At 48.8% G+C, this 71,739-nt stretch overlaps 1 protein-coding gene across 1 annotated transcript; it reads right to left on the bottom strand.

Annotated features, from left to right (window-relative positions):
- Positions 1 to 25,083: 25,083 nt before the first annotated feature.
- FAM174B (family with sequence similarity 174 member B) lies at positions 25,084 to 61,483 on the bottom strand. The gene is made up of 4 exons (XM_071212609.1): positions 61,406 to 61,483; positions 59,763 to 60,490; positions 34,464 to 34,595; positions 25,084 to 25,628 (listed from the first exon to the last, which is right to left on the bottom strand). The coding sequence occupies exons 1-4, from the start codon at positions 61,481 to 61,483 to the stop codon at positions 25,625 to 25,627; spliced, it is 942 nt and encodes a 313-aa protein (XP_071068710.1). The 3' UTR covers positions 25,084 to 25,624.
- Positions 61,484 to 71,739: the final 10,256 nt, after the last annotated feature.

Below are 71,739 nucleotides of genomic sequence, written 5' to 3'. Positions count from 1 at the left end.
AACCAAAACATCCTACATAAAATATGAAGACAAATGACAATATTTAAAAATATTTGAAGGAAGCAAACAAAGAGCTCACAGCTGTACTACAGCAAGCACTCTTGCAGATCGATAAGGAATACAACCACAGGGGAAACACACCGCCAGGCGGACCATTCTTAGAAGAAACCTGAATATGTAGCTAAATTGATGAGAAATTAAACTCAGTCTCAAGGTTAGTCAAAGAAATGCAAATCAGCAAAATAAGATCATTTTTGCAGTTAATAATTACATGTTTCAGTTATACTCACTTTTGAGTAGGGAAAGTGGGGTGACCCTGGAGGGGGGCCTCTCAAGTCTCCTCTAGGGAACCTGTCCCCAGGAAGCTGAGTTGACAGACAGTGCCAGCTGCCCGCCTTCCCTGCTGCCAATGGTATCCCCAGAGTTTGAGCGACAAGAAGGTACTGGTGGGAAGCAGCTGTGGCTTAAGCAATTGAGCTTCCATTTACCACATGGGGGTCCTGCTTCCACCCCCAGGCCATCAGGCAGGTGGGGTTTGTGGGTGCCAACCTGCTCCCTCTCCTTTTATCCTTCATGGGCAATTCCCCCCTAAATCCAACTTGGTGAATGCTTCTCAGACACCAAACTCACAGGAGAAAAGTGTCAGGCACCCTCCTGCGTTGCTAACGGGAGTGTAAACTGCCACAACCTTTTTGGACACCAAATAATTGACCTCTGATATTCTCACACTCGATACTATTTGTGTGGTCAGTAAATATCAAGTTTTGGAGGTGCCCCGACTGAAATACCTGTGCTGTCATCTTAAGCGCAGAAAGTGAGAGACAAAAGTACATCAACGGCATAATATCGACTGTATAAACTTATCATGTATAGTAGATACACACATAGAAAACACCGCCAGCAGCAAAGGGGCCAAGATGTTAACTTTGGCTACCTCTGAGGACGGAATTATGAATGGTTTTTATTTTTCACTTTATACTTTTCTGTATTTTTCATATTTTCTGCAAAAAAAATAATAATCAGAAAATGTAGTTTTTAAAAATAAAAAAGTCGATTGAACTGTAGCCAAAAGAAGAGCAAGCGCTAAAGAGGGAGTCCAAGGTAGGCAAAAGCCGCTGTGATGGTCTGGGAGAGGCGAGAGGGTCCCTGTCCCAGCCAAATGGACAGGGTGACGGGTGGTGTTTCCATGGCAGGAGAGCCATGACCACAGTGGGGAGGAATGGATATGAACAGTCAGTGGGAACAAAAATACTAAGCGCAAGGTTCAAGTCTGAATAGCAAAGAGTGTTTGGTGCCAGACTTGTAGATGGGAGCCATTGAAAGGTTTTTGGCATCACCATTTGACTCATGCTGCTTTCTCCCTTTCTTCCCAATCTCTAAACTAAGACGCTCACCAAAAAACTAACCAAAAAAGCACTCACACCCCCAAGCAGGATCTTTCTGCCTGCCTGCACCTGCCTCCACGGCTCCCCGCTGGGAGCGGGCCAGGGGCCCTGGGCCCACGGGTGCCCGGCCCCAATTTGTTGTTCTTCTCTTTCCTTTACTCTGTTTTGCAGTTTGGGTAAGATCCCTTTAGTCTAGATCACGTGGTGGTCACATTCCAAGAACGTGACTCTGAATACGCCACACCTCTAGGGGTCCAGGGGTGGCATCCCTTTCTGGGATGTGCTGTAATCCTAAGAAGTACGCTGAAAGGGGCGGGACGGGGGGGTCACGGTACCCTGAGCCGTGCACGAATGAGTGCCTGGGGTCCTGGGACGCCCACGGGCAGAGAGCACCTGCCAGCGGGGGGGGGGGGGGGGGGGGGGGGGGAGGACGCTTCCACCCTTTAGGTCATCTAACAAACCCTGGGCTAAACCACGAACCTCCAGCTGAACCCTGAGCAAGCAAACAAAACTGGGAGCGGAACACCAGATCCCCAAGCCGGACCTTGGAGACCTGGAGGAAGAACACCCTTCTGAAAATGACCTCAGGGAATGTTTATTCGCCCTGTTTTCACTTGTAGCCTGGGCAAATTATGACAAGTGATAGTCTAACCTTGTCTGAGTTCAGGAAACACTGCAATGCCCTGGTCCCCGTTGGATTGCCTACACAAGGAAACCCAGCAGCGCCACGGGCCCTCCTGGAGGCCCCTGTCGCAGGCTTCAGGATCCCGCGAGCCCTCCTCCCTAAAGGACCCACCTTTGTCCACTCTTCTTTGCTTTTTTCTCCTGTAGCTGGTAACGAGCCACACCTGACCCTCAGATCTCAACTATGTGAGGCCGCGGGACCACAGCTCTGTTCTTGGGGCCTCTCCCTCCCGCACAGATGCTGTTGTCTACCTCAGAGGCTCTTCCTGGGCCACTGGGAGTCTGACCCCCCAGGAAGAGGGTCCTAGATACCAGACCCTCCCACCACCCCCAAAGGCCGCGGGCTCCAGGCTTCTTCCCCTGCCCCCAACCTGGAGAAGTGCAGGGCCAGGGGATGGCCAGCCACCCCTCCCTCCCTCCTGCCTTCCCAGCAGGCAACGGGGCTCTTCTTCTTCCAGTCTGTGCATCTCAGAAATTCATGGGAGCCTCTAGAGATGAAGAAATGCTCTGGGTATGTCATTTATACTTTCACAACTAACTTCCTTTTAATTAAATTCCCAAAGGATAGCTCTTCCTACCCAGGTACTCTTTGCAGTGGCCTGGTCCAAGAAATAATGGGGCCCAACAAGGCTCCTAGCAGTCTCCCAGGTCCCGAAAGACCAGGTCAAACAACCTTGACCCTCAAGAGACCAAGGAGGCCAGCTCCATCTGGGCTAGGAGGGGCAGATAAAGGGTTCCACCACTTCTTTGGGACACCCCCACCTCCACCCATTCTGGGCTTCATATGAGCTCATTCTGCATAACTCGAGGATTATTTGGAATCAGCTCAGATACTCAAGGAGAGTCTTTCGCATATATTTTTAACCCATAAGTGCAGTAGGAAATACATCTTACATAGGTACTGAATGTGTTCATTGGTGCCTTAAAGATGAAACATGTTTCACAAAACAATGCTCACCTTCCTATGTGCAGTGTACTGTGATATTTTTTATTTTTTGTTCAAGACGCACTAAATGATTTCACAACTCACTACTGAATAGCAAATCTGGCAGTTTAAATAGCCCTGCTCTAGGAGATGAGTGGTGCCCCCTGGGCTCCCAGGCACCACCGGAACTGCCTCTTAGGTATTACAGAGAAACAATCAGAATTAGAATTGACTGGTGATGGGTTCCCTTCCTCCCTTGCTTCTCTGTGGTGTCCCACAGCAAACACCTACAGCTCGGGCAGACCTTCCAGGGAAGGAGCGCAGGGGGTGGGACATTTGCTACTGGAATCTGGACCGTAGAAAAGATACAAGTCTGATGGTCTATAGCAGAGAGTCTATCCTATGGAGGTCATCCCAGGATCTCATTCATGTTTTCCAACACTCACCCCTTCTTACTACCTGTCACTTTTTAGGTTGGTGAGACAAAATCCCATAGGCCTTGGACGGGGTTGGGAAAGATACTGGGAGAGGAGGAAAGTTCTGAGAGAACCTGCTACTAGGTATGTGGATAATTTTCTCATCGCGTGTCCAGGCGAGAAGTCGATTTGCACAGCAGGTCCAGCTGTTCCTGACTTTTCTCAGCCTTGCCATGTACCTTCCTTCTTGCTTAGGGAACACTTTTATACCATGGGACAATCCCGCAGGGAATCCTGGGCTCCCTGGTCCTGCAGCTCAAACAGAGACAAGGTTGTCCCCCAGATAATTTTCTCATCGCGTGTCCAGGCGAGAGGTCGATTTGCACAGCAGGTCCAGCTGTTCCTGACTTTTCTCAGCCTTGCCATGTACCTTCCTTCTTGCTTAGGGAACACTTTTATACCATGGGACAATCCCGCAGGGAATCCTAGGCTCCCTGGTCCTGCAGCTCAAACAGAGACAAGGTTGTCCCCCAGATAATTTTCTCATTGCGTGTCCAGGCAAGAGGTCGATTTGCACAGCAGGTCCAGCTGTTCCTGACTTTTCTCAGCCTTGCTATGTACCTTCCTTCTTGCTTAGGGAACACTTTTATACCATGGGACAATCCCGCAGGGAATCCTGGGCTCCCTGGTCCTGCAGCTCAAACAGAGACAAGGTTGTCCCCCACTTCTTGGAAGGAATTGCATTTAGAGACAGGTGGGCCTCCTTGAAATTCCAGCATGAAAAGGGTGAGACTGAACTTATTTGACTCAAAGACCCTTTCACTTCCGATGCAAGAAATAGTCGGTCCCTCTCCCACACCCACTCTCTCAGGACAAGAGGCTCCATCTGCCAAGTCCCGGGGAATGTGATGCAGATGGGAGGCCAAGGGGCTCTAAGCCTGCCCATGAGCCCCGCTGTCTTGGCTGCACTTCATTCTCACCCACTTTGATTCCTGCCCCACCCCATCCCTTTGGGAAGCTGTTGTCCTATGCATTGAGCTGAATATCTCCAGCCACATCCCTTCAGACTGTCTGCACCCTGGCACTTGTGTGGGCCAAGGCCTCAGGGCACAGGGTTCCAGGATTTGCTCCTACTCCAGCTGGGTTCACTGTTGCTGAGTGAAGCTGGGAGATCTTCCTTTCGTTTCTCTCCTCTTGCAGGGTCTCCTTTTCTGCTTCTGGGCACCAAGGGCTGGCTGGTAGGGGGATTTTAAAATTCAAGAGACACTGACATTCGTCTACAGCCCAGGCACCAAGTTCTCACCCCCTCACTGTCGTTCATCAACGTTTACAGAATGCTTACGAGGTGCACCGTGATCAAGCCTGAGGTAGCAACAAAAGACAAGGCAATGTCACTGAGAAACATGGGAAGACATTAATACCAAAAAATGTGCACAATGATGCAAGCAACATATCAGTACCCACAGGCTCCCTGGATAAGAGTCTAGGGTGGGTGGGCACAGGGAGGTGGAATATGAGCTCAAGGGCAGAGGTAGGAATACATATGTCCAGGAACAATTGGAGACACCACTAGGCCAGCACTAGAAAGGTTTGTGTGAGAAAGCTCATTTGGATGAGGGGCGGGAGGGAGCATGAGAAGGTTTGGTCAGCTAAGCAAAAGTAAAAGATGACTCTTAGGGTTGGCAAAGCCTTCTAAAGTCACCTTTGGGTTGCTGTTGCCTTTTATTTGGAATCACCAAAAAATCAGCCTTCTCGAAATAGAACCACAGCCAGTCAGGAACAGCAGTTACAATTCAGCAGTCACAGAGGTTTCCAGACAGCCTCATCAGTGACATAACATAGTTCCATGGGCCACGAAGAATGGCAGGTAGCTTCTCTGGATTTATTTTCTCCCTCCTCTGTGTCATCTTGTTTGGCCAAGTGACAAAGAATGTTTTTGACAAGAGAGACACACATGTTTTCTTCCCATGGACTGCCCTAAATCAGAAGGTCAGCTTAGATGTGTAATGGAGGCAGGAGCCCATCCAACAGGCAGGTTAGCATTGTACTGGTCAATGAGGAGGGACATCCAAGATCTGTTCCAAATCCAAATTCTGCAAGTGTTTCTTCCCCTACCCAAATTCATCCTCCATTTCCAAAGTTGCTAGGCGGATGGTTGCCCAGCAACCCCTCTATTTCCCAGTCATGATATTATTAGGTGTGACCTGTGACAACATTACAATGTGAGCTGAAGGGGTTCCTACTGCTTCCAGGTTCTCTCCTCCATGTTCTTTCCCTTTTCCTGTGGGCTGGCATGACTACGACTATGATGATGCAATTCTTTAAGCCAATGTGTTGAACATGGCAGAGTCACTCTCTGCCTGGGTCCTGATGTACCACATAGAGCCGATCTCCCTACCCTCCACTCCAACCATCTGAAACATCTGCCCTGGACTCTTATGTGAGAAAGAAAGAAATGTCTATTGTGTTTGAGACATTAAATGTTGGGTCTATTTGTTGTAGCAGTTTGGCCTACCCTAACACAATCTGTAAGACCCAAATTCTCCTTTGAGAGTTAACTGAGCGACTAGATCCAATTAAAAATTCCAGGTATTGGCAACCTAGGGAAAGAGAACATTAGGTGGAAATTTAAGTGAAGGGTTATACATTCATAAATTACCTCTAAAATCTTTTGGAGGCGTCAACCTTGGCTTTGTTGGTATATCTCCATTTGAATTTGAAGGCAGAATGAATTTGAAATCCATTTGAAAGACGTATCTAATATGATGATTGTTTTTCAATGCAAAAAACATCTTCTGAGAGTCTCCTAAGTAGACTGGCTACTGGGAAGGACCTGGATACAGAAGGGATGAAGAACCCAGCCCTTGCATTAACAAATTTTGGTCTAGCAGAGAAAGTGATAAGTATCAACAGTTTATTGTAGGATTCTGCCCTTCCTTCCTGCTGGACCCAGCTGTTGACTCAGCCCTGGCCGCAACTTGATTCTGCCTGAAGTCATTAACTGAATTCTGCTGAGTCTAGGCTGCATCTGACCGTCTCATAACCCGTACCTTCCACCCCCAAGTGGGCCTCGCCCTTAACGAAAGCCCACCGGTGCCCTGACACTGAGCTCTGGTGTGTTGTGCAATCCGCCCTTCCCTGCAGCTGGAAACCTGACAGTGGGATCTGCCCACCCACAAAAGGCTAGTGATAGAAGCTAAAAGCACTGCAGGCTTCTTGGCCGTTGGCAAATACGGAGCGAACCATCCCTGTTCAAGAACAATTAAACCTGGGATGGGGGGGCAGGTGGATTCTATAGCAGAGGGAGAACAAAATCCTGCCCTGATGACTTAGAGGAGTGAAAGGTTCCTCAACCCATCCTCATGCAGGAAAACATGCCTGAGACAGTGAAATCTATAGGTGGGGCTTTTTGGTCTAATCTATCCTCAGGACCCAAACTAGGACTTGGCTGGCACATAGTAGGTGCTCAGTAAATATTTGTGAAATGAATGAATGAATAAATGAATAGATCAAGATGGGCTCCTTACCAAAAAAAAAAAAAAAAAGGTAGACCTATGGAAATTGTGAAGTTGAAGAAGGCCCCTGCCAACTGAGCTAACTACTCAAGGCAGTTGCTGCAAAGGCCAGCTGGAACGCTTTGGAAAGGCAGGCCTCTCCCTGGTGGGCACAGGGCCATCAGAAAGGGCCATCAGGACCCCTGTCTGGGTCGGGCTGCCAAACTTGGCAAGCTCAGAAGCCCACTTTTCCTTGGCATCCAAAACTAATAAAATCCAAAGGCCAAATGAATCGGCGCACAGCCCACAGGCATACCTCCCTGGAGGCCAGGCAGGCATAGGATTGGAAAGGGTGGCATCCATCAAAGCACATCCACGGAGACATTTGGACAAGACACACATCAGCATATGAGGCTTCTAGGAGTGCCATCTGGTCCAAACTCTAGAGTTTGCCTTTGCCCCAGTAATCCCATTCCCAGCCATCTATCCTTAGGAACCATTAAGGCCCTGGCAATCATAGATGTCGTCGTTGTAACAGTGAGAAAGTGGAGACCACATAAATGTCCCACCGTGGGAGAATGGTTAGATAAAGGGAATTCATTCATAAGGAAATTTATTGATTCTCTCTGCAACATTCTAGGACCAAGAGATGGTAGGAAAACTCAAATTCAAACACATGAAATATATTACAAGTTTTGGAAACTTGCAGGAAGCTTTGGGGTTTGTGGGGATGACTTAAACTGGAGAGTGCACAGAGTTTTACTTAGAAAAGAACAAATGTCTGCATTCATCTTTTGTCTCAAGATAAACGCTCGAGACGGCTCCTCGAGCTCACCTCTAACCTCCCATGCATTCAGCGGTCACCCAGGCCCTCTGCAGCCAGCGTCCCCCACTGGCCTCTCCCCTCCTCTTTATTATTTATTTGTAAAAATGAGAGAGAGACAGGCCTACCCAGAATGTGTCCTATGCCAAATAAGGGGAAGTGAGCAGAGGGGACCGTGCGATGTGACCGAAGCTACACTTCAGAAGGCACAAGCTGATCACAGCAATTTAAATACATAAATAGATCAAAAAAGAATTGAACTCAAAGAAATGAAGTGCAATTTAGTTTTCAGGCTCTAACATTGTCTGCGTTCAGGGGAAAAAAAAAAAAATAGAAGGCCCTCCTTCAGGTCGAGGGGGACACCGCCCTAGATACAGCTCGGCTCCCCGTAACTGAAGTCCATTGGCGTCTTCCGCTCTGGTCCTCTGCCGTCTGCAGGCCCTTCCCGCACTCCTGACTCCTCCTCTCTCCTTGTGGGCTGTCCCTGTCCCCACAGCCTCGCTCATTTGTGCTTGGCAGCCTGTGAATGGAGGTGCCAGTTCTGGGTGGTGGCGGAGAAGCCTCCTTGGGGCCCCTGACCCGAGCTCGGCCCTGTGAGGGCCTCCTGCCCCACTGGTCCCCAGGCACTGCCCACCCTCACCCCAGGGCGCAGCCAGCCTCCCCTCTGCCCTGTCGCCCAAGCTCTGCCGGCCTCGCCCCTCCCGGCCTGCACCTCTGGGAAGCTGAGAGGAAGCCCCGTGGTCAGAGAGGGCCTGGAGAAGTGACTGGGAGGTCAGCTTCCCTGTCAGCTGAGGCCAGGAGAGGAACACACCACTGAAAATCAGTCTTCTGAAAAGCGTCAAAGAGATAACAAGATAGTGAGGAATTGCTGGGTGGAGTCTAGAGAAGAGAACCCAGAACAGTAAACCCAGCTCTCAGAGCTGCTTTAGCTTTGAGGGCATTGGTGGATCCAGGTGAATCTGCTTCGAAGAGGAGCTGGGTTTCTGATGGGTTGGGAGACCCAAGGAACAGCCCAGCACCCCCAAAGCTGGGGGCTCTACCGAGCCCTGCCCCCCTCCCCGCTTAAGCTAAGCCTTAAGGGTCATGCTCCGTCAGGGCGAGGGTGAACCCTCCGTGGCCTTGCCGCTCAGTCTTGTGTCACACAGGTGGCCCAGAGAACCCCGGGCTGCGAACTTGGCTTGCCGTGGTGCTGATCTGGGCCTGCCACTGGGCACCGGGGTGAGACAGAGAAAAGTTCTCTCTGGAGGAAGGTACCATCATCCTGGTTCCCCAGCTTCTCCTACGAAGAAAGAGGCTCCGTGCAAGCCCTTCCCCTGCAGGGACTCCTGGCAGGACCCTCATTTGAAAAGGACACCGGGAGATTGCCTGACTTGGGCCTCAGGGATGCTGTAGAGGTCGTCAGATGCACGGGGCAGAAACAAGCCCCATCTCTCCCCAAACTGCAATTGGTCCTCACTGGTCCCTTTTCTGGGATGAACCTGGACCCAGCTGCAGGCTCTCTGCAAAACCAGATGTGTCCATGCCGGACGCCTCTTCCTGCTAAGTGACATAAATGAAAAGTGCATATTAGAACCTTTCGAACCCACCACCCTCTTCTCCCCCATTTCCCTCTGCAAGGAGCCACAAGGCTCTCTTAGGAATCAGGTGGCCCTGCCACAGAGAGGGTGTCTGATGTGGGAAATCAGACCCAGGCTCTGCGTGAGGAAACTACTACGTGGGATGGGCTCAGGAGGCATCCACCCCCTGGCTACGAGCCTCCCTAGTCTGCCCACGCCCCTTCCCGCCCCTTCAGTCAAGGTCGGGGCTGACCACCGCCTTAACCTGTGGTCTCCAAAGTGCAGAAGGAGCTAACCCTTGCACCGTCCCACAGAGCTCCCAGCATAAAGATCAGATTTTTATTTGGTTATATCTGTGTCTTTTGTTTAGTATAAACTCCTGGAAAACAGGCACCAAGTCTCTTTTGTTCACTATGGTATTCCCAGTTCCTAGAACAGTGCCTGACACAGAGTAGGACTAAACTGCTCTCTTCAAGTGAATGAATGAAATCACAGCATTTCCTGGAAGCCCAGACACTCAGGAGCACCTGCGCCAGGGCTTGGCGCCTGCTTGTGCTGCAGTGCTGGGCCTTCCTTTCCTTCTGGAACTCTGGGAGGCCCTCTCTCAACCTCACTTCATCTTCTTCTGTCTCTGTTTAAGGCTTCTCTTGTGCTTGGATCACCTGGTGCTTTCAGACGACTCTTAGCCTAAAATGCTGGGTGACTGTGTCCAGGTCTAAAAGGACTCCCAAGGAGTCTTGCTGGCGGTTCCTCGTACTACCATAATTATCACCATCAAAAGCCATCACCCCTCCGCTTCCCCCACAAGCAAGGCCCCAGACTCTGCCCAAAGGAAATTTAAAGTCCACATCCACAGGGAAGCAAGCTATGACATCCCTGGGAAGCCCAGACCAACGAGTGCCCCCGATAATGCTGGAGATATGTAAGCCAGTGTGAGTTGGGGGGCGGGGCGGGTTGAATATCTAGCACCTTTTTTGTGGGAAGAACAGTGTTTGCTGGGGTGGGAGGGGGGAGGCCCTGAGAGCCAGAATAGAGACCATTCCAGGGCTACAGAGAAGTGGGTGAACTAACTGCATGTGACAAGCAGGAGGAGCTGGAAATGTTTGTTGCGGGGGAGGAATGGGAAGAGAAGAGTGAGGCAAAAGGGCAGGTGTACAGAAAGCAGAACCCAGGAGGCCAAGACGACCCACAGGATCAAGCCCTGGGGCTTTTCCAGAAAGCACGCACCCTGGAATTGCATCTGAGTCCCCCAGATCTCAAGAGGCCTGGCAACCTTGGAGAGCAAACACGTCTGGATACTCCAGGGCCCAGGTGCGCGGGGTCATCGCTTCAAAAGTGGAGCTTGAACTGGATCTTGAATGGGAACGTCTGTGCAGAAAGGGGAGACTCTGTGGCATGTTCAGGAACAATTGAGGAGACTAACTGGACAGAAACCTACCAAAAAAAAAAGTTGTGCAGGAAGGGACGTTCCTGGTGAAAGAAAAGGCAGGAGAAGCTGGGCGCCAGCTGCAGAGGGCCTTCTAAGCTAAGTTAAAGAGTTTGGACTTTTTATCTGTTTGCTGTGAGGAGCCACTGAAGGTTATTGAGCAAGGTATTTGTAACAGGGTCGGCTAGTGCTTGAGGAAAACCTCCCCTGGGAGTGGTGTGTGAGAGGCCCTGGGGTGGAGTGCCGAGAGCCTAGAGGCGGAGAGACCAGTTAGGAAACTCTGCAGGAGTTCAGGCTTGCAGCTAGGGCCTGGGCAGGGGCCGTGGGCAGAAAGGAAAGCCTGAGACTTAGGAAAGCTGGAGCAGGGAGTGACCAGAACCCACAAGCAGCTGGTTGGGGGAGGCGAGGGCAGAGGCCAAGGGCGAATGGGAGGACGGTGAATCAAAGAGGACGCGGAAGTCTCCCTCGCTCGTGCCTGGGTGAAGGCTCGTGCCTGGGCGAACGGTGGGGTGACGGGCGGCACCGGGGAGCCCTGAAGAGAAGAAGGGGTGGGGCTGAGGGTGTGTCCACAGGCACATCAGCAGGTGAGCGCCTTTAGGGGCAGAGAGAGGGGCAGGAGAATTTCATGAGTTTTCACACGGCTTTTCTCCAGTGAAAAACGCCTTCTCGCTCTCTTCCTCAGACATCCCGGGCTTACCCAGCTTCCCTCCCTCTTGCTGTGAGCCAAGAGAGAGCATTCGCGTTCCTCATTAGAGCGACGTCCCACCAGACAAAATAACAAAACAAAAATAAAAACGTCCTGCGCAAAGCGCCCGTGCCGCAGCCCTCCACACGCTCCTGCTTCACAGCGTTGGCGGGAGAGCCCGAGCCCGGTGGCTCCCCGCTGCCTCCCCACCCTCTGCTGGCTCCCCCCATCCCCCCCGGGAAGGGACGGGGACCAGGCCCCGGGCCAGCCTGCTGGCCACGCGGCTGCCCATTTCCTATTTCTCTGACGCCGCCCCTGAGACCGCCACTGAGGAAAGAAGCCCTTCCGTGTTTGAAGTGGCCCACAGCCCAAGCTTGAAATTCTTCACAACGTTTTCAACATCTCGCCTCCTGGGGCACGTTTGACCCTCCTCTTGGACTGCTTTCATGATTCCTTACCTCGGCTTCCCAAGTCTTGAACCTGTGACGTTTTACTGCGATTGAAGGTTTCGGGGTAATTTTCTCTCCTCTGCATCTAAGTCTTCTTTGGGCCAATGTCTGTCACTGCCTGGCTCAGGTCCAGATAGCTGGCTGCTCTCGTCTTCTCCACCAACCTCATTCCCCGGGCCTGAAGCCCTGTAATTTGTGATTCCACACCCCACCTTTCTCGGACCGGAAACTGAGCTTCCACACCACAAATCCTAGAGCCTCGCAGCACCCCTTTTTTTTTTTTTTTTTTTTTTTTTTTTAAATTTTTTTTTTATTGACTTTGTAATAATATTACATTAAAAATATATATGTGAGGTCCCATTCAACCCCACCCCCCCACCCCCCCTCTCCCCCCCCCCCAACAACACTCGTTCCCATCATCCTCGCAGCACCCCTTTTTAACTTTCCCGACAGGTTCTCCTCCAGCCCGCCGTCTGTGCCGTGAGTGTTACGGGAGACCCATGTCTGGTGGTGCCACCTCTCCAGGGTCTGCCTCTGACACCAGGAGTGGGACGGAACCACCGATCCGAGGCTCCCCTGAGGGCCCAGCCCTGGGTGCCAGCTGGATGCCACCTGGGACACCCCGTCTCCCTACAGGGCCCTCTCCCTGACCCGGAGTTTCCTGTTTCACCTACAGCCTGCTGAGGAGGACGGCAAACTCCGCAGGACTTTTTGAAGTCTTTTCTGACCCCACCCCGCTGGAAAGACCCAGCCAAGTTTTAGGTGGGCTGACACCAGCCCATCGTGCCGGGGCTGGGTGGCCTTTCCTCAGGTTCAGGGCCAGCTCCGAAGCCCAGCCTCCTGGAAGCCCTGTCCCTCCAGACGGAGCGGCGCTCTTGGGCACGGGGAGGAAAGCAGAGCCCCTCCCCAGGCCCTGCTCCCCTAATCCTCCAGGGTTGGGGGTACTCCCATTCCCGCCTCCTGGCTTCGGTCGTTAGAGAGACGTGCCACCCAGATGCCTGTCTCAGGGTCGGCACAGCGGAACGCTCCAGCCAAGACGTCTGTGCCCGGTGGTAGTGATTTTAATGCAGAAGAGAGAGGGCCAGGGGCGCACATCGGCTGCAGCCTAAACCTCCCAGGCTGGCGCCCCAGAAAGTCGAGGCACAATAATGAAGCAGGGTCTAGAAACCAAAGTCACCTACAACCTTTCCATCATCCCCTGGGTGCTGGTTGGAAAAGCCACATCTCAGGCCACAGTCCCGCTGACTCAGAACGTGGTGCTTTCTTTCCAGGCTCCTGGGAAGAACAGTCCGTGCGTCTTCCCGGGCCGGGGCCGTGGCCAGGGTGGCCCCCTGGTGGGCCCTGCCGGGCCGGCTGTTGGCGATGCTGGGCCTGGCTGCAGCGCCCTCTCACCCGCAGCCCGGGGCACCTCACATCCAGGTCCCCTCACAGAACTCCCAGCACACGCGCTCCTTCCCACAGCTCAGGCCCGCCCTGCAGAAGGCCCAGGATGAGGGACCCAACCGAAGTCCCCGCAGCCAGGCAGGGCCACTACGCCACACGGTGCTTTCTGGTGCCCCTCGAGTTGAAGGTGAAGGTTTTTAGACTCCTGGGTCTCTCGGTCACTGAGCTCAGTGCTTTAAAAGAAAAAGAAAAAAAAAAATTCTGATGCCTTCCTTCCGAAGCACTGTGCTATGAATCCAAGGTTTTTATGAATAAGTCCAAGTCCACCCCATTCCCCCAGGCAGGGGCCACTCTCCCTTCAGCCTAACATGGTGAGGTGTGTCCACCCCGCAACCCCCACTGCACCTCCTCTGCATGGGGTGGGAAGGGGCTAAGGCTCAGAGGCAGAAGGGAGAACTGGAGGAAGGGGCCGTCAGCCACCTCCCGCTCAGGCCTGCCCAGTTCAGAAAGCACGTCTCCTCCTGGGTAGGAACCAGCTGGAATTCACATAAACTCTCCAAGCCCAGCTTCCTCAGGTGTAGAAGGCGGGCACCGGGCTCCATGACCCCCAAGGGCCACTCCGGCCCAAACACCCACCCCCCAAATGCCCTCGGCTCCATCCCACTCACCAGAGCTCGGTTTTCAGGTGTCGACTTCGGGCAGGGTCTTTCGGGTTCTGGGGTCTGGTCCCCAGGACAATTCTGAATGCCTTAAAGAAAATGTTGAGAAGCTTTAAGCCTGAAACACTGATAGAGAATGTAGTCTCTGCCAGACAGAGGTGGTGACTCAGGCGAGTGTCGTTGGGACAGGGGAATAAAACAAATAAAACCAGGCTCCAGCCCCCCCCCCAGAGGGCTGCTTCCGGTAAAGCCGAGATTCGGAATCCCCAGTGCACAGCAGCATCCTGGAACCCCCCAGAAACGCCGGCGGCAGTTGGGCGCAACCCGGTGCTGTTCTGATAGCTTATCGGGGGAGGATGGTCGAGGGGCTGCCCTCTGCAGCCTCAGCTGAGGGCTGGGGGTGGCAGCGGCTGCCTGCTGTGGGAGGCTAAGTTCACGGGGCTGGCCGTCCTGACACTGGGCCTGGCAGGAGAGGGAGGCCCCCGCCGTGTCAGGATGGAGTCACAGCGGCCTCCGAGCTCAGGGACGCTTCCCCGTGCTCCAGGTTTCAGACTGAAACGTTTCAAGGGGGATAAAAGGGAAAAATGAGGAGGAAAGGAAAGGAACAGTTCTTATTCTTTGAGCTTCCTCTGAGCAGGCCTAGCTCCCAGGAACCGCACTATTTGGACTTCCCCATGAGGCTTCTGCCGTGGGTGGTTTTGGCCAATTCAGGTTAGAGACGGAGGCCCTCACTTGTGGGAGCCTGGAAGGCACCGTGCTGAGGCTCTCTTTTAAAAAGTTGTCTTAAATATTTATGGTCATGGGGAGATGCTCAAAATATGACGGGGGAGAAAAATCAAGATCTATATGACCCCCAATTTGGAGGAGCAAAAGATGGACAGGTGCACATATAGAAGGTCGGAGGCCACGCACTGTCCAGGCAGAGTGGTCCCTCCCTTGAAGGGAGCCTGCGTGCCCAGTCACAGAACTCCATTCCCCATCGTCCCTGGCTGCCAGGCAGCCCGTCGTGCCCCAGACCCGACTTCACGACCTTTCCAGTGAGCACAGCGCTGGGCACAGGCAGGCATTCGATAAGGGTTTACGAGGGATAAGTGAACAGGTGGCTGCACGAAGCAACGAAGGGAGTGTTACCGGATTTTATCTAGGTTCTTGCCCCTGCTGGAGAAACGAATTTCAAGAGCACGCTGGATGAGTTAGGCCAGTAATTTTATTCAGGTAGGGAGGGGAGAGAAATGGGAGACAATAACAAAACATAACTGAGCAGGGGTCCCAGGCAGTGAGGAAGGGGATGAAAAGGGATGAAGAGGGCTAATTTACAAGCTACAATTCCCCATTATAGATTCTAAATCCCCAGGTTTACTGGCTTGGCCACATGGCAGAGGAAAAATGGTGACAGCAGCACACAAAGGGCAGGACAGGTCCGCAGGCAAGAGCAGGACAAGAGATGGAGTTCAAGCCTCAAGGTTTACTTTTAAATTGCTAATTAGTCCACCCCCTTGCTAATGGAAGGGGAGGGGGCTCCAGCTGTTTGCTCTTTGTATTGATTACCCCACCCCTCAATTCCTCAGTGAGGACCCAATGATAAAGTGTCTAGAGAAGATCCGGGACTTTTCCTTGTTCCCAGGAAGAAGTCTTTGTTCTAGGTAGCAGAATCCCGGGGATGGAGTTCCTCCAGCAGCCATGGTTGGGGTTCTACATCTGTCTGTTCCCTATCTTACTAGCCTGCTTCAGGAGGTAGGATTATTATAAGAAAGAAAAAGGTGCAGAGAGAAACACAGACTGTTAGTAAGGGTTATTATTATCTGGAAAACTTACCCTCTGTATAATTAATGTCTTCCACATTGTCACCAATGAAAAGATTGCTTTTATGATGCATCCATTTTTTTCATTTAAAGATACATAAATCACACAAAGTGTTACATTAAAAAATATATACCCCACTCCCCACACCCCGCACTCCTTCCTCATCAACAACTTCTTTCATTAGTGTGATACATTCATCGCATTAGATGAGTACATTTCGGAGCACTGCTATACAGCATGGATTATTGTTTAAGTTGTAGTTTACACTCTTTCCCAGTCCATTCAGTAGGTTATGGCAGGATATATAATATCCTGCATTTGTCCCTGCAATATCATTCAGGACAACTCCAAGTCCCGAAAATGCCCCCATATCACACCTCCTTTTCCCTCTCCCTGCCTTCAGCAACTTCCGTAGCCACTGCCTCCACATCAATGATACAATTTCTTCCATTGTTGGAGTCGCAATAATTCTATAGTAGAATGCCAGTGAGTCTACTCTAATCCATATTTTATTCCTTCATCCTGAGGACCCTGGGGTGGTGATGTCCCCTCCACCTCTAAAGAGAGGGGGGCTTAGATCCCACATGGCTGATGGATGGAATTCTCCTGCTTGCAACTGTAGACTGTGTCGGTTCTCTGATGTGGTGGTTGACCATCCTCACCTCCCTGTTAGCTGACCTGGGTCAGTCCAACGAACCACAAGGCATCCATTTTTAATTGAAATTCTGTTAAATCAGCCTCAAGTGTTTTCTTGTAACTTCAAGTTCTATTTTTCACTAACAAATCTGAAGACACTGCAGCTCTACTGTGCCTATTACGGTGGTCACATCTTCTGGACCCAGGATTGGGGCGTGTGATCTGACAGGTTCCTATATGCTCAGGAAAGAAATGACATTGAGTATTTGGGGTAAGGGTGCCATGCACCTGAGCAGGATGCCCACGTCTAAGGAACCGGCTCTTCCCTGAGTGAGAAAGACAGTGGCCCTGTTTCCTCCAACCAAGTTGGCCCGGCAGATGGAAAATGCCCGAAATGAGGCTGCCAGACACAGAAAACATGTCAAGGAGCTCCCAAACCCCTTCCTATTCGATTTGCTCCTCCGAAGCTTGTTGAGTAATTGGCGCCTGCCCTGGGCATTGCCGGGAAGGATCCTTTTCCAAGAAAGGATTTTCCAGAAAACAAAAACAGTTGACCTGCAGCAGCGATGGAGCCGTGTGCTGCTACAGAACTGCAGATAAGCAGCACTTGGTGATAAACCAGTTTTGGCCCAGTAGAACTAGCTTATCAGAATGGACACGCGCACTGTGCTAACCAGTGTAAATCCCCACCCCCGCCCTGCGTGAAGTGGAAACCCGATGTCAGCCCGTCAGAACAGCTCTTCACTCGCTTCCGCACTTGCCCTGTATCAGCTCCCCCTGCCTACCCAGCCAAGGCCGCCCAATTCACGAATTGTACGTAACCTGCTCAGACTCACATACATACGATCTTGTCTAATATTTGAGCAGGTTGAACTGGTTCTGCTTTTCCAACCTGGAAATTGTCATCCTAAAGGAGGAGGTGGATAATCCAGGTAAGTGGGAGGCCCTTCTGCGACCTCACCTCCCCACCCCTTCACCCCTTCCCGTCTCTACCCAGGACTCCACTCTCTCAAAACGCCCAGCACTCAACCCCTTCCCCTGCCTCACAAGCAGCTCACCCGGGAAAGAGAGGCCTCGGGGAGCCCCTACGCCCCCAGCGCATGCCCCATCCTCTGAGGCCCATAGCAGAGAGGCAGAGGGACTGGTTGGGGAAGAGAGCCCAGGGCCTGTGCACACCTGGCCCCTGACCTTGGACCAGTCCCTGCACTGGGAGCACTGCCAGCAGCACGGCCTGTCCAAGGCTTGGAGCCCAGTCACCCGTCAACTAGAAATGATGACAGAAACTCCCTCATAGCGCTGCTGGGCCTGGGGGCAGTCGAGGCACTTTAAAGATCCACAGTACCCCCAGGCGGTAGGGAATCCTAGTAGCCCCCTTTTGCAGAGGAGGAGAGGTTGAGATTTGCCCCAAGGCACACACGTGGACCAAGTCCGAACCAGGATTCATGCCCAAAGGGTTTGGCTTCAGTCCAAACTGATTACTACGCTAAAGTCGCCTAAAGTCACGTGCTCAGCGGAGGGCCTGGACCGCGTTGAAGCTCGCGAAGCGCGCGCTGCCTTGCTCTTGCCAGGCTGCTGCAGCCTCAGCGAAGCCGGGGACGGCGCTCTGGGCTCTGTGTACAGGTGGACCTGAGCCCTCCCTAGTCTGGCAGCCTGCAAAGGCGGAGGCGGCCAGTTCTCCTTGGTGGGCCAACAGGCCCCGCTGCCACGCCTTGTGGCTCACCCATCACCCGCAGGATGTGGCCTCAAATAGCACCCCGTTTACCAAGCACCCACCGCAGTCCTCCCACCACCTTGTGGGAAACCGAGAATGCCAGGGTCTGCCAAGCGGGAGGCTTCCGGCCCAATGGGCCTCACTTCACTGCCTCTCGGCAAGAGCGGGGACAACGGGGGACAACGGGGAACTGGCTGGCCAGGCAGCGCGCCCTGCCCCTGGGGTGGCTTTCAAATGCAAAGGAGATTATTCCATTTCATTAGTGACTCCCTGCGGTGCTTATGCCACTCTGTTGTCCTTTGCTTTCTGTCCCAGAACGTGCGCTGTCCTTCTTTTCCTTGGACAGTGATTCCGACTGAGGTAAGGAGAGGAACGTCCACTGCCTCCCACCAAGACCTCCAGGGCTTGGCGAGGAGAGCCGGAGCATCAGAAATGGGAGTTGACGCCAAAGCCACGTGAATCAGCAACGGCCTCACTATCTTCTAATACGGAAAAGAGAATCCTTCCAAAAGCAAACGGATGTGACCGTGGAATAGGGGAAATCTCAAAGCATATACCCACATCCCTGGTAAGAAAAACAAGAGACATGGAAAATCTCCACAGGCGCACACTCCTGTTTGGGGAATGGTCTAGAGGACCGTGGCGGTGCCAGGCTCCTCAGTGAGTTTCTGCTTATCGGCCCTCAGCTTAAATGTAGGCTAATGATGCCAATGAAATCAGAACTAAAATCAAGACTGCACAGCCAAAATCAGATCTGTCTGTAAATGTCAACTGAAAGGAAGCTAGAGGATAATCTAGGGACCGTATAATATAGTGATTTTGGTGGTGGATGAAGATTGTAATTAACAGTTTAAATAAAAGAACGTTCTTCTCTTACAAAGTGTTAAGATTAGGGTGATACACAGACAATTACAGTGAATGTAACTTACAGGTGATAGTTAACAGTAATATTGTAGTATTCTTAAAGCAATGGCAAAGATGATATAGCAATTCTAAGGGACAATGGGGACCTAAGGAAGTATGGAATTTTTCCTTTTGGAGTAATGGAGACATTTCTAAAATTGAGTTGATGACAGCACAGCTCTGTGATGAAAATGAGAGCCACTGAGTGCACATTTTGAATGGATTATACAGAGCATGGAGCTATATAACACAGGGAATCCAGTGGTGGAAGATGGACTCTGGTTCATAGAACAACTATTAGACCATTCTCTCGTGAACTAAAACAAATGTATATACTAACATAAGGTGTTAACAAGCAGTTGGGTTGGGGTAAAAACACACCAAATATAAGATATGGACTAGAGTTAGTAGTAATATTTTGATGATGCTCTTTCATAATTTGGAACAAATGTTTCACATAATGCAAGGTGTTAGTGGTGGGGTGATGGATGATATGCATGTTTGCTTTTAAGTTCACTTTTACTATATGCTTATTGTTTATGTATATTCCTGTATAAATGATATACTTCAATGAAATTTTTTTTTGAAAATCATGTCCATGTCATCCTCCCACTCCTAACATTTCAAGGGCCCAGGTCAAGATGTCAATGGAGGACCCCAGCCTGCAGCTCATTCCCCTTTTCTTCCCAGGCTGCATACCTGAGCTCTGCCCACACCCGGTTCCAGCCACACACCTGGTCACACCTCAGTTCCCATGTGGCCAAAGGAAGGAGAGACCCAGAGCAGACCCTGGACGCCAGCTCAGAGACACCTGGGCAGGGAATCCCCCGATCCCAGGTGTCCAGGTTGCTATCTACAGGGAAGAGTCTGGGTTCCTGGGGGCATGTCCCCTGCACCCTGCAGACATCTTTCCTAATGAGGGCCACAGCCAGAGTGAGGTGCCTTAAGGGTGGGGTGCTCCAGGGCTCAGGTGTCTTTGTGCCATCCCAACGCAGATGACCTCACAAGGGAAATGTGGGGGAGTGAGCAAGGAGATTCGTGGTCCCAGCAAACCATTTGACCTTGAGCAGATACTGAAACTTCCTAGACCCAGTGCTTCATGGACCAAATGAAGACACTAATCGCCCATCTGGCCACATTGTCCATTGGACTTAGTCTGTAAAACAAATATTAGGGTTTTCTTACGGGGAGAGGAGGGGAGAGGGATGTGGTTCAGAGGCATGAGTTGAAATTAAGGGTCTATTGTGGAAACAAACAGACCCCAAATCTGTTCCAGCAGTAGAAAAACCGGAAGTTCTCTCTCAGGACTGAATAAGAACATGTATTCAAAAGCACGTAGCATGTGGTAGAAACCTAGAAACTGTCATGAGCTGTGGAGATGGTGGTGATTGTCCCCTAAATGCATACCTTTTACTCACTACAAACGTGCAGTGTGAGGATTGGGGAGGCCAAGGAACAGTCCAAGATCACACAGCTCAAAAGCAGCAAGGCCAGGAGTCCCCCCACCCCAGCCGCCTGGCTCTCCATCCTCCTTCCCACCACGCTCAGCCCTGTCCAGTCAGACTGGTTCCAGCTCTGACATTCATTCACAATGTGCTCACCTGCTCGCACAGGTGGGTCAGCCAAATGCACATTGATTAAACCAGAGGCTGGGTTCCCCCGCTTGGCCATGGGCAGGCGAGTGCATCCCCCTCGTGTCCACAGCAACACAGCTCATCAAAACATCCACCCCCAGGGGGCTGGGAGGGAGAGGAGTTGGCCAATAAGCCTCCATTTGGCGGTGCCTTTACAACAAGAGCCACACCCAGATACTGTGCAGATGGAAGACCCGGGCAGCAAAGCAGGATGTGCCTCCTGACGACCACAGGGTCACTTCACGAGCCAACTTGGTTCCCAACAATAATGCAAAATAGACCCTGTTTTCACTAGGAGTGTGCCATGTACACCAAGTCTGCATCAAGTGTTCTTGAACTCTCTGATAAAACCACAAAACTCCTGAATCGCAGGCTGGAGATCAGCACTGACTTCTGCCCCTCTGGATGGGGACAGCCCAGGGGCCTTACTGGACAGACTTCCTCTGTGCTGGTGACGCCGGGATAAACACCCCCAGCTCCCCAGAGAGCCCCCTGCCCCTCCCCCTCCCCCTCCAAGGAGTAAACCATTGATCTGCGTAAGAAAAGACCTAACCAGACACCTACAGAAGACCCAGGAAGCCATCAGGGCTTTTAAAATGAAAGCAGTATTTGGGCCTGCAAACTCGTGATGCTGCTACTGGAAGGGGTTACAGGGGAAGTGGGCGAGAAAGGCTCAGTAGGGAAAACTGCACAGAATCTTCAGAGAATCCTTTTCTACCATTCTCCCCTATACTCAGCCAATCCTCTTTGCTGATACTTGTACCATAACCCAGGAAATGGCAACACCCACATGCCTGGCTCTGGAAATGGCTTGGGCAGCTTAAATCTCATCAGCAAGTTAGGGGCACTGGGGCAACCTGTGCTCCGGATTCCCTAAAATGGTATCGAACCACAAGAGTCAGACCAAAAGGGGGAGGGATGGAACACAAATTAAACTCAAGACTTCATCAGCCTTTTGGGGATAACGTATCAAGGTCCTTTTTTTTTTTCGTAAAGATTTATTTCTTTATTTCTCTCCCCGCTCCCCCAGTTGTCTGTTCTCTGTGTCTATTTGCTGCATGTTCTTTGTCTGCTTCTGTTGTTTTCAGCAGGATGGGAATCTGTGTTTCTTTTTTATTGCATCATCTTGTTATGTCAGCTCTCTGTGTATGCGGCGTCATTCCTGGGCAGGCTGCACTTTCTTTCATGCTGGGCAGCTCTCCTTACGGGGCGCACTCCTTGCACGTGGGGCTCCCCTGTGCAGTAGGGCACTCCTTGCATACATCAGCACTGCACATGGGCCAGCTCCACACGGGTCAAGGAGGCCTGGGGTTTGAACCGTGGACCTCCCATGTGGTAGACAGATGCTCTAACCACTGGGCCAAGTCCGCTTCCCTCAATGTCCTTTTAAAGCATCATTTTGCAATAATGCCCCAATGTCTCCCCCCACTCCCACACACCATGAGAAATAACCACACAATTAATAGTGTCATCATAAAAACGGAGGTGAGGGTGGTCAACCATCACACCAGGGAACCAAAAAAGTCTACAGCTGCAAGCAGGAGAATTCCATCCATCAGCCATCCCTGGGTGAACAACCTGCCTGCCAGGATGAGCACCAAGTAGAGGGCCCACCTTGGAGGGGACTCGCTTCCCCAGCAGCCCTGCTCAGAGAGGGGGCCTCACTGGAGAAGTCTGGATACTGCTGTGATTGTAGGGGAGGTAAGGTAGGAGCAGCGCCTCGTGGAAGACCACACCCACCAGTTCCTCGAGACCTTCCAAGATGCTATGTGTTGAACTGTGTCCCACCAAAAGATGTGTCCAAGTTCTAACCCCTGTCCTCTGACTGTCACCTTACTTGGAAATGGAGTCTCTGAAGATATGCTGCGTTAAGAGGAGGCACAACTGGATTAGGGTGAGCCCTAAATCCAATTGGAGTGATGCATCTACAAGCCAAGGAAGCCCAGAATTGCCAGCAAACACCGGAAGCTGGAAGAGTCAAGGATGGATGCCTTGACCTTGACTTTGGACTTCTGGCCTTCAGAACTGGGATAAATTTCTGTTGCTTTAAGCCACCCAGTTTGTGGTACTTGGTTGCAGCAGGCCCAGGAATCTGAGAGAGAGACCAGGTTGGAGCGGCAACAGGTGAATGAGCTTCTATTTCTGGCTTTAATTCACCAGGCATTAAGTCATCCTGGATTTATCACAGAAAGCTTAAGCCAGGCCAGAAATAAGCAATAATAAGCCAGCAGTCTTTGACATGATTGCTTGTCTATTCTCTGGAGATACCCCAAGATTTTCCAAAAGCAATTAGGGCTCAGTATTTTCTAACTGAAGGTGTGGCTTCCACATAGCAGCCCACAAATGCAAATACAAAAATATCAGGTTACCCCTGGCACCATTTCCTTTCTGAGCTCTTTTCCAAGTCACCAGGGTCCAAGTACCTCCCACGGCACCCCCCACCCTCCCCTCAAAGCCTGTGCCTCCGTTCCTCCTCACTAAAAGCCACTCAGTTCACCTCCATCTCAGAAAATATCCAAACTGCATGCGTGCATCCTTCATGTCTAAAGGGTTTTTTTTTAAGATTTTATTTATCTCCTCCCCACCCCTCGCTGTTGTCTGCTCTCCATCCATTCACTGTGTGTTCTTCTGGGTTTTTACTTAATAGCCTTGAGGACCAAGGGCCCACCAAGGACTTGAAGGTCACTCTTGGTCGCCGCTTCCAACAAGACCAGTGGTGAGGCTGGCTCCCACCAGGCGGAGCCCTGGAATTTTACATCAGGCAGGAGGATCCAGCTTTTCCACAGATGATTCAGCTGCAGTTGTCAAAAACACAAACGTGAGCCAAGCATCTCCAGTGCAGAGGGTCAGGGGGCACAGCTGGCAAGCGCCAGGGCTCCTTCCATCATCCGCTATGGAGAGGAGAGATAAAGCAGCCCCGCCGCCCGGCAGACAGGGTACAGGACAGGAGGGGGAAAGCCAACAAGGCAGTGGAGGCGAGAAGCAGCCCAGGGTTCACTCCGCAGCACCCACAGGCGGAATGCGGGCGGCGTAAAGAGCTGCCCCCTGAGGGGGTCTCCCGAGGGGTCTTCTCTTTTCTGCAGAGGCCTTAGCAAGTCAGGGCCGCAGAGCTCCCCTCCCCAGTGGGTCTGGGGACAAGGGGACCAAGAGCCCCTCCCACAACCTCCCACCTCCTCAGAGAGCCCTTCTCAGGAAACTGAAGAAGGTGAAAACAGTGACTCAGGAAAAGCTGGTGTTTTCATCCAAAGCAAAGGAGCAGGACAATAAACAGGCAAATAGGCCAAAAAGAGGAAAGGGGGGGAACCACCTTTCCAGAGAGAACAGAATCCCGGGGCCCCAAGGGCATGGCTAATAGACTTTAAACAGAAGCACATGAGTAAACGCTCAACCCTGGGAAACAGCCCGGGGCCCTGTTTCCAGAATCCAGCAGATCTCCGGGTAAAGTCACCAAGGACCCACCCACTGGCCCCTCCCTGCACACCTGAGGGAGGGGCCTCCTCCCACACATCACAGTAACAAGCAGACTGCTGTGCCCAAGTGGGTCTCTGGACTGACCTGGCCTAATATAACCCCTGACAATCTGCTTTTTTCAACCAACCAAATCACCATTCGTTTAAATTACCGCAATGTTTTGTTTTAAGGAGATAATGGGAATTGAACCCAGGACCTCGTACATCTGAAGCAAGCACTCAACCACTAAGCAACATCCACTCCCCAATGAGAGCTGTTTTTTTGTTTTCGTTTGTTTGTTTTAGGAGGTGCTGGGGATTGAACCCAGGACTTCATACATGGGAAGCAGGTGCTCAACTACCTGAGCTACATTCGCTCCCCCACAGTGACTTGATTTTTAAGATGTATTTATTTATTTCTACACACACCCCCACCCCCGCCTCGTTGTTTTGCACTTGCTGTCTGCCTTCTGTGTCCCTTTGCTATGTGTTCTTCTGTGTCTGCTTGTCTTCTCTTTAGGTGGCACCAGGAACCAATCCTGGGACCTTCTGGAGTGGGAGAGGCGATCATTCTCTTGTGCCACCTCAGCTCCCTAATTTGCTGCATCTCCTATTGTCTCTCCTCTGTGTCTCTATTTGTTGTGTCATCTTGCTGTGCCAGCTCTCTGCGCAGGCAAGCATTCCACACTGTGCAGGCCAGTTTGCCTTCTCCAGGAGGCCCCGGGGAATCGAACACTGTACTTCCTATATGGCAGGCGGGAGTCTGATCGCTTGAGCCACATTCCCTTTCCCCACAGTGATTTTTTAAATTTGCATTTATAAGACAAAAAATGTAGAACTGCAACAGGACAGAGAAACACAGAAAATCACAAAGGAAGCTGCCCATAGCGTCTGTTTTCCCTAGAAAGGAGAAATTATTGTATATGTATACAGACAGACACACACACTACTTTTTTCACTGACAGTCAACATTCTTTGTGAACTAGCAAATCAAATTCTGCTGAAACCCTGAAAAAGAAAGAGAAGAAGTAAAAATGAAAGAAAGAGAGCCACAACTGTGTATATACTTCTGGAAGGGGCTAACCAATTCTTAGTACTTTTACTTTAAAATTTCATACAGTCATCACCAAAAGACGGCCAGAACCTGACCAAGCCAACAGAGCGCTGTGGGTCAGTTATCTAGAACATAGATCCCGGAGAACAGAATGTCAAAAATTAAATATAGAGCTGAAGCTCCTTCAGGCTTTTTTTGGTTCTTGATCCTCTTGTCCCTTTTAATTTTGTCAACAGTTGCCTTAAAAAAATTTTTTTTAAATATGCCCTTCACTCCGAAAGAAGGCCAAAACCTCTTCGAGGAGGGAGAAGGAGGGGTGACATTTGAAAGGAACATCCTCAGGGTGATAGAGGCAACTCTCTGTGGCGATCTGGAAAGAAGATTAACGACGTTCCACGTGGAAGTTCGACAGGTACTATCTTGCCAGAGTTTGATAAATAATATCTATTTTGGTCTCAACACCTCCGAAGAGAAGGCTTCCGGATCCTTCATGCCCCAGGCTGGGCCGATCGACTTTCCAGGGGATGGCAGCACGCTGGAAAATGGGTTTTACCTAAAAGAAAAGAGCTAACGTCAGTGTCTTCCATCAAAGCCCGGTGCCAACCTAGCGGTCTCCACCTGCAGTCCAAACGGCCATCCCTCCCACCCTCTCCTCCCCTCCAACCCTGCCACACAGGCTGTCTTCACAGCCCTTGAAAACTCACTCCCCAACCCCAGGACCTTTGAACATAGTGCCTGGAAGGGGCACTCCACCAGGCAGCTCCGTGCCTTCCTTTAGCTCCCGACCCAGCCTCCTTCACTAACTCCCCACCCAAGCCCCTAGCACACAGCCTCTTTCCTCCTTGTATCTCTCCTTCCTAGCATGTCTACTGGATTTACTCCAGGGCTGGCAAACCTGGTCTGAAAAGAGCCAGAAAGCTAGTATTTTCCTCTTGGTGGGCCACATGGTATGTGTGGCAAACTACCCAACCCCACCTTTGGGCTGTGAAAGCTGCCACAGACAACAGCAGCGAACACCTGAGTGTGGCTGTGTTCCAAGTCACCTTCGTTTATGGAGACTGAAATTTGCATTTTATCATTCTTATGTGTCATGAAATACTTCTCTTGATTCTTTCCAACCATTAAAAAATGTAAAAGTCATTCTTAGCCAGTCCGCCATACAAAAGCAGGCGGCAGGCCACATGTGGCCCGTGGGCCGTGGCTTGCAGCATTAGCTGTTTCACCTTGTGACTCTTGTTTAGACTGGAAGCTCCTTGAAGGCAGAAACTTGCCTGAGCTTGCTTTAAGCCCCAGCCACAATATCGGGACAATAGAGGGGGAGCAAGGAATACCTGCAGAATGAAAGTTTATACTAAATCCATTTGTGACATCCCATCTAAAGGGACTTAGAAAACGAAAATCCAAGAAGTGAGAGGAGCCACCCTAACATACTGACGCCTGGTCATGGGCGTTATTTAACCACACGTGAAAATAACGAGGGTTTACTAGAGTTCATACAATAATAGTATTTTCTAAATAATAGTATTATCCCAAATTTAAATATCATCCTAATAAATAGGTAACTATTTCTTAGAAAATACACTTTTATGTGTTTACAGGAAAGGGCCCAGTAACTCTCCCTCAAATAGTTCAGAAAAAAAAAAAATTACACGCACACACACACACAGAGCAATGATGAAGCAAATGAGTAAAATGTTAACAATAGGAAAATCTGAGTAAAGAGTAGAAGGGTGTTCCCTCCGTGTACTATTTTTATTTTTGTAACTTTTTTAAGTTTGAAATAAGTTCCAAATAAAAAGTTTTTTTAGAGGAAAAATTTTTTTCAAAGGTAAGGGTCTCCTCATACTGGCCCCAGAGGTACCCCCATCAGCAGACCAGAGGAAGGAAAATGTCAGCCCCCAGCAGCCCCGGCCCAGCTCCGTGGCCTGCTCTTTTAAACTCTGTGGCTTGGGGCATGGGGGAGCCAATCCCCACTGACTAACCCCTACCCCCACCACATAGATGAAGAGTCCGGGGCCTCAATGGCTCAGGCTCTCACGGGGTCTGCCTCCACAGCCAGGCCATCCGCTGCAACCTCCTGCCAGTTCTGCACAGAGGACGGGGCTGGGGGTAGGGGCGAGGTGGGCAGCCGGGAAGGAGCGGCCTGATTTTCAACTACCAAAGCCAGGATGGGACCACAGTGAAAGAAACCAGATTCCCGCAGCTGCAATCCAGCAGGCGTGCCTGTGAATTAAAGCAGACCACAGAAGATGTGGCAAAGGCAGACACTGGCATTAGCTGGGGCAGGGCCGGGCAGTGCTGAAAATCTACCTCCAAGGGTCCCCCTGTGCTGTTCCTCCAGTGACATGGCATCTACAGACATGCCGGGGGCATGCGGGGCAGGGGGGGGGTCCTCCACCAGGTCCTCTGCCCCCACGGCATCCCACAGGTGTAGCATTTCACCCCTCATGCCCAGGAGAATAAACGTACACTGATACACATGGAGGGTGCAGAGATGGGGTCCCACTAACCACCCAGCACCAAGAAACCTCCAGGGGTACACCGGGGTAAAAGAAAGTAGGGATAGGGAAGCGGACTTGGCCCAGTGGTTAGGGCGTCTGTCTACCACACAGGAGGTCTGCGGTTCAAACCCCGGGCCTCCTTGACCGTGTGGAGCTGGCCCACGCTCAGTGCTGATGCGCGCAAGGAGTGCCATGCCACACAGGGGTGTCCCCCGCGTAGGGGAGCCCCACACACAAGGAGTGCGCCCTGTAAGGAGAGTCGCCCAGTGCAAAAGAAAGTGCAGCCTGCCCAGGAATGGTGCTGCACACACAGAAAACTGATGCAGCAAAATGACACAACAAAAAGAAACACAGATTCCCGTGACGCTGACAACAACAGAAGCAGACAAAGAACACGCAGCAAATAGACACAGAGAATAGACAACTGGGGCGGGGGGAAAGGGGAGAGAAATATATAAATAAATCTTTTTTTTAAAAAAAAGATTTATTTGGAAAAAAAAAAAAAAGAAAGCAGGGATATTCCCATGAGATGGGGGACAGTCGCCAGCACCGAGCCCAGGCCCCGGCCCCAGCTCCTTTGGCCTCTGCTCTCCGGAAGGACACGAGACATCTCAAGTCTGAGCAGACTGTTGGTTTGACTTTCAGGCTCTCGCAGCGTGAACGTGACCCTGGAAGCCCCAGGGACAGCAGACACGGGAACGGGGTGGCCGGGGGCTGGACAGGGCAGGAGGATGGCTGTAGAGTGCGGGCTCTTCCCTGGCGGCCGGATCACTTCTCACCCGGAAGCTCTGCGGTTGTCCCCCGAGGCCCCGGGAAGCAGAGGCCGGGGCTGCCCTCGGCAATCCCAATCAGCACAATCCTCCGCATCTTCCCAAGTGCCAGGACTTCTTCCCGGGGCCCTCCCTGCCCGGTAGCCACTCTGGGCTTGCTGACCACCTTTCAGAGCGTCTCCCTCTTCTCCCGGAGGGAGGGGTGGACCCACGTTTAGTTCCTGCCTTCGTTTCCAAGACCTGTTGGCGCAAAGTACCACACACCGGGTGGCTTAGAACAGGGACTTATCGTCTCACAGTTCCAGGGTCCAGAAGTCTGAAATCAAGGGGTCAGTGGGGCCAGGTTCCCTCTGAAACCTTCCCGGCGTCTTCCAGCAGTGGCCGGCGACGGTGGCATTCTTGGCTTGCGGCTGCAGCACGTGAACCTCTGCCTCCAGCCTCACGGGCTCTCCCGTCTCTCCCCTCTGTCTGCCTGTGTCCAGTTCCCCGCCCCCAGTCATACACGGTGAGGCCCACCCTCACCCACTCCAGCCTCATCTTTTTTTTTTTCAATTTCTCTCCCCTTCCCCATCTCCCCCATTGTCTACTCTCTGTGCCTATTTACTGCATATTCTTCTGTGTTCTCCTGTATTCTTCTCAGCGGCACCCAGAATCCATGTCTCTTTTCGTTGCGTCATCTTGCTGCGTCAGCTCTTCGTGTATGTGGCACCACTTCTGGGCAGGCTGTACTTTTTTCGCGCTGGGTGGCTCTCCTTAAGGGGCGCACTCCTTGCACATGGGGCCCCCTATGGGGGGACACCCGTGTGGCTTGGCACTCCTTGCGTGCATCAGCACTGCACGTGGGCCAGCTCATCACGTGCGTCAGAAGGCCCTGGGTTTGAACCTTGGACCTCCCATGTGGTAGGTGGACGCCCTATCCTTTGGGCCAAATCCGCTTCCCTCTGGCCTCGTCTTAACTGCTCACATCTTCCAAGACCCTGCACTTGTCTTTGCCGGAACAGGTCAACCCATAATAGTCCCTGTGATCCAGGCTTATTCCTTTCCAATTTCAAACTGTCCTGTGCAACCACGTGGGGCTGTAACAGTCCCAGAGAAGGAGCGTCAACATGTTCAGACCTGTCCCCCCTTTGACAAGAAGCCTGTCTGTTGGTGTGAAAGAACCCTAATGGGGACAAACTCCTACCCAGCATCGTGGCCCCTGTCGCTGCTGCCCGGGGAGCCAGCAGCTGACAGCTCAGGTGGCCAGCGGCCAGATGCCGGGAACGCAGCCATCCAGGACACCTAGAAGAGGCTCAGCGGCCACAGGAACCAAGGACAGAGAAGCCAGAGGGAGAACGCAGGCTGTGCGTGTGCCCGAGTGGAGAGACAGGAGGACCACACCAGCACGGGGCCAGGGGAGCCCCACGCAGTTCCACCAGTGAAGTCCCGGCACACCAGACAGAACTGGGAAATGCGGCTTGCTTTTGCAAAAGTACTACTAGTTGGATGATCCCTGCTGTTTTTCCTTTTTGGCCTACCCGAAAATGTAGGTGGGAAACTCAATCAGTCAGATGAATTGAGTAATAAATTTCCATTTTCACAAATTCCTGTTCACATAAGTTCCATCCTCACGGACACAGTTAATCTGTTTACATCTTTAAAGTTTTAATGTGACCTATCTTAGAATAGAACACTTCATTGAGAATTGTCTGATATTGTTTTTCTTTTTCTTTTTTTTTAGGAGGTACCAGGAATCAAACCTCATATATGGGAAGCAGGTGCCCAACCACTTGAGCCACATCTGCTCTCCAACCAATACTGCTTTTCAAAGAAACAGCAATGCTCCATGAAATGCCCATTTTTAATACGAAAGCTATACATCCTGCCAAGAGTGCTGACAGATCTTTATTCACACTAATAAAGGAATGAATTCTGATGCCCGGGCACCCATGGTGGGGCCAGGACGGGGGTGGCCTGGTGGTCAGCAGCTGCCCTCTGATAACCTCCAGGCCTCTGCAGCCCATGACGCCCAACATTTCCTGATCCACCAACCATGCAGCAGTCCACATGCTGGTAAAGTCAGGAATTTGGCCTCCAAAAAGAGGTCTGGTCTTTGTCCCAGCTCCTGAGGGCAACCTCTAAATCCAGGAAATTTCCTGAGTGATAGGAGCATCCTTGTTATTCATTGTGCGCCCCCCCCCCCATCACCACCACACCTGATGGCTTATGCTAATGAGATGACTCAGGTGAGGCCAATCACAGGATGACGTCAGGGTGGGGGTCACAGGCCAGAAAGACCAACCCTGCATTAGGAGATTGGGGTTTTGCACCAGACCCCAAGGGAGGGGAGAGAAGGGGGCTGGAGACTGAGTTCAGCCACAGAGGCAGTGACTCCACAGTCAAGCCTACATAAGGAAACTCCAAAAGAGCTCTGGACATGACGCTCAGGCGAGCTTCCCTGATTGGGGATACACATCGATGCACCAGGAAGGTGTCAAGTCCTGACTCTAAGGCGAGAAGATGCTGGAAGTATCACCTTTGGGGCCCTCTAAGACCCGGGCCTACATATCTCTTCTTTTGGCTCCTTCTTATATGTATCCTCTTTGCTCTTAAAAACAAACAAAACAAACGGTAATCACAAGTATAGAACTCTGCTGAGTCGCTCTAGCAAATTACTGAACCCAAGGAGGTAGTGGAAACCCCTGTAATTGCACAGCCAGTTGATCAGAAGTGAGAGTGGTCCTGGGAGACCCCTGAACTTGTGTCTGGTGTCTGAAACTAGGGCAGTCTTGTGAGGACAGTGCCCTTAGCCTGTGAAATCTGACCTAAGTCTGCGTTGTTAGCATCAGGGATGATTGCACTGGTGCTCCCAACGATGCAACCACCCATCCTCAGAAAATGCCAGGAAGCAGGGCAGGGCATAAGGACCTTCTGGCCAAACCCTTCAGGCACCGTAGGTGCAAGCAGCCACAAGGAGTCCTGGCCTCGTGTTTAACAATGGCCTATGGTTTCCATGGGGACTCTGAGCCAGCGGCCTGCATCTAGGATAAGCAAACAAAGTCTGCTTTCTCCTCCTCCCAGCCTACCCTCCAGGGGCCTCTTGCTGCAAACAGCCATAGGCCCTCTGTTCCAAAGACGAGATGCCAGGCACCATCCCCAGCGTTGGGCTGGAAATCTCATCGGTTTCTAATTATATCCCCACAGGAATCTATCACAAGAGGGTGGGATGCAGGCGTTTCCAGAATGCTAGTCTGCACCCCCAGAGGGCCACACCTTTTGCAAACACAGGAAAAGATCTCCCTCCTGCCGGGGGAGACAGGGTGGGCAGGAGCAGTTTGTTCTCCCAGCAGCAAACCTGGGAGCTGCCCTTGTCACAGCCGCCGCAGGCTGCAAGACCAATAGGAGGACCAGCCAGCATCTGCCTCGCCTTGGGGAAGGCCTAGAGGGTGGAAGAAAAGTTTCCTGTAATAAACCAGGGATACCCAGAGGCCCAAAACATCCCCCGCAACTGCGCGCTGGGCCAGCCAAGCACAAAACAAGTACAACAGAAATACAAATGCCTGCAGAAATTTGGAACCGTTTCAAAACCACAGGATTCTCCATATTCCACTTCACCATCATTTCTCCCTTCTAATTAGCCTTTCTTAAGTACAGAGCTGGAAACTCATTTCTACAGACTTTCCCCCCCACCGCATCTGGTCCTAAATGCTAGAGGTCTTGTTTCATGAATTATATACCATTTCTTTTGGATGGAAGCATAGAGGCCTGTCAACAGAAGCCTGGCTGTGTGTGCTTTCTCCTTCCAAATTTCCCACCAGGCTAAAAACTTCTGGAAAACAAGCAAAGCTGATATGTACAGGCCCTAAGACACAAGATGTTATCAGAGAACTGCATGCATAATAGTAAGAAGCAGGTTACTGTCTTGGTGCCCAAAACATGATTTTCCTCTTTCCACTCAATCAAAAAGAACCTAAGGTCATGCTCCAGCCACATCCGATTTGAATGCAGTCTGCTTCCTAGAGGAAACCAAAACATTGGCATGAGCAATGTCTAAAAAGGAAAATCAGTACCTCTCAACCTGTTTTCATGGTACAGAAAGGTTCTCGAAAGCACTACTCAGAACCTAAAACTGGCCTTAAAATTCTTGTTTTTCATACTTAATTGATCTGAAAAGTTGTTTATGAGATGCTCAGGTGGAAAACAATGTTACAAAACACAGTCCTTTTTCTACAACATGTTCTGTGGAATTTTACCTTTTGTAGAAAAAGGACTCCCTTACAGATGGAGAGTGCAAAAGGGATAAAAATAAAATAAAATAAAATAAAATGTTTAAGAACTAAGGAGAGAAAAAAAACCTCTTATTAGTCTCAGGTGATCTATCAATATAGAAAACCCCCAAAGAGATCACATTTAAATTATTAGAATTAGTAAGAGTTTGGCAAGGTTTCTGGACACAAAATCAATATTTTAAAAAATCAATTGCATTTCTAGATGCCACGAACAGAAAGTTAAAAATGATATTTTTAAAAATACTTTAAAAATGTAAACCATCTAGGAATATATTTAACAAAACTTTATGGAGAAAAAAAATTTTTTTTACGATTTTATTTATTTCTCTCCCCTTCCCTGCTCCCTGCAGTTGTCTGCTCTCTGTGTCCATTCACTATGTGTTCTTCTGTGTCTGCTTGCATTCTTGTCAGCGGCACCCACAATCTGTGTCTGGTTTTGTTGCATCATCTTGCTGCATCAGCTCTCCATGTGTGTGGCACCATTCCTGGGCAGGCTGCACTTTCCTTGCGCTGGACAGCTCTCCTTATGGGGTGCACTCCTTGTGCGTGGGGCTCCCCTATGCGGGGACACCCCTGCGTGGCACGGCATGGTGCTCCTTGCGTGCATCAGCACTGCACGCGGGCCAGCTCACCACATGGGTCAGGAGGCCCTGGGTTTGAACCTTGGATCTCCCATGTGGTAGGCGGATGCCCTATTAGTTGGGTCACATCCACTTCCCGATATGGAGAAATTTTTTAAAGTACCGAAAGACATTTTAAAAAAAAATCTAAATAAATGGAAAGTTATTCCGCATCCAATAGAAAAGCCAATAATGGTGTTGATTCTCCCTAAACTGATCTACAGAGTCAATGCAGTTTCAACCAAAATCCCAAAGGTGTTTTGTTGAATCTGACAAGCTAATTTATTTAAAAGAATAAAGGGCCAATTAAGAGCCAAGACTCTGCTGAAGAAACATTAAGTGGGGGAGGAGTAGGGGGTGGGTTGCCTTACCAGGACTGGAGAAGACATGGGGCGGGCTGCAGGGGGTTCAGAACGGGAATCCAGCCTTGATTTTTGTCCCACTTTGCTCCTTAACTAACTGGGTCCTTGTGCAAGCAACAAGCCCTCTGGGCCTCCGAGGCCTCATCTCTGAACTACCCTTATTCCAGCTCTTACCTGTAGATCAGGGGTTCTTAACCAGGGGTCCATGAGCTTGAATTGAAATTCAAAAAACTATTCTTCTTGTGGGGATGTGTTGGTGTGGGTGTGACATATTTATTAAATAACACACAGTATAGTGTGGGCTTAGTAAGGAGTGTGTGGTTTTCACCCAACTGGCAAAGGAACAAAAAAAGGTTAAGAACCCCTACTGTAGAATTTCACACATTCAAGTACATCCCAAAAGGACCCCCAAACCCACACTAGAAACCTGAAGTCACAGAGTCATTCTGAATTTCCTACAGACAACTTTTAGGAAACATGCCTGTCTTTGGAGTTCACAGGTAAATTCCATCCCCAGCTGATATCCCCAACATGCCCCCAACTGCTGAAGTTCCTGCTTGTTGCAAACTGCATAGCCAGTGTGTCACCGGATTTCAGTCCTAATTCCCCTCCCTTAAATCTGACTTCTCAGGGTTCCGGCTCTGGAGAAGGAAGTGGCCAAGCATCTCTCTGCTGGCTTCCTGGGTGCTGGGCATTTCTAAGAAGGGATCAGAGTGGTTCCCATGCTCACTCTGAAGTCCCACAGCCACACACAGACATGAGCACGAGGACCCTCCACCTCGCCTGCTGTGTCTTCAAAGGGCACCTTCCCACCAACCTAAGGACCCAATGACCTAAGCCCATGAGGAAGCCGCTGCTCCCACCTACCTGTATTTGATGTCAAATACTGTGGAGTCCTCATCGTCATCATCCTCTTCGTTCAGCGGGGCCATTTCCACCCGCTCGGCTGGAGTGGTGATGATGTCGTACTTCCGGGTCTTCTTCAGCCTCTTTCCCGACCTGGAAGAGCAGAAGCAGGGCCATGAGGGACACAGCGTGGAGAGAAAGGGGAGCGCACGCCTACGCCCTCGCCTCCCACGAGGCTCCCTACCTTCCCCCAGCAAGAACAGCGATCCGATCCCCGGGAGGCAGGGCGCGCCGCTGCCCCAGCGCAGCCGCAGGGGCTTCCCCCAGGACACCTGGCTCCCCTCCCACTCCTCCAGATGCAGCCATGGGACCTCGGGCCAGTGCTGATCCCGCCACGCCCCTGTGATCCTGACCAATGAAACGGAGATGATTACACCAGTCCTGAGTGCCCAAAAGCTTGGTCATCAAGATAAAAAGTGTCTTAATGCGGTATTTTTTAATGCAAAAACAAAAGACCCAGGTTGGATGTGGGTCAGAGCTCAGCCACTTTCCATGCGATCACAGCCAAGGAAGTTAAACTCCCTAAGCGTCGGTGTCCTCTTCAATAAAATGGGAGAATAATGTTATTTGTTCCTAACCAAGGATAGGGGGGATTAAATGAGATGATGCACTTAACGAGCCTATACACAGGAGGTACTGGGCAAGAGAAACAAATAGAAGTTAAAACACACTATATTCCTGAGCAGGACAAGGACTTGTAAAAACAAGTCCACGTTGTTTCCATCATGAGGATTTATCAAGATTGAGGTATACCAATAGGCTTCTCCCTTCAGGAGAGTAGAGGGTTAGTGCAGATCACAGTGAAAGCGCTGAGGCAAGCTGCCTCCATCTCTGGTGTAAATCTCTCTGCATTAAGGATGCAGTATTTACTAGGGTATAGCAGAAAAGTGTATGATGCCACACAGGAATAATACTGTTGTTGTGACTGCGGATGCTCTTTGCACTTCTCTCTCGACTACCTTGAACTCCACCCCGCCCCCTTCCCAATGCTTTGTATTCTCTGGTGTCCCTTCTTTTTAAATATACTTGATATTATATATGGGGAAAACAGCCAACCCCAAAAAATCATAAATGGGGTGCTGAAGAATCATATTCTCTCAACGTTCTCCCTGCAGACTGTCAGCTGTTCCTGGGTGGAGACCACATGTGAGGTCTCACAGAGAAACTCTTCCATAAATTTGCAAAATCAATGAAAATGGAAGTTTACTTTCAGGTTTTCTTAAAATTTCTTAGCAATAGCAAATTGACCTTGTCCCCCAGCATGTGATTTACTAAGAATGTGACTTACCAAAGTTTCCTTTACATTAAAAATTTTAGTGCCATGTCTTTGACATAAAGCAAACAATGCTACCTGCTCCTCATGGTTCTTTTCAGGTAAAGGGGTAAGCCCTAGGGAGAAGCAAACTAGAAAATCCGATGATCCACAAACCTATCACAAAGCAATTCTTTTGCCCTGTTTTCATCACAAGTACACACACATACACACAAGCATGGGTGTGAGTATGCACAATGCAAAAGCCACACCTGGTGGTAAGAGACCAAACCAAAGGGGCATGGCCAGTGTCACCAACGACCCTGAGACAAAGGTTTTTGGAAACAGGCTTTGTTTAGGTGTGCAAATGCTAACCTCATAAAACACTGTTGGTCCCACCTGCTCTTGATCAACAAATTCTCTCCTCCTCGCCTCCACCCAAAGGAGGGAAATAAATCTTTGTATTCTGCCCTAGATGACTAAGAATCCCTGACTAGTTCCATTTCCCTCACTGGATGGGGCAAATTTAAGCACAAACTTTTCCAACTGCCCAAGCAATCTAAGACAAAGCCACAAAAAGCACCCATCCTTGAGTCTTGGCGACTAGGTTCAAACTCCCAATCTACAAAGACCCACACACCACACCTGTCTTGGGAAATCAAGCACCAAACCTGCAAGTTTGGCACTGCAGAGGAGCAGAGCTTGCCTGGGATGTCCGTTCCTGACATGCCCCTGAATAAGCAGCTGGACTATTAGCAAAGATGTCCCGTGACCCTGAGTGAGGGCCTGAGAAAGCCCCTCTGGATGCTCGCAGAGTCTGATGCCCAGATGGTTTCAGGCCAAGGGGGCTCAGGCCTTGGTAACTCTTTTGCAGGAGGCATAAAGCCTAGAAAACACAAACTCTGATTCACAAACTTGGAACATGAGTCACTGGCCCCGCCAGAGGTTCTGACTTCAGTCCCATCACATCCATAAAAATCACTTTCCTTCCTCCTGATTACTTCTAGTCTTGTGATAAGAAAATTAGCCTATTAGGCTAAACTAAGGCCCTTGCATGCTTATCCATGGGAGAAGCTGGAGGAAAAAAAACCACCTCAACAATTAGAACGGCATGGCTTACCATGCTTTAAAGTCCATGGAGTTTGGCCAGGCTTTCCAGGCACAGGATGGCAGAACATAATTTTAAACCCTGAGATTGCACCAACAGCCATTAGCAAGAATCTTCAGGCAAGCTTCAAATGCCAGTCCTGATGTAATGAGCTCAAGAAATTATTTGGAATAACCGGTGCTCTGAGACATAACACCCTTCACAAAAGAAAAGCGGTCTATGCCATTTCACCACTGGGCATGTTTATAAGGGAAAACTGGGGCTTGTGAGAACTTTAAAGACCCTTAGATGCAGCTGGGGTGACAGAGGCGATGGCTGGGGAGGAGAGCAAAGCCAGAGGGAAACTGCTCTAAAGAGAGGTACAGAGAGACTCCGGTGGGGTGGGCTGGGGGTTTCCAGATATTTCTCAAATCAATAAACACCCTTCCTTTACTTGTTGCATGCCAGTCAGAAGCAGGGAAAATCTGAGTCCATCAGCCCTTCCCGCAAACCTTCAGATTCCCAGTCTAACTACAGCATCAGAGAAGAGCGCCGGCCTGCTCAGAGAGACAGCGTGAGGCAATGCAACAATAGGCAGCTGTAAGCCCAAATGCCCTCGCAGGGCTTTGCTGTCTCTTCCCTAAATGTGGCGATTCTAACAGGTCTTTTTACTTCATCCTAGTTTCTACTAGGTGAGCTCTTCTGAAGTGCCAGTGAAGCAAGGTGCACGTATGATCCCATGTAAAATGTATTGATAACCCCTTAAGGCACAAGCAGTTGTTATCCCTGCTTTACAGCTGAGGACACTGAAGCTAGCGAGTGTCCTCAGAGCTGGGAAGGGACAGAGGCTGGGGGCAAGGCCACGAAGCTGTGCCCTGCCCACCCACCGCCTTCTCAGGGTGGCTAAGAGAAAACGCTACACGACCGCACATGGTCCTAACTGCGCACAGACTGGAAGGGCAATTGAGAAAAGTCAAGGGGCTGAGAGTGAAAGGCGTATCATCTCCGATTTGCTATGCTACCTCCTGCCTGCCAAGAGGCCAGGCCCCAGCTCGCTCTCCCCGCTTCCCACCCTGCACGCCAGGATGTGCTACCACTTCACTGTAACACCAGGAAACTCTGGGCCCTCGGCACACTTTTTGGAACTCGTCACTCAACACAGCTCATGCATCCCCATTTCAGATCAGTATGGGCACACTTCTGAGAAGCTCCTTCTAAATCGTGACTCCCTCGGGACGTGGGTCGGTTTGGGGGCCGGCCAGCATCCCTGCGCTCCCTTCTTTTGGTGTCTGCACCCTCGATGTCCTCAGTGAGACTGACTCCCATGCGGTCCCCATGGTTGAGGTCTGACTGCACCCTCAGCTCCAGGAGTGGACATGAGACTCAAGTCTGAGCCGCTCGGTATATCGGGACCCCCAGGCCACAGGGACGGTCAACCAGAGCCCAGGAGCCTTTTGCACGAAAAGCTGGAAAGGCTGGAACAGAGACAGGGGGTACCTGCCCACTGACCTTGAAACCCAGATGATGTAAGCCGGCTGGCCACCTTCTAGACAATGAAGATAAAACCAACACGGCAGAGAAGAGATTGGAGAGGAACCAAGTCCCAAGTCTACTACAAAACTAGCCTCTCCTGGTAACTGCAAAGCTACTCTCTTTCAGGGAAGACCATTTGCATCGGGTTTTCTGTCACACACGACCTAAAGAATCCTAACTGCCAGCTTCATGGAACAGGGTCAGCCACAGCACAAAGCGAAACCACCGCGGGGATAAACACCGTCTTGGGATTTTCCCACGTTTTAATACTAAACCCTCCACACGTAAGTAAAGTTTTCCCATTTCCTCAAACCCTTTTAAACCTAGAACTCTTCCCCTTCTAGAAACAAAGAACCACACATACGAAGCGCCTCAGCAACCCTGTCATGAAAATTTCTGCTCAGGGCCATCTGGGTACAGGTTTCGCAGAAGACAAACATCCTGCAGGCCCCACCTGCCAGGACTGCTTTCAATCACACCTCCTGAGGAAAAGGCCAAAGCCACACAGCCAGCGAGAGGCTGCAGCCATCCGAGTCTCTCCAAGGGGACAGGGGGTCGGCCCTGTGGACAAAGCCCCCGCCGTGGCCAGAGAGTACGTGGCTTGAGGATCGAACACCCAGTTCTAGAAAGAGCACAGGTTAGAGTCAACCGAGGGTCCATATCCTGGTGTTTCTACTCAGCCTCCCTCGGTGGGGAGGGGGTATGAATAAGAGAGCAGTAGGCACCCCCTCCCCACCCCAAGGAGGAGATTCAGGAAACAGAGAAGGGAAAAGATATTTCAACAGCATGTCCCCCCTTTTTGGGGTATTTTACAGCAGGGTCTCATAAACCACGTGTCTCCAGGGAAAGAATGGGAAAATAGTTTTAAGTAAATTTCCACGTTGCCCTTCACAGGACTAGGCATGGCCAGGGGAAGTGTTAAGAGAGACAAAACTCCTTTCCACTGAAATCAAAACACATGTTTCTAACAAGACAGAAAAGAAGTTTCAAAATTCTTTTACCCTGAAATGTTATCGTGAAGCCAGAAGGTTTGTTTGCTCAAAAGGATCTTTCAACAGCTGGTCAGAAACAGGTTTTCCCAAAGAGCACTCAAACGCCTTACTTTTACAAACAAGAGGCTGAGCGAACAAAGGATCATAAAGCTCAGCAGACCGACTTGGAAAGGCTTTCCTTCCTTTCTTCCCTGTTCCCCGCACCCCTGAAAAACAAAACAAAACCAAAAACTCTTATGAGTTAGTTTATTTTTATAAATTCGCTTTTGGGGTGTGGCAGTCAAACCTACAGCCTGGAAGTCCAGAGACTGTGGTTCACATCTCAGCTCTACAATTTATTATTGATGAGCCTCTGGGCAGGTCACGTGCCACGAACCCCAATTTCTTCATCCGTGACTACTCCACACAAAGTGAAGTTGGGGTTCTAGGGACAGACCTTTGTGACCACCTTCCCACCTTAAACTTACTCCACTTAGCTCAAATTTCATGTTTTCCCCAAGGAGGCATTCCCCAGACACCCCACCCAGGCCAGGTTTTCCCCTTCTTCCAACTCCTGTGGCCTGGCAATGTCCACCCACAGGCACTCGCCCCACTGCTGGAAGCGGCCCACGTGTGGTTCTCCTGCATCATCCCCTCTATTGGGGCGACAGTAAGCAGCCGCCATGAGGGGGCAGCCACTTAGTGCCAGGCGACTTCCACATTCTCTCCTTGCGGCCTCTAACCAGTGAGGTCACTGAAGCCATTTATTGAGTTAAGGAAACTGAGACCAAGAGGCTGAGGGACCAATGCCATTAACGAGGACTCAAGTCCAGGTGGGTCAAAACCACCAAATTCTTTGCCCTCCAACAAGCAGGCAGGAAACTCACCTCAAACACCTGAGTACCCCCACTTACTTACACTCAATATTTCCAAGGACACTACAAGTGCATCGGCAAGTTCTTTGGGTTGCTAGCCATTGCCTACCATAACCAAAAGCAACCAAAGATGTTTGCGTCACCAAAAGGAGAGATACCATGCTTTTAACCGCAAAGTTCAGCCTCAGAAAGATGTTAAGCCTTCTAAATTAATCCGCAGGTTTAACAAAATCCAATAAAATACCAACAAGTTTTTTAGGGGGATCTAGACAAGCTGATTCCAACATTCATAGATGGGGAAGGGAAAAAAGTAGGAAGAAGAGCCAGGGAAAGGCTGAAAATGAGGAGAAATGAAGGGAAGCTGGGCCTACCAAGGACTGAAGCATGCTGTAAAACCACAATAACTGAACAGAGCAGTACTGCCATATTAACAATCAGACACTGTAGCAGAACAGGAAGTCGAGAAATAGAGCCCACTACTTACTGAAGTCTACAATAATATAAAGGTCTCATTTCAAGTGAGTGAGGAAAGGGTGACTCATTCAATGTATTGTGTTCAGAGCAATCCATACCTCACACTTTACAGGAGAATAAATGAGATGGACCAAAGACTTAAATGTAGAAAATAAAACCATAAAAATACAAGAAGAAAACATGGGACGAATTCCAAAATCACAAAAAGAAAAGGACAATAAGCCAAAAAGAATCTTTTTAATCAGAAGACAAATATAAATTGAAGAAAATATTCCTAACTCATATTACAGATAAATCTCCTCCATACATTAAGAGTTACTATAGGGAAATAGATTTGGCTCAATGGATGGAGCGTCTGCCTACCACTTGGGAGGTCAAGTGTTCAAATCCAGGGCCTCCTGACCCATATGATGAGCTGGCCCACACACAGTGCTGATGCGCACAAGGAGTGCCAGACCACGCAGGGGTATCCCCCGTGTAGGGGAGCCCCATGTGCAAGGAGTGCACCCTGTAAGGAGAGCCGCCCAGTGCAAACAAAGTGCAGCCTGCCCAAGAGTGGCGCCCCACACACATGGAGAGTTGACGCAACAAGATGATACAACAAAAAAAGAGATACAAATTCCTGGTGCCACTGATAAGAATACAAGCAGACACAGAAGAACACACAGCAAATGGACACAGAGAGCAGACAACTGGGGGGAGGCAGGGAAGGGGAGAGAAATAAATAAAAAAATTAAAATTAAAAAAAAAAAAAGAGTTACTACAAATCAATAAAAAGTACCAACAATCTACTTGAAAAATGGACAAAAGATGTAAAACAGAAAGTTTACACACAAAAAAAAAATGCAAATGTGTCTTAACCATGAAAATATGCCCAACCTCACACTTAGTAAGAGAATTGTCAATTTAATCCTTACAGAGATTCCATTTTCACCTATCAATTTAGCAAAAATCAAAATGTCTAAAAACACACCATTGGCAAGGATGTGGCAAAGCAAGCACTCTCATTAATTGCTTATGAAATTGTAAATTGTTATAACCTGTATAGACAGCAGTCTGACAATATCCAAATATCCACCAGTTACAAAGGCATCAGCTCTGACAAGCAATTTCATTTTTAGGAATTTGTTCTACAGATTATTTCCACCTAGGTAAAAAAAAAATGACACCTGTACATCCATTAACAGGAGATGGATGAAATAAATCAAGGCCGATCCATATAATGAATACTAAGCAGTTATATAAATAAATGAAGCAGCTTTTTTTTTTAAGGAAGTACCAAGGTTGAACCCTGGACCTCGTACATGGGAAAGAGGCACTCAACCACTGAGCTTCACCCACTCCTCTGAAGCAGTTTTTTATATACTGACAAGAAACAATCTTTCAGATATACAAGTACAAAAAGCAAAGTGAAGAGCATAGTATATGTGTAAAAAAATAGGGAAAATATCCATATGCAAAATAATAAAGCTAGACCCCCTACCTCACACCATACACCACAATTAACTCAAAATGCATCACCAACCTATGTGTAAGAGCTACAATTTTTAAACTCTCAGAAAAAAATACAGGAGGAACTCTTCATGACCTTGAATTAAGTGAAAGATTCTTAGATATGGGGAAGCGGATGTGGCTCAGGCAATTGGACTCCTGTCTACCATATAGGGGGTCAAGGGTTCGATTCCCGGGGGGCCTCCTGGTGAAGGCAAGTTGGACCGCACGGTGAGCTGGCCTGCGCAGAGAGCTGGCGCAAGATGGACTCAACAAAAAGAGACACAGAGGAGAGACAATTAGAGACACAGCAGGTCAGGGAGCTGAGGTGGTGCAAGAGATTGAGCGCCTCTCTCCCACTCCAGAAGGTCCCAGGATCGGTTCCTGGTGCTGCCTAAAGAGAAAACAAGCAGACACAGAAGAACACACAGTGAATGGACACAGAGAGCAGCAAACGCAAGAAAAACAACAGGAGGTAGGGAGGGGGGGAGAAATAAATCTTTTTAGAAAAAGATTCTTAGATATGACACAAAAAGCAAAAGTAACAAAAGAAGAATAGGTTGGGCATCATCAATATTAAAGAGTTTTGTGCCTCAAAGGACACCATCAAGTGAAAGTGAAAAAGTCACCCATAGAATGGAAGAAAACAGCTGCGAATCATATATCTGATAAGGGACTTGTGTCCAAAATATACAATATAGAATATACACATACAGAATAAGAACACTGACAACTCAATAATTTAAAAAAGACCAATACCCAATTTAAAAAGGCAAAGGATCTGAATATAGGACATTTCTCCAAGGAAGATGCACAAATGGCCAATAAGCACATGAAAAGATGCTCAACATCATTAGTCATCAGGGAAATGCAAAGCAAAACCTCAAGTCAGATAATAACAATTCTTGGCAAGGATGTGAAGAAATCAGAACCCTCATACACTGCTGGTAAGAATATAAAGGGTGCAGCCACACTGGAAAACAGTCTGGCAGTTCCTGAAATAATTAAATGTAGAGTTATCGTATGACCCAGCAATTCCACTCTTAGATACATACCAAAGAGAAATGAAAGCATATGTCCACACAAAAAACTGTAAATAAATGTTCATACCAGCATTATTCATAATAGCCTGCAAGTGGAAACAATTCAATGTACATCAACCGGTGACTAGGTAAATAAAATGTGACTTATCCATGCAATAGAATATTACTTGGCATAAAAAGGAACAGAGAACTGACACATGCTACAACATGGATGAACCTTGAGAATATTATGCTAAGTGAAAGAAGTCATTTACAAAAGGTCAAATATTGCATGATTCCATTTATATGACATTTCATTTATATGTACAAGCAGATCCATACATAGAAAGTAGATAAACGGTTACCTAGGAAAGGGCATTGGGGAGAAATGAGAAGCAACTATTAGTGGGTACAGGATTTCTTTGGGGGGGGGTGAAGAAAATGTCCTAAAATTGATTTGTTGATGGATGCACAATTCTGTTAATATACTAAAAGCCATTGAATTGTACAGTTTAACTGGGTGAATTGTATGGTAGGTAAATTATATCTCAAAAAAGTTGTTATAAAAAAATAGAGATGAGAGATACATTTATGGGTGTGTGTGTACGTGGAGAGAGAGAGATGATAGTACATTTGCTTCTGTATTCATAAAACCTCTCTGGGAAGAGTCACAAGAAATTTATAGCATCACAGGAAGGAAATTAGGTAGCTGAGGGTCAGGAATAAGAAGATTTTTTTCACAATAGAGTCCTTTGCTCCTTGTGAATTTTAAACCATGTGACTATATGGCCCGTTTTTAAAAGGAAGGAAGGAAGGGAGGGAGGGAGAAACACAGGTCAAAAGAAATAATTAAAATAAACCTTAAAAATGGAATTAGTTTGTCAGGCTGTCCCCTTTGGCAGACCTTCCTCCAGCCCACGCAGGCTGGGACCAGAGGAAAACTTAGTAAAGAAAATAGAAATGAAATACTTAATAGCTATGCTGGGGCAGGAGAGCAAACGGAGCAGTGCTGCCTGCGTTCCCGTGGCTTAAGGCTTGCGGGAAGCAGAAGCTCCTACTGCTCCTGGTAGAGGCCTTTCCGGAACATTCTTAACCTCTGAGCTCCACTCTGCACCTTCTTCCTCAGAAAACAAGAAATGCCTTGCCTGGAAAACCCCACACTGGGACCCAGTTTCCAGCCCTGCTCCTGCCCGCCCACGTGCAGGGCAGCAGGTGTGCAGGAAGCAGTGACAACGGGGCGTGTGTCCTGGAGGGGGCCCAGGACCTCGGGCTAGCCCTGGGTCTCGGGACCAAGACCGCTGCGCCTGAGCCAGGCCACCGTGCTACCGCTCCCGGCGGCCAGCTTCCCGCCCACCTGGCCTGGGCACAGCCCCTGTGCTCCATCCAACACCGCCCTTTTCAAGCAGTTTCAACAAGGCACCGAGAGGCAAACACCCATGCGACGTGAATCTCATTTTGCTTTGACCCAAGAGGACAACTTGAGACAACTGGAAAGTCATGGAGGCCGAGCATTTTCCTCTAGTGCCAGCAGGAGCTTCAAAATAGGCCGCAGCACTCAAGGCCTCCTGAACACAGGGGTGTGAGGGCGCCTCTCCCCAGCCCAGGGCATCTCCACGCCTTACCCCAGTCCCAGGGCTGCTCGCTGCCCGCCTCGCCCCACCAGCAGCACCTGGCACCCCAGGCACGCACGATGGCTCCAAGCACCAGGTCAGAACCTCAAGTCCCAGAGCCCTGTGGCTAGGGGAGCCGGTGTAGATGGCCTGGGGGGCCTAAAGAGCACAAGCACGGGGACAGATAGCGGCAGGCTGAATTAGGTACCTGAGGAAAGGTAAGTTCTCAATCCTTGTTCCTGCAGGCGTGAGCTTCTTTGTAAGTGGGCTCTTTTGAAGATGTTATGACTAGTGAAGGTGTGGCCAACCGAGTCAGGGTGGGTCTTAACCCCTATTCCAGGAGGCCTGATTTAAGAGAAGAAGCCAAGAGTGAGATTAGGCCACAGAGGAACCCGAAGCTGGAAGGCAGTGGAAATAGAAGGACAAGGAAAGAGAGATCGCCAGCAACAGGAGGCAGAGATGCAAACCAAGGAACACCAAGGACTGCGAAAGCCAGCATCAAAACACTACAGACTTTGGGGAGAAAGCACGGTTTTGCTGACGCCTTGGTTTTGGACTTGTTGACATCCAAACTGTGAGCCAACAGATTCCTGTTGCTAAGCCAAACAGTGTGTGGTATTTGTCATAGCAGCCCAGCAAACTAAGACACAAATGGTGCCCAGCACACTTTCTTCCAGCAAGGAGAACCGAGGAGCAATGATGACATGCCCTGGCCAGGTAAGTGGGGTAGCTGCTACCCAGTTCCAGCCCAGAACCATCACATGGAACAGAGGTCCTACATTTCCAGGTATCCCCATCTGCCAAGAGAAGCAGGAGATCTAGATTTTTCTATGGAGGCTCTCAATTTTCAAATGTTCTCAACTCTCTCCGTTTTTTAAAACATTGTGCAGACCAAAAAGAAAAAAACATGTCTTTGGGCCAGATTCAATTCTTGTAGTCTTTGCAATCCTGACTTAGTTTCCCTGCCATTGTTTTATTTGGCCACGACTGCCAAGCATGAGTGATGTTTAATGATTCAGCTAAAAATCAGGAGCCCAGAAGGATCCAATGATGTGGACATTCAACCTGGGTCCTGCTCACCAGCAGCCCAATCACACTAAGGGCTACTGGACATCATTCGTGTCACTTAGCTCCTCCCCCTCCCCATCCTGGACACCATCCCCTTGGGATGAACAAAGTGGCTCTGTGGTTGTTGAAGCCCAATCCCTGCACCCAGCACCTGCGGGTTCAGAGAACTCCTGGGGGCTTGCTTCACATGGACTGGGCAACATGGGCTGAGCAGCCCCTAGGGCTCGATGTCAAGTCTCAGGATTTTTCTCCCTAACACTGCAGCGTAGACACAAATGGCAACCAGCGCATCTTTCTTCCAGTCCAGGAGAACCATGGAGCAATGGTCACAATCCCCGAGGGGCAGATCCAAGTCTCATTCTTCCGAGACAAAATAAGCACACCCCAAGTATGACCTGAAGTATGTCAACAGCAAACGCCCCAAGACCTGTTCCTCCAGCTCTCGAGTGTGTTTGCAAAGGGCTGGGCCCACTTCCTCTTAAATGAGGTGCCCGTTCAGGGATGTGAGGCCTAAAGCAAAGCAGACAGCCCCTGGGGGCAGCTCCACTGGTTCAAGGACAGCTGCAGGACTCTCCAATAGGCCAGGAGAACCCCAAAGCCTGGGAACTCCAGGGTCCTCCTGCCCGGAGCTTTGGGATATGCATCCTAAGTGGCCGTTCAGCATCCATTTGTCCCTGCCAGGTGGGAAGGTCAGTCCTCGCCACCCCCAGGCCCCTCACGCCAGCCCCTGCACTTCTCCACAGATGCTTCCGACCCTCACAGCTGGCGGTGCCGCAAGTAATTTCACCTGACCTTCAGCCTCTCTCCTGCCAAGCCATTCTCCCTGCCTGACCGTCCCCTTCACAGTGACTCCTTCTCCAGGCCCTCTCCTGTTTCTCTTCTCCCTCCTCTATGTCCACTTGGGATTCCAGTCCTCCCCACTGGTCCTTCTAGCACCTTCCACAGGACTCCCCAGCCATCCCACACCCCCCACTGCAGCCACAGCACTGTTCGCCCACTCACTCGGAAAAATACTTATGGGGCCCCTAATATGATAGGCCAGCATTTCTACAGCAGTCCTTTCAGCTACTTCACCCCTGGGTTCAAACCCTCCATCTGCCCTGCCGAGTCACCTCAAATCCCAAACTCCTGCGGCTGGAATCCATGTCTTCCAAACTCCACTGCGACAGGAGGGGCGAGGAATGCAGGATGGGGAGTCAGACTCGCCCCCTTCACCAGCTGCATCGCCCAAAGCAGGAGGACACTCCATTACCATGCACCTGTAAAACGGACCCGACCACAGCACCCACCTCCCAGGAGCCAGGAAACGCATGTAAGACGCTTTGCGCAGAGCCAGGTACACAGGCAGGGCTTACCAAGCATCCGTTGCCATTAGCATCATCATGATGTCCAGACGATCACTTTCACAAACCCTACACACAGCAAAATCTGCTTCTCCCATCCGACCCTGAAGCACCTGTTCTTCCTCCCACCCTGCCAAGTCCGAATCCACCCCACCACACCCAGGAAGCCCCCCAAGACCACCCTGTCCCCGTCCAGGCCCACCGTGACATCCTCTCGCCATGTATCGGGTGCTGCTCTTGACACATTGCTCCCCGCTGAGTTGGACTTCTTTATATCTGCCAAGGACTATTCAAGGGCATTTCACTGTCTCCCAGACGGAAGTGGAAACCTCTGATGTATTCCCACAAAGCCCAGCATAGCACCCTCTGTGTCACAATAGGTGTTCATTAAACACCCTGGGAAGGATGCAGGGTCCATTGATTTGTGCTGTCTGCTGGGTCCTTGGCTTGGGGTCGGGAAAACCCAGCTGGACAAGGCCAAAGCCCAGTCCCCAACATCCTGGAGGCCCAGAAAGGGCCACACTGAGCATTCAGACACCGGGGCTAAAATCCTCCTTTTCCTACAAATTTGCTGAGAAGCCTTAGTAAACCCCTCCCCCTTCTGAGCCTCAGTCTCCTCATCCGTACAAAGCAGGGGACAGATGAGGAGGGCTCTGAATGCAAAGAAACCCCTCCCCCAGGGTCACCGCAGTGCCTCAGGCAGGATCCCTGTGCTCCCCTCTGGCCCCCTCCATCTGGGCCCTTTGCTACAGCCCCTCCTCAGCTCCAAACCTGCAGATGGAGAGGATTTCCTCCTCGCTGCACCCCTGGGAAAATAAACACCAGCTCTGGATTCCTGGCACATCGCCCTTAGACTAAAGCCACACTTCCGAAGTGAAACCATAACAACACGATTCTCAATTCAGGGTCCCAGGACTTCCCTTTGTAAATGGTTACTAACCTAAGTGGTTAGTAGAAACTCAAGTGCCAGACACAATGCCTCAAGCCTTCTCTGCTTAACTCTCAATTTCCCTCCCATGACCCTCGCTGCAGGAGGCTCTCTAGGAACAGACAGAGCCCCCCACCTCCACTAACACCCCAAGACATGCCTCATGTCCCAAGGAGCATCTGTGTTTGCAAAAACCCCAAACTCAAGTTTGAGAGTCTATGGGTAAAGCCACGTAAGCCAGAGGAGTCAGGGCTGAGTTTAAGAGGGAATTCCCTCCTCTCCAATTTGACCAAAGGAAGCAGCAGCAGGTGCCCTGTGAATAAGGGCAGTCGGGAGGCACCCCCTCCACTCAGGGAGAGGTCCTTGGGGGATGAGGGGCATTCTTCAGGGAGGTTCACATGGGCCAAAGAGTAACCAACATCACTGTAAAAAAGCTCAAAGGCAGATGCACCTGCCTGATTAGTTTGGCCATATGGCTGTATTCTCATTTATGGGCAGAAGCAAGATCAATGGGTTGGGTGTAAATTATAATTATTTTCAGAATCATATTTTACGTATGATAGGGCACTTGGCTGTTTAAAGGGGAACCAGGGACTTGGTTGCCACGATCTCATTCTAAATATCCCAATAGCCCTCGGGAGCGTGAACTGTAATTGATGATGGGAATCCCGGGCCCAGAAAGGCTCAGTAAGCTGCCCACGATCAGACACGAAGGAGACCCACAGCGATGTCTGCGGGTCTCTCAGCGTCAACACTCTTGATTTTCTGGGCTGGGGAAACGGCACATGGGGGCAGCTCTGTGCATCATAGGCTGTTTAGCAGCATCCCTGGCCTTAACCCATTAGATACCGGTAGCAACTGCCCCTCCAGTTGTAACAAATAAGCATCTCCACCACTGCCAAATGTTCCCTGGAGGGCAAAATCCTCCCCAGTTAGGAACCACTCCAGGGACTGTAGACTGTCCATGTGCCATGGCTTTTTATTTTATTTTATTTTATTTTATTTTTAGTTGAAGGAAAATTGAATCAAGGATATGCTCTCTACTCTCTTTCAAAAAAAAAAACCTGGATTTTGCTGTATTAGATTTAACACTCTTTCTTCTCTGTAGCATATAAAATTAAAAACTAAAGCAGGGAAGTGGACATGGCTCAAGCAACTGGGCTCCTGTCTACCATATGGGAAGCCCAGGGCTCAATTCCTGGGGCCTCCTGGTGAAGGCAAGCTGGTCCAAGCAAAGAGCTGGCTTGCATGGAGTGCTGGCCCACACAGGAGTGCTGGCCCACACAGGAGTGCTGGCCTGCACAGCAAGCTGGCCAGAGCGGAGAGCTGGAGCAGCAAGATGATGCAACAGGGAAACAGACTGGCCCAGTGGTTAGGGCGTCCGTCTACCACATGGGAGGTCCGCGGTTCAAACCCCGGGCCTCCTTGACCCGTGTAGAGCTGGCCCATGCGCAGTGCTGATGTGTGCAAGGAGTGCCCTGCCACGCAGGGGTGACCCTGCGTAGGAGAGCCCCACACACAAGGAGTGCGCCCTGTAAGGAGAGCCGCCCAGCGCAAAAGAAAGTGCAGCCTGCCCAGGAATGGCGCTGCACACACGGAGAGATGACGCAACAAAAAGAAACACAGATTCCCGTGCTGCTGACAACAACAGAAGCGGACAAAGAAACAAGACCCAGCAAATAGACACAGAGAACAACTGGGGTGGGGTGGGGGGGGGAGGGGAGAGAAATAAATAAATAAATAAATCTTTTTTAAACACAGAGGAAAGAGACAATAAGAGATACAGCAGCCCAGGAAGCTAAGGTGGCTCAAGACATTGAGTGCCTCTCTCCCATTCCAGAAGGTCTCAGTATAGGTTCCCAGTGCTGCCTAAAGAGAAGACAAACAGACACAGAAGAATGCACAGCAAATGGACACAGGGAGCAAACAATGGGGAAGGGGATAAATCTTAAAAAAAGAAAAACTAATGCAAATGAATGTATTTTCCCCCCATTCAAAGTCCTTGGTCAAATAATCAAAAATGACCTACTGGTGCTAAACAAGTTATACATTCTCTCTCAAAATCTTGAAAAAGGGGCCAGAATGTCTAACCAAGGCTCTGCCCAAAGCTTCAGTTTATTAAAACAACATTGGTAAACTAATGAGCAATGACATTTAAAAACTTCAGAATAGTAACTATTCCTAAATCCTAAAAAAAGATTAAGCTTTTGTTTTTTCTTTTAAATAACCTGTGTTTTATAACAATTTAAATTCATACACATTATGGGAAATTTGGAAAACCCAGGATAAGCAGCAAACATAGTTCCTTTATAAAACATAGTTCCTTCTTAAAGACCTGCCTTAATAAATGAGCTAAGATTCTGGGGTTCCAGTGTCGTTAGGACAGAAATCAACCACAGCACCTTTGTTACTGACCCAAGCCTGAACACTGAGCCATGTCGAATCACCTATAATTTGTCTTTTCTCCCCCATCCTCTAGGAAGCACCAAAGAGAAGCTTCCTTTCACGTAAGAGGATTGTTGCAGAGATTTTGAAATAAGAATTGGCTGGCATGCAACCAACAAGACCTGGGAGAAATGTGGCCTGGGCAGTGGAGCTGGGGGAAAGGATCCCCAGGAGGAAAAGGAAAGTCAAGGCTTCAAGGTGGTAGAGTTTCTCATCCCATTTATATGACACCAAAGAGTAAAGCTGGATTCGCTCCAAGATCTCAAAGGGATCCAAGAAAACACAGGGTAATAATGTACTGATAGCAACAGCCTCTGGCTTATGCACAGAATCACCGAACCCATGCAAAACCACTAGATGTTTCTCAACATAAAACCAAATAATATGTGTGTATATGTTTTTTATTTAACTGAGCTTGTACTACACATACTATTTAGCAACCTATTTCACTCAACAATATACAGTGAGTGTTACAACCATGTCATCATTTTTAACAGCTGCATAGTAGTCCACTGCAAGGTTTACCATAATTTATTAGGAGCAACTGTAGTTTTCTACTCCCTAGACATGGCCTTTTTGTTATGTCCCATTTGGTTCTCACAAGCCCCTCACAAATGTGTCAATGAAAGACCCAGGGGGATAGCCCACTGGATGCCTGGCAGGATTGGCTCATACACCCTCAAGACACCCTGACCACAGGGCATTCTGCTTCCAAACAGCCTTTCCTTCCATCTAATATTGTCTCCAGTTTAAAAATAGTTTTCCATACTTACCAAATAGATGAACAAGTATAAGTGATTCAGCAGAAGGGGAAAATCTGATTTGCTCTTAAGTACAGGAAGATAGCTGCTCAATGGCAGTAAAGAATCAAGAAAATCAAAACAAAGCAAGGCAATACCAAATTATACCCATTTGACTGGAAAAAAATTAGAAAGCTGGATAATACTAAGTGTTGGATAGGATGTAAGGATATAAGAACCCTCAGATGCTGCAGATGGCAGCATAAACTGGTATATACTCAAGGAAATCAAGTATGACTCTCCCTGTGACGCAGAAATCCCACTCGTAGGTATATCCCCCACACACTATTGTAGAGATTCTCAGGGAGACACGTCCAAGGATGCAGCAAGGAGCTGAGTGTACATACAGGGGTAAACTAATGAATACATGTTCACTGCAAATAAATTCAGACAATCTAGAAATACATAATGAATAATATAATAGGAAGAGAATCACCCACATTCACACATATACACATATCTTCACACATCTATAAACATAAACACTATTTATTTGTTTAACTAGGCTCATACTACACACACTGTTTTGTAACTTGTTTTATTCAACAATAGACAGTGAGTGTTTTACACCAATGTCATCATTTTTAACAACTGTAAAACATCATTGCACATACATCTTTGATTCCTCTCCTAATTATTAAAATTAAACCAAAGGAGGATTGTGGGAAGACGGCAGAGTAGGAAGCTCCAGAAATAAATCAATCTCTCCACCATAGCAACTACTGAACTGGCAGAAACTGTTTGAATCAACTATTTTGAAACTCTACAGAGTCTAGTGGAACACTGCACAGCATCCAGGGAAGTGCTGGAGAAAGAAGCTATAATTTTGCAATAAATACCAATGAATTTCACTTCTGTGCACTGACTACCATTCCCACCCCCAGCAGCATGGCAGGCAGCAGTGGGGACTGTGGCCCCCATTCCTGGTGTAACTTGCTGGCTCCAGGGTGGGCTATAAGAACCTCGTCCTCCAAAATCAGATGGTGTGTGGTCTGATTGCTAATCAGTGTTTTGATCAGCTATTTCAGATCACTGAGGGGCTGGCTCTGAGATGGCAATTGTTCCAAACACCCCACTCTCCCCTCAATCCAGGGGAGTACCTTTTTTTCCTTCCCTCTTTTTCCATCCCCCACTTGAGAGCAAAAGGTTTCATAAAGACAATTGATAGCTTCAGCCCTCAAAAACACTAAAAAGAAAAAAGAAAAAGATAAAAACTAGTAATCCCACAGGGTATGGAAAACTAGATTTCCAGAGTTATAACAATGTAATACTCAAGATGTCTAGTTCTCAACAAAAATGATACAAAACACACAAAGAAACAGAAAAAGTATGGCCCAGTCAGGAGGAAAAAAGAATTTGCTAGAACCCATCACTGCAGAAACTCAGAAATAGGAAATTAGTAAAAGACTTTGTATCAACCATCTTAAATATGCTTAAAAAGCTAAAGGAGGGAAGCAGCTGTAGCTCAAGTGGTTGAGCCCCTGCTTCCCATGTACAAGGTCTCAGTTTCGATCCCCAGTGCCTAAAAATACAAACAAATGAAGAAACAACTCTCGCTGGGGAACAGATATAGCTCAGTAGTTGAGTGTCTGCTTCCCATGTATAAGGTCCTAGGTTCAATCTCTGGTACCTTAAAAAAAAAAAAAAAAAAAAAAAAACCTAAAGGACTAAGAAAATTAGGAAAATGAACAAATTTTAAAAAGCAGAAAGAAACCAAACAAATTTTAGACCAACAAAATACAGCAATTGAAATCAAAAACTCATTAGATGGATTCAACAATAGCTTTGGGCAGGCAGTAAAAAGAACCAGTGATATTGAAGATAAGACTATTGAAATTATCCAGTGTAAGGACCAGAAAGAAAAAAGTAATAAAGAAAAATGAGCAGAGCCTGAGGGATCAATGGGACATAATCAACGGTACCAATACATGCATCATTAGAGTCCCAGAAAGACAAGTGAGAAAGAGAAAGAAAAAATATTTGAAGAAATAATGGCAGAACACTTCCCAAACTGATGAAAGATATGAATATACACAACCAGAAATCTCAACAAACTCCAAGCAGGAGAGATTCTAAGAGATCTACACAAAGACACATCACAGTGAAATTGTCAAACTCCAAAGACAAAGATAGGATTTTGAAAGCAGCAGGAGAGAGATGCAACTTGTCACATACAAAGGGTTCCAAATAAGATTAACAGTTGATTTCTCATCAGAAACCATGAGGCCAGAAGAAAGTGGGTGGCATATTTTAAATCCTTAAAGAAAAAACGGTCAACCAAGAATTATATATGTGGCTAACTTTATCTTTCAAAAATGAAGAAGAAATTAAGATATTACAGATAAAAAAAGCTTTCATTACCAGAAAAACTGTCCTACAAGAAATGCTAAAGGAAATCCTTCAGGCTGAAATAAAAGGACACTTGACAATAAATCAAAGCCATATGAAGAAATAAAGAATACTGGTAAAGGAAACTACATAGGTAAATATAAAATCTTGTATTATTGTACTTTTGGTTTGTAACTGCTTTTTATCCCCCATATGACTTAACAGTCAAATATGTACAATAATATTTTAAATACATGTTAATGGGCATAGAAAATATGAAGATGTAATTTGAGCCAATAACAATATAAAGGGAGAGGGAGAGAGAGAGAAGGAGTAGAGAATTTGCATACTACTAAACCTTGGTTGGAACCAGTTGGACAAGGTGGTTATTAGTTTAAGATGTTAACTGTAATTACAAAGGTAACCATTGGAAAATAGTCAAAATATAGAGAGAAAAAGAAAGAAAGGAATCAAAATGGTACACTAAAAAAAGGTAACTATGCACAAAAGTGAAGTAATAAAGTAATTGAGTAACAAAAAGTATACAAGACAGAGAGAAAACGAATAGCTAAATGGCAGAAGTAAATCCTTTCTTCTCAGTTATAACCTTAGTACCTTAAATGCCAATGGATTAAACTTCCCTACCGAAAGGCAGAGATTGGCAGATTGGATGAAACAGCATGATCCATCTGTATGTTGTCCACAAGAAACTCACTTTAGGTACAAAAACACAAAGAGGTTGAAAATAAAAGAGTGGGAAAGATAGTCCAGGCAAACTGTAACCAAAAGAAAGCTGAAGTGCCTATACTATTGTAAGACACAACAGACTTTAAATCGAAAAACATTACAAGAGACAAAGAAGGATATTATATAATTGATAAGAGATTCAATCCAGCAAAAAGATATAATGGATATAGACATATATGTAGCTCACAACAGAGCCCAAAATAAATGAAGCAAAAACTGACAGAATTGAAGGGGGAAATAGTTCTACAATATCTGTTGGAAACTTCAATACACGACTTTCAATAATTGGCAGAACATCTAAATAGAAGATCAATAAAGAAAGAGGAAACAACACTATTAGCCATTTAGATCCACTGGACATGAACATGCTACCCAACAAGAGCAGAATATACACCCTCCTTATGTGCACATGGAACATTCTCCAGGACAGAGCATATGTGAGGCCATAAATCAATTCTTAATACATTTTAAAATATTGAAATAAAAAAATTAGAAGCAAAGAACACTTATTACAGCAAAAACTGTGACTACCTTAGAAATGGAATTACTTGGGTAAAGGTGTATTTTTTCACTTTTTAAAAATTTTTTTCTTTGCTTTTAAGTTTTCTTGGATACATATTTTTTTCTGTTATCTGGTGTGGCAGTTTAATATTACTTATGAATTCCAAAAAGAGATATAGATTATGTATGTATGTAAATTAGTCAGTTCCTCTGTATTAGACTGTATTAGATTCAGCTGAGATGTCTGATTAAATTATGTTAAGATTAGGGCTTTGATTCAACCATGTCAGCATTGAGTCCCAGCCCCCTTGGTGGGCTGATGAAATAGACTCTCACATGGAAGTTACACAGAGAAGAACAACACAGAGGAAGAGAGACAGCTCGTTAGACACAGCAGAGGCCCTAGGAAGAGAGATGAGCCTGATAGTCTATAGCTGACCTTGTGAAGAGAGCAGAGCAGCTGAGTCTGGAAAGAAAGTAGCCCCAGGGAGAGAGATAAGCCTTATGCCAACCTACAGCTGAGATCAGAAGAAGCCGGGACCACAGAGCCTTAAGAGGGAAGGGGAAGGCTGAAATCTCACAGACATCACCACCTTGCATCAACATGTGGCCACAGACTATGGGTGAGAAAGTACCTCTTATGGTACTTTGAATTGGACACTTTAGGGCCTTGTAACTATAAGTTTTACCCCAAATAAATACCCTTTATAAAACTCAACAGATTTCTGGTACTTTGCATCAGCACCCCTTTGGCTGACTAACACATCTGGCAATGTGGCTTCTTCAGGGAAAACACACAAATAGGCTAGAATTGCTACTTTATAAGCAATAATACTTACTACACTCTTCCTTTCATCTACATTTTTAAGAAAATGAAGAGTCACTACCCCAAAAATGATTCCTACCTCACAGCTTTCTGGCATCTGCCATTCATCTAGTCAATGAGGACACTTAGAGAAGCATCAGGATTGTGAAATACTTGTGAGTTTGACATTCATTTCCTAAAAATATCTTTACTGGACACTAACTTGTGTCCTGGAACCACACAAGGTGTTACAGAGACATTGACGATAAAGACACCTCATGCGTGCCCTCAGGAGCTCTCAGCCTAGTAAGGCCCCCTTACTAGGTACAAGCATCAGAGTGGGCTTTGGGAGCCAGGGAGAGGCTCCTCAGAAAAGGCCATTAGTTGACCATGGTGTTTCGGTTGTGAAAACAGTCAAAGGGTCAGAGTGAAGCAAGACACTGAGGGCCAAGGCCACATGGAGCCTTTGGAGATCCCCAGAAGTCCCACTGGCCTGGAGCAGCAGGCAGAGGGCGCTGGGCAGAGCCAGGCAAGGAGGCTCAAGAGAGAGACAGTCAGCGGGGCCCTGAGCCTCAGCAGAGTTGCGGCTCCTACTCTGGTTCATTGGACTTACCCAGGTCAGCTAACAGGGAGGTGAAGATGGTCAACCTCCACACCAGGGAATCAAGAGCGCCTACAACTGCAAGCAGAGGAATTGCATCCATCACACATGTGGAATCTAAGCCCCCTCTCGATATAGAGGTGGAGTGGACATCACCATCCCAGGGTGCACAGGATGAAGGAATAAAATATAGATTAGAGTGGACGTACCGATATTCTACTATAATCAAACTATTGTGACTAGTAATAGAAGAAATTGTAGCATTGAGGGGGAGAAAGTGACCACAGTAGTTGCTGAAGGCAGGGAGAGGGAAGAAGAGGTGTGATGTGGGGGCATTTTGGGGACTTTGAGTTGTCCTAAATGATATTGCAGGGTCAGACGCTGGACTTTATATATCCTGCCTTAACCCACTGAATGTACTGGGTGAGAGTGTGAACTACAGAGCAAACTATTATCTATGTGATGCAGCAGTGCTCCAGAATGTGTTCACTGAATGCAACGAGTGTGCCACAATGATGGAGGAGGTTGTTGGTGTGGGAGGAGTGGGCTGGGGGGGGGTGAGGGGGTATACAGGAACCTCTTATATTTGGTAATGTAACATTCTTTTTGTGATGTATATATCTTCAGTAAAATACAATTTACAAAAATGATGGGGTGGGGGGGTGGGGAGCAGGATACATGGGAACCTCATGTTTTTTGTTTCTTAATGTAACTTTCTTTGTGATCTATTAACTTTAATTTTAAAAACTTAAAAAAATAAAATAAAATAAAAATAAAAAAAGAGAGAGGCAGGGTCTGGTCACAAAGAGCCAGGCTTGCCCACACACTAAGGGATTTTTTTGTACTAGGGGATGGCTGAGTGGGGACAGTATGAGACCAGCATTCCAGCAGAAGAGGGAGCATGGACCAGAGCAGGGACACGAACCTGCAGGATCTAGCCGGCTCAGGAGAGATGAGGTAGGACAGCAACCCGGGGAAGGGGGCTGCACAGAGGTGAGATGGTCTCAGGGAGGCCTGGGGGTAGGGTGGGCAGGACTGGGGGCCGCATGCCTGTTTGCTGAGGGAGTCGAAAGAGGGAGCAGGGAAGCAGGACGCCTGGCCAGCGAGGCAGGCATTCCATACACCTGACGCACAAGCTCACAGAGGAGCCTGGGAAGTGGGAAAGGCCACAGCAAAGACCACCAAGTAGCAGAGATGGGGCGCTGGCCCTGCCTTGGCCACAGACTTGTGGAGTGTTCTAGAATCTAGTGCACGACTTATTTCACTGGAATAAAACTGAACCACAAAGGCGCATATGGGAACTATGTACTATCAAGGCCCCTCCCAGCTGTAAAATTCTATGAGCCCCTTTCTCTATCGGAAACCAGGGTGACAGCTGTCCACTGGAGACTCTCCCGAAACAAAGTGTCTTCCCAGGAAAAGGAGGCAGATTGCTTCCACAGCCGCCTTCTCCTTATCAAGCTCTATCCTTCTTTCAACACGCCACACCCAAGCAAACAAGGACCAGTCCCTACCAGGCCTGGGTGTCAGCTCCAAGCCATGGCTCAACCCCTCACATCTGCCTGCATGCTGCTCTCTCTTCTCCCCCACTCCTGGGTAATAAGGAGCAGACGGGCAAAATAGTTCAAATACCTACCGAAAAAGTAAACTGCCTTGTGGACTTGGTGGCCTATTTTCAGCTCAATGTTTCAAACTTTCAGGCTCAGAGGTGCTCTAGGCATTAATATTTATTTAACGTGAACAATTTGGAACTCAGTCTGCAACTGCTGTTTGCCAGGCCCATGCCAGGCATGGAGATTCTAGAAGGAACGGAGCGTCCCCGCCTTGCAAGGCTCTCTGCTGAGTGTGGGAGCCTGGCACAGAAGGCAACAACATAGCACGGTGCCTTAAGGGCACTCCCAAAGGGTCTCCAGGTTAGGGCTGGGGAAGGCCAGCAGAGGAAGCAGCTGCCTCACTCAGACGTCAAGGAAAACCATACAGAGGAAGGGTCTTGGTGTCTAAGGGAGGTCAGGGCAGAATGCAGAGCAGAGCAAGCAGCAGGTGCCCGCCCAGGGGCAGAATGGAAGGGGAGGAGCAGGTGCCGAGAGAGGAGGCTCCGGGGGCTGGCTGAGGGCGGCAGGTGGACGGGGCTCAGCTTGTAAGGGCCCCGAGTGCCACACCAAGAGGCCGAGACAGGCAACAGGAATCCTGTAATGTGGGGGGGGAGTGAGGAGGGCTGTGGGGAGGACGGGGCAAAAGGGGGGCAGTGAAAGCCCGGAGAATGCCCCGGAGACCAGGGCAGGGGGGCAGTGAAAGGCCAGAGAACGCCCCGGAGACCAGGGCAGTGAGGACTCGTGTGGCTGAGCCAGGCAGGGGATGGGGGGGTCACCGCGCGATCCCAGTTCCCCCACCTCCATCTTCTCAGGACCATCCTACCGACCCACAAGGAAACACCTTCCCGGGCCAGCAGTAGCCAACGCTCACAGCCCTCTCCTTCCAGGGCTCGTTTCTGCTCTTGCACTGCAATGCTCCTGTGATCTAACACCAAAGCGCAGAGAGTACACTTGAGAGAGGAAGGACTGAGCCGTGATTAGGTAACACACAGGCCCAGATCTCCCTGCAACTGGCCGGGATGAGTAACAGGACACTGGTTCATTTCCTGCAAAAGCAGGATTTCCCAGGAATGAAAGGGAAAGTCCTGCTTGGATCCCCAGTAACCCCTCAGCCGCTCCTCCAGGGAGCCAGGTCATCTTTCCGAATTTCCCAGACAACGTCCCGCCCCCTCTCTGAACTTGAGCAACTTTCCATAGTCTCTGTAGAACGACCAGTTTTTGCCCAAGATGCCTCGTTCTCCCATTAACCTTCCTCGGGGAAGCCAGGGGCGTAGGAGAGCCGTCTCCAGCCGCCACGGAGACGACCAAGGGTCATCCCGGGTCCCAGCTCCTACCGCACCCCCAGCCTCCCCCTTCCTCGCTAGACACAGCTGCTTCCAATTCCACCGCTCTGTTCCCTCGGAAAAGACACCTGACCTCTCTGGAATTTTTTTCCTTCATCTATGAAATGGGTATAAAAATCAATTCCATGTAAGCTAGTCAGAATTCAGAGCGCAATCGCTAATGTAAGCATTGGCAGAAAGAGTGAACATGGAACCCGATATTTAAGATATCAAAAAGGAGACAATTTCCTCCTGCCAGCGGCAACCAGACACACGCACCCGCACCCACCCTCCACCGGGAGGCGCACGGCGGGCTGCAGCGCACCCAGGCGCCGGGATTCCGAGCTGAGCCGCGCACCCAGAGCACCTGTGCGCGCAAGCGGGGCTGGCGCGCGGGGCCCGCGGGCCGCCCACGCCGCCGGCGGGGACACCCGGGGAGGGAGGCCAGCGGGCGGTCGCACCCACCTGAAGACGCGGAGCAGCAGGCAGGCGATGAGGACGGTGGTGAAAGCGCACGCCACGATCACGGCCGCCTTCAGGGTGGACAGGTCGCGGAGCACGCTGGAGATGCGGGTCACCAGGGCGTCGCCACTGCTGTTGGAGCTGGGGCTGCCGCCGCCGCCGCCCCCCGTCGCCACCCCGAGCCCCGTCCGGGTGGCGTTCGCGGGCCCCGGGCCGGGCGGCGGGCGCGGCGGGCGCTCGGGCTGCGGCGCCGGGGCGGACTCGGCTGTGCGGGCGGCGGCGGCGGGCGCGGCCAGGAGCGCGAGCAGCAGCAGCGGCAGGAGCGGCGCGGGCGGCGGCGAGGCGCGCATGGTGCCGACCGGCGGGCGGCGCAGGGCCGGGCAGGGCGCGCGCGGCCGAGCCCCGGGGTCCCGCGCCAGCGCTGAGGCCTGCACCGGGGGCTCCCGCGGCGGCGGCGGCTGCGCGGTGCCTGGCAGGAAGCTGCGGCGCCCGGAAGAGCCCGCGCCGCCGCCACCAACACGTTGCACGGAGTCATTCGACGGGCCTCGGCCCCACGTGGGCGGGGCGGGCGACTGGGCCCGGGGCCGGCTGCGCTCCGCCCGCCGACTGCCCCGAGTCCCCGGGGACCAGGGACCCCCTAAGAAGGAATAACAGCCAGACGCACCCTTGTGCAAGGCTCCGTGCTGAGCATTTCGTGTATTTCCTTGATGGCATTTAATCCGACAACCCTCCTAGGAGACAGGTGATTTCTGTTATCCACAGTCAAGAGTCGATTTGGGACCCAGAGAGCCAGCTCACAGCAGCCCAGATCGCGTCAGACTGAAAAGCAAAGACTAGAGGACGGAGGTCAACCCCATTTTGGTCAGCCCCATTTTCCAGATCGGGAAACCGAAGCCTCCAGGTCAAAGTGGATTGCCGATGCCTTATGCATTGCATGTATCTCCCCAATTTCCCTCTTTCTCTCAAAAAGAATTTCTTATCCCATGGCTTCACATTGTTCAGGCATCTTGGTCTGCTGCTTATGAGTTGAATTGGAATGTGAATTTCTGCATCCGTGCCTTTGCTGCGGAACAGCGTTTAGGGAAGTTAACAGTCTTCCTTCCTGGCTGAGATTACAGGCTCCAGGGAGTAATTTGCTTGCTGCCTGTGGTTCGTAAGCTAAGTAATGCTCAGGTGGAGAAAGACAATTCTGGAGGTTCTAGTGAGACACCCTAAGAATGGAACTGGTGACAACCAGAGGACTGGCCTGGTGCTCTAGGAACTTGCACTGAGGATGCCAAGATCCACCTTTCCCTCTGAGGATGGATCCCAGCAGGGAGCTCTCCTGTGGTGGGTCAACAGCTAACCGCACATGACAAGGATTCAGTGACCTCAGACAACTCACTCCTGGTCCTGCTAGGGAAAGAGACCCGTAACTAAGATCGAATAGTGTGTTAGTTATCTGTTACTGCATAACAAATTACCCCCACACTTCGCAGCCTAAACACACATTTATTATCACACAGTTCCTGTGGGTCAAGAATCTGGGCACAGCTTGACTGGACCCTCTGCTCCAGGGTCTCTCACAAGGCTGGAATCAAGGTGTCCAACAGAGATGGCATCTCGTCTAAAGGCTCAACTGGGGAAGGCTCTGCTTCTAATCTCACACACGGGGTTGTTGGCAGGATTCGGTTCCTCACGGGCTGTTGGCTGGAGGCCACTTCAGCTCCTGGCCTTTCCTTCATCAAGGCATGCAAACCAAGAGGGCAAGAGAGAGAGTCTGTTAGCCGGACAAATGTCACTATCTTAGGAAATTTCACCACAGAAGTGACATCCCATGTTAGAAACAAGTCACAGGTCCCTTCTGCACTCAAGGGGGGAGATCACACGGGGCATGAATACCAGGAAGCAGGAATCATCAGGGGCCATCTTATTAAGAGAAGTTGTCTACCACATACAAGTGGTGCACTTTTAACTGAGGGTGGTGAGGGTGGGATGATAGGATGAACAGTAAGCAGATTATTAGAAGGCATCACCAAGGTGGAACTATTTGAAATGTATCCTGAATATTCAAGCATGCACCAGTGGTGAGAGAGTTGGACAGATCACATGAGAGGTCTCTTCCAACTCTAAATAATCCCTTTTGTGGTATGTCAGAAATGTTACTTGAGTAGAGAACTAGCATTATCATATCATCAAAATGCAATCTGTAAGATAAATCCCTTCAAGAATCGCCTCTGTTGTCCATGATTTTATAGCAGTGTTCTCCAAGACATAAGCCTCACATGTCACAAGCCTCATATTTTTATACTTCTTATCAGAGGCTACTGCATGGGGCAGCAGGGGCACTGGACTTTGGAACTGGTCAGGGTAAGAGGTTCACCCCTGATGGCCTTGGCAGAGGTTGCTTAACCACTAAACCCCAAGTTTTAATGTCTAAAATGAGAACAATTTTACCTAGCTTAATAAGGTTGTTGGGAAACATCCATAGGAAGATTGAAAATATCGACTCCCTTCTCTTTCTTTTACCAGAATTCATGAGCTAAGTTAGATTTCTTTGATTGCCCAACCTTGATTAATACCAAGAATGTAGGAAGCATAAATGTTACAACTTTCAGTAAAGTGAAACATTAGAATCTTTCATTCTTCCTCACTATTTGTTGTGCAAACCATTACAACAAAGGACTTCTTTTAAATTGCCCTTGGTTAGAGCTCCTTGGACATATGGATTCATCCAACCAGTAAACAATGACATTTTTAACATGGAATGCTCGTGACAGGCAATAGAAACTAGGTCTGGCCAATTTAAGAAAAAAATGCAAGTTTATTGGAACCTTGTTGAGTTGCTCCAGAATTGACTACAAGTAGCAGAGGTTCTAAAAGTGGGGTCTGTGGACGCCTGGGCTCTCTGAAACACTTTCAAGGAAATTTGCAAGGCCAAACAGTTCATAATGATTTGGTTTTTATACTCTGTTGACATTTACACCTGAGGGTACAAAAGCAATGGTGGGGAGAAATTGCTAAGCTAATCCTTGGTTTAGCGTGAATCAAGGCAGTAGCACCAAACAATACCCATACTAATTGGATCCTACACAACCATACACTCAGTGGGGGGATAAAAGGCCCATTTCACTTTAGAATGTCCTTGATGAGGTCATGAAATTATTAAATCTCCCCCTCGAAAACATGACATTTTAATATTACATGTGATGAACAGGAAGTATGAAAAAATCACTTTGCTGCACACTGAAGGATGATGATTGTCTCAAGAAATACCATATGTGCATTTCTCAGAGTTACAAGCTGAACTAGCCTCTTCTTTCTTTCCTGGGACGCCATTTTTACTCAAAAGAGTGACTGACAAACTTCAGACCTGGTCTTGGCAGACATATTCTCAAAAATGAACAAAGCAAGCCTGTCACTTCAAGAATTACAACTGACAGTATTGTAGCCAAGGATGAAAATTCAAGCCTTTGAGCAAAATTAGAATTTCTTGAAAACTTGTCAATTAGGATGCTTTTTCTGCCGTGAGCTTGACAGCTTCCCAATAATTAAAGACTTTTCTGATGAGCTCCTGGGGATTTTTTTAGATGTGGTTTTCCGACATAATGAAATATGTCAATATTTGGAAGAGCTACAGAAATGAGTGAACCAGTTTTTCCAAATGCCCCAATGCACAATGTTACAAATTATGCATGGATAAAAGGAACATTCAAAGTGCAAGACATACCAATGGATTTTGATATAATGGAGTACAAAATATTCACTAATTCAGTTGCAGATTCCACATTGCAACTGATCTTTAAGAAACTACCACTTGAAAGTTTTAGTGTAATATCCAAGAATGATCTGAAAAGGTTATTAAAATTCTCCTCTCTTTCCAACTACATATCTGGGTGTGAGATAGAATTTTCTTCATACACTTCAACCAAAACAATTTCATAACAGATTAAATGCAAAAGCAGAGAACCTAGCTATTTTTTACTAAGCCAGACATTAACAAGATTTGCAAAAAATGTTAAACAATGCCACTTATCACCCTAATTTTTTCATTTTGGAAAATAAAGTTATTTTTCATTTAAAAATATGTTATTGATGTTAAATATGTTCATGTGTTTGTTATTTGGGTTTTTTAATGAATTCATAATTTAAATATTTCTTAATTTTAATTTCTAATGCAGTAATATCAATAGCTATAATCCACATAATGGAAAGCTCTTTGGACTCCTCAATATTTCTTAAGAATGTAAAAGGTTCCTGAGACCAAAACGTTATATGAGAACTACTGAACTTAGAGATCCATGTCGGGGGGGGAATGGAGGAAGGAAATCAGTTAGGATACTTTGTGCTATATGAAATAGAAAGCCCAACTCAAACTGACTTAAATGTAAAGGAATTCTCTTCTCTCACATAGAGAGTCCCAAGGTGGGAAAGATCCAGAGTCATTTGATTCAGCAGCCTTGTGATGTCAAGGAGCCAGGATCTTTCCAGCTCTCCAGTCCGTTGCACTCAGCTTTGCCTTCAGCCTTAGGAGATCACTGTGTGATGGCCTGAAGTGGTATGGGCCCCAGAAAAGTATAGTCTTAAAGTTAATCCATTCCTGTGGGTGTGGACTCATTTAATTAGGATCTTTTAACAAGTAGGATCTTTCTTTTTTAAAGATTTATTTATTTATTTACCCCCTCCCCCCATTGTTTTGCTCTTGCTGTCTGTTCTCTGCGTCCATTCGCTCTGTGTTCTTCTGTGTCTACTTGTCTTCTCTTTCAGGTGGCACCAGGAACCAGTCATGGGACCTTCCGGAGTGGGAAGAGAGGCACTCAATCTCTTGCACCACCTCAGCTGCCTGAACTGCTGTGTCTCTTATTGTCTCTCCTCTGTGTCTCTTTTTTTGTTGTGTCATCTAGCTGCGCCAGCTCTCCTCACAGGCCAGCATGCCACGTGTGTTATTGCACCACAAGGGCCAGCACGTTGCATGGGACAGCACTCCCCCAGGTCAGCTTGCCATGCAGGCCAGCTTGCCTTCACCAGGGGGCCCCAGGAGTTGAACCCTGGATCTCCTGTATGGCAGACAGGAACCCAATTGCTTGAGCCACATCTGCTTTCCTCTAAGATCTTCCAAAAATCTCACTTCTCAAAATCTGTTTCTGCTATTTTCTCATATTCTATGACCTGAGCTCCTGTTGTGCCTGAGCATTTTTGTCATCCAGTTCCAGGGCTCTCTGGAAACCACAACATGCTGCCATGGCATTCCCTAGAGAAAGGTGTCACTAATCCTCTTGCAGGTGTCCCTGGACAAAAGTGTCATCCAACCTCACTGACTACTGTGCATCTCCAAGAGCTGCACGGAACCTTCCTAGCATCATCTAGGTGGCTGCTCAATTATCATAATAGCTAGCATTTTTAGGACACATATCTATGGCTTTTGTTTAATAGTTATAAGCTTCATGGTAATCTTTCTTGGCACAGTATGCATGTCCTTGTTCCTTGAAAGTCTCTGCTTCCCTCTTCACCTCCTCACGGCCTAGCAGCTCTGGCTGGGTCACTGCCATTACCACATGACACTCCACGGCAGCCCTCATCTTACCACCAGGACCCGACAAGTAGGATCTTAACTTAAGGTGTGACCCCACCTCATTCAGGGTGAGTCTTAATCCTCCTCCTGGAGTCTTAATCCTCCTCCTGGAGTCTTTTTTTTTTAAGTTTTTTTTTATTTATTCCCCCCTCCCCAAGTTGTCTGTTCTCTGTGTCCATTCGCTGCTGTGTGTTCTTCTTTGTCCGCTTCTGTTGTTGTCAGCGGCACGGGAATCTGTGTCTCTTTTAGTTGCGTCATCTCGTTGTGTCAGCTCTCTGTGTGTGCGGCACCATTCCTGGGCAGGCTGCACTTTCTTTCACACTGGGCGGCTCTCCTTTTGGAGCGCACTCCTTGCACATGGGGCTCCCCTACGCAGGGGACACCCCTGCGTGGCACAGCACTCCTTGTGGGCATCAGCACTGCTCATGGGCCAGCTCCACATGGGTCAAGGAGGCCCGGGGTTTGAACCGCGGACCTCCCATGTGGTAGACAGACGCCCTGACCACTGGGCCAAGTCTGCTTCCCTCCTGGAGTCCTTAATAAACAGAGGACTAAAGAGCCATAGACACATTTTTTTAAAATTGCAGAGACAGAGAGAAGCCACAGACGGAGCAGCCTGAAGCAGAACTAGCCCCAGAAGAGGAGGAGTGGGGAGAGAGATGAGTGGGCCACCATTTTGCGGTGCCATGTGTTTGATCACCCACAGCTGAGCTCGGAGAGAGAGCATCTTGAGATGACGCCACCATTAGATGACACCACCGTGTGCCTATTCACCCACAGCTGCAACTCGGTGAGGAAGCATCTCTATTAATACCTTGATTTGGACATTTCACAGCCTTGGAACTGTAAGCTTTTATCCTAATAAATTCCCACTATAAAAGCTAACCCATTTCTGGTATCTTGCACTGGCAGCCTTTAGAAAAAGTAAAACACACTGCAATGGCAATTGGGGTGGCATATGTTTTATCTACATACCTATAGTAGGTGAGACAGAAAGAAAACCTTTTCCAACAATGGGATGCAAACCTTCTCCTCAAGAACTGGGGCTAGGGCAGCCCCCTGAAGAAAATTAAAGGGGGGGAGGAGTGGCATTTTGTGAGGAAGGAAGAAGGGGAAGGAATAGATGCTGCGTAGACTGCAACATCTCCCATCCCAATGGGTGGGAAACAGAGAACTGGATGTGGCTGGGCTTCTAGAACCAAAGCCAAAGTCAGCCCCCAGGAAGTATCTGGTTAGGGAACTCTGAGCCGACTGCACTGTCCAGCAGGGGTCCTTGCAAGCACCACCATCACCGCTGCTTCTGCTGTCACTGGATGGCGGATGCTGCCACCATCACTGCCCATGGAAGGATGACTTCTAAATTGCCCATGGATTGCATCATGCACTTAAAATTCAAAGTCCTGGGCGGGAGCATTTGACTCTCTGAACCCAAGTCGCAAGTCGTGGCCCTAGAGGTTCCAGGAGAGGGGAGAAGGCATATCCCAATCCCTTCAGCTTCCAAACGGGAAGTGGGGGTTCTCCATCAAGCCTCACACCATTTGGGGAGTCCACTAAAATAAGGATATTGGATGCCAGCATTCTAATGTTGGGTAGCCAAAAATTGCAAATGACCACTTCAAACATGGGTGAAAATTCTTCAGAAATAACTCAGACCAAATAAGTATATAGAAATACTATTTTATACATATATACACACATATATGTTTGTATGTATATATACACGCATACATAGCAAACAGAAGTCATTTAATGCCAGTACAGCACTTATGGGCTACGTAATCTTGCTTAAACTTATTTGCCTCAGTTTTCTCACCTATAAAATAGAGATCCCAGAGGACCTACCTCGTGATAGTATTTGGAAGACAAAATGAGGTAAGACTTTCTTAGCACAATATCTAACATAGTATGCGGTCAGCAAATGTCCGTTATTAGCAAGATCTCAGAGCAAGAACAAGGGCATATTTTTAGCTGTAAATTGCTTTACCAGCCCAAGGCTCCCCAGAAACTGAGGGAGGGCATTTCTGACGCCCTGCTGGCAGTGCCTCTAGGAGGCAGTAGTTGGGGAATAAAATGAGTCACCTTGGTTAGCAGTGTCTAGACCACTTCTGGACTCAGAGTAGGAACATGTCAGCCCAGACAGGGACACATGTCAGCCCAGAGAAAATGGGACCTTTTCTCTAGCAAGTGACCTGACCCTTCTGAACATAGATATTCTCAGTTCCCTGCGGCTAACAGCCGGCTTAAAATGGAGGCCCCCAGAGAAAAAGATTTGAAAGTAATATACCAACGTGTTAATCGCAATTATCCCTATGTTCATAGCAATTATCATGGGGCATTTGTGTTTTCTCCTTTTCCTTCTCAGAACTTTCTAGATCTATAATGATCTTACATTGGTTTCATAGATTTTTTTATATACAGTCTGTATTTTAATCGTAAGTATTTTGTGACCTAAAATGGATAATGACTTGAATCACTTCCTTCTTAAAAGAACTTTGGGGGAAGTTTACAAAGATTACCAGGGATCATACTTCAGAGTGTGTGTGGAGAAGAGGTGAAAGGAAGATTCCGGCACCTCAGAGCGCGCATGCTTCCTTCCTGCTCTACCCACCCTTCCAACCCTCTAGTTGGAAAATAATTTTCGAGTATAGACTCAAAGAGAGTAAAGAATTCCCAGATAACAATGGTCACTATTCATCTGACTTTACATCCATAAGTGCCCTTAGCTTTCCAAACCTCTGGGAAATAAGCATTAGCATCCCTACTTTACAGATGAGGAAACTGAGGCTCATCAGTTCAGGGCCTGAGAGAGGCATCTGTCCTTGGGCAGTGAGAGAAGGCTCTGGCCTGGTGAGGGGTCCCCTCCAGGCCGCGGGGGTGGTGGTATTTCTCTTCCACTTTGGAGACGCAGCTAACGCAGCATCTTCCTGGAGCAGCTCTGTGGTAGAGGAGTGGGGGTGGGGGGAGGACAAAGGGAGCTGAGCCAGAAACCCGGGGCAGCCACCCCACAGTGTGTTCCGGCCAAACTCTCATTTTTCCTTATTGTGTCAACAGAGTACATGTTATCTGGAAGGCTTCCAACCAAAGCAACAGATATTTATTGAGCTCCTATTGTGGGCTGGGATCCGGAGGGGAACAAAGGAGCCTGTGACCCAAGGCCTTTGGCCTTAAAGCAGGTCCAATTTGCAAACAAAGACATGGTGGCCATTAAGCTAATCAATAGTAAATAAAGTTTCCAGACTCAAGAGAAAAGGGTCAGGGAATAGTACATCCCAGGTTTTGAAGGTCTTTCACAATCTTTGCTAGAGAAGGTCAGGTGGGGGAACTGGTCCTTGTGTGCCCACTGCACACCCAGCTCACCGCACACACACCCTCTCTAGGCTAACAGCACCCCTCTGTGTTCTGTGTTCTACTCACTTGATGTGCCAGGAGATAAGGGCAGGAAAGGCCACAGGATTTGTGTGAAGTCACACCCATAGCCGGGGCAGAGCCAGATCTACCATGTCAGTCCACCTGCTTCCCAACCAAGGCTGGAAAAATCTCCAAAAACAGTCCACTGCTCAGTTATCAATGTCATCTATTCCACCGCTAAAGTCTCACCAAGTACTGTTAGAAGAGTTGTAGGAGAACCTTCTGGAATCCCCTTCAAAACCACTTTCTCATGGGCCACAGTCACTGGTTTAAAAAACAAGCCTTGGTTTATGCCCTGTTGGGCAGGGACTACTAGCCTCACCAGTAGAAAGTAATTACAGAAGAATTAACCATCTCCCCTCAGCAACCCCTTTAGAATAAGAGCATGCGGGAAGCAGTTGTGGTTCAACTGATAAGAGTGTCTGCCTACCATGTGGAGGGTCCAGGGTTCTATACCCAGGGCCTCCTGACCCATGCAGTGAGCTGGCCCATGCACGGTGCTGCCGCGTGCAAGGAGTGCCATGCCACGCAGGGGTGTCCCCTGCATAGGGGAACCCCACATGCAAGGAGTGCACCCTGCAAGGAGAGCCACCCCACATGCAAAAAGTGCAGCCTGCCCAAGAGTGGTGCCACATACACAGAGAGCTGACGCAGTAAGATGACGCAACGAACAAGTGACAAAATTTCCCGGTTCCACGACAAGAATGCAAGTGAACACAAGAGCACACAGTGAATGGACACAGAGAGCAGACAATGGTGGGGAAGGGGAGAGAAATAAATAAAAATTTTAAAAAGGAATGAAGGTGTGAACTCTGAGGGGGCAGTTGACGGTGGTTAGCCAGGGAAACAAGAAGATGTCGAGCCACAATGTGGCCAACAGAAAACATGGCTGCGACACCCCACCAAGACCTTGACCCTAACCTTGAGATCCCAGTTTCTCTTGCCAGGACCTCCCTTTGGCCCAGGATATTCCAAACAGGCCTCACCATTGGCCCCCACCATTCATGGGTAAGCAATAACAGCTGGGGCCTCTCCTCTTAGCATTAGCAAGGGGAAGGGTAATCAATAGTTCATTAATAATAAAAGTAATCTCACAAGCCAGATTGCTCTCTCTGCCTAAAGGAGCCTGCACCAAAATCTCAGTGCAAATTTCCACCTTTCTCTCCCATTTCTCAGCAAGTTCTGTTCTTTCCCCCCATTTCCCAATAAATTCTTTTTACTGGCCTTAAACACACACACACACACAAGCTTTGCATACCAGTGAACTATAACATTCAAATCAAATACTGAAATATATCACCTATAGGTGAAGTACAAGTAACTGTACGTCACTCATTTTTGCCAAGTCCATGCACAATTTCCTCAGCCTGCTCCTGGGTCTGCCTGAAGTAGCCCCACTGTGGGAAGGGGGCGGGGCAGAGGAAATCAGGTTTCACAGTTATTTTTACGGTACTCCGTGAGAAAACGGCCAAGTGGGGCCGAGAGTCAGCCAGAATTCCAGAACTGGTTCAAGGATATGGAAGGTGTCCCTTCCCTTCCCTTTCTTAAGTGTGCTGAGGAAATTAGTGCCTTCAGAACTGGGAGGTCACGTCGGAGGAGGGCAGCCCCACGTCGGGGGAGCACAGATAGCCGTGTGCGTGCTGGAGCTCAGGCTCCACAGAACAGCACTCAGTTGAGAAAAGAGAAAGACCAGAAAGTCAGTTAGGGTGAGAGCTCCCAGGACGCAGGGTTTTGCATTTTAAAATCAGGATTGTCCTGGGTAAAGGGGGATGAGTTGGTCACCTACAATACCCCTGCACCCTCAGGTAACATGGCCTCTAGCCGTTACTGTCCCTCGTCTGTCTTCCTCAAGCCTGCACATGCCCCCTGCAGTACCTCATCCATAGGTGCCTGGGAAGAGACATTGCCCACCACCAACTGTTCCTGACAAGGTGAGCTTTCCTAACAGCTAAGATTTACTGAGCACCTGCAGTCTCAGGTACTTTACATATGTCTCATTTAATCCTCGACACAGACCTAGGAAGAAAATCCTGTAATCACTCTCATTTTGCAGATAAAGAAACTGAGACTTAGAAAGGCTAAATAACATTTACACAAGCAATTCCGTAAAACCGGCTTCTGCTTAGACTTGAGTTCATGAAAGGTCTCCATTCTCTGCTTTCTAAAGTTGTCCAGATAGAAAGAAAGAGAGAGAAACAGAGTATGAGAGCGGGGAGAATTGCACGTCCTTTCAGGAGGAAAGAAGGATGCATCTCAGAAAACCGCCCCTTGCAAAGAGCCAGCTCTGTCCTCGGATTGCTCCCTGGTCGGCTCGCCTGTGACCCAGCACCAGCTGCAGCTCATTTTATTCTCCGCTAGAAATGAGAGTATTATCATATGATATTCATGCCTGTTTTTATAAATAATTCATCTTTTTTTGCAGGAAAGTAAAATAGCCTGTAGCTAGAACATTTACAAGGAACACTGGTGACTTATTCATAAAATAATAATGTGCTAGTTTGCCAGACAGTTTGTGAAAGTCCTGGAACTGAAAAACACTGCGTTCTCATTCTATTTTCAGCCTGGAAAAGGCCACCAAACTCTTTCTCAGTTCACACTTGATAAGGGAAGTGTTAAGCCCTCTGAAACTGGGCTTTCCCAAATCAGTTACATTCACGCAGGGAAATCTAAAAGATAACGTGGCAAATAAGCATATTTATGAAATCCAAACTCAAGTCCACAAATTTTTTCTCCACAGAAACAAATTATAAACACCCAAGCAATGGAGTTTATGGTCAGTCACTGCTATGAGAAATGGGGCCACAGATTTTTAATGTTTACGTATGTCTTTTACCAAGCCCAAAGGGGAGATTCCTTTGCAGAGGGATAGCAATTCCAGAACCTGGAAATGCTTAAAACAGTTATGCTAGGTGATGAGATTTAGATCTCCATCTTACTGTGGGTTCTCCCTCTCCTTCAGTATCATGCACTAGTTTTTTACAAGAAAGATCATTTGTTTCATCCCCTGAGATGGCAATGGTC

This window comes from Dasypus novemcinctus, chromosome 3 (genome assembly GCF_030445035.2).
Source record: "Dasypus novemcinctus isolate mDasNov1 chromosome 3, mDasNov1.1.hap2, whole genome shotgun sequence".
NCBI classification, from domain to species: domain Eukaryota; kingdom Metazoa; phylum Chordata; class Mammalia; order Cingulata; family Dasypodidae; genus Dasypus; species Dasypus novemcinctus.
The sequence above is the reverse complement of the archived record's forward strand: the minus strand, read 5'-3'. Positions and strand labels throughout refer to the sequence as shown.

Coding starts and splice junctions, on each gene's coding strand:
- FAM174B (XM_071212609.1), bottom strand. CDS start 61,483: ATGAAGGAAAGGCCAGGAGCTGAAGTGGCCTCCAGCCAACAGCCCGTG. Junction 60,491..61,405: donor TCCTGCCAACAACCCCGTGT/GTGAGATTAGAA, acceptor CCTGTCTCCTAG/GAGGGTTGTCGGATTAAATG. Junction 34,596..59,762: donor CTGCTGCTCCGCGTCTTCAG/GTGGGTGCGACC, acceptor CTGCTCTTCCAG/GTCGGGAAAGAGGCTGAAGA.